Source organism: Arvicanthis niloticus, unplaced genomic scaffold, assembly GCF_011762505.2.
Source record: "Arvicanthis niloticus isolate mArvNil1 unplaced genomic scaffold, mArvNil1.pat.X pat_scaffold_67_arrow_ctg1, whole genome shotgun sequence".
Lineage (NCBI taxonomy): Eukaryota > Metazoa > Chordata > Mammalia > Rodentia > Muridae > Arvicanthis > Arvicanthis niloticus.
Window position 1 is genome coordinate 213,792 of NW_023046292.1, and position 71,915 is coordinate 285,706.

At 46.2% G+C, this 71,915-nt stretch overlaps 1 protein-coding gene and 1 pseudogene across 1 annotated transcript; both read right to left on the minus strand.

The window, feature by feature from the left end:
- Positions 1-1,316: 1,316 nt before the first annotated feature.
- On the minus strand, positions 1,317-29,462 carry LOC117702306 (glucokinase regulatory protein-like; annotated as a pseudogene).
- Positions 29,463-30,176: 714 nt separating this feature from the next.
- On the minus strand, positions 30,177-39,002 carry LOC117702307 (dynein axonemal assembly factor 8-like). The gene is made up of 6 exons (XM_076706423.1): positions 38,981-39,002; positions 36,568-36,699; positions 34,564-34,705; positions 32,064-32,210; positions 31,740-31,823; positions 30,177-30,815 (listed from the first exon to the last, which is right to left on the minus strand). Exons 1-6 carry the CDS (start codon positions 39,000-39,002, stop codon positions 30,584-30,586), a joined length of 759 nt encoding a protein of 252 aa, XP_076562538.1. The 3' UTR covers positions 30,177-30,583.
- Between the last annotated feature and the right edge of the window lie 32,913 nt (positions 39,003-71,915).

The following is a 71,915-nucleotide window of genomic DNA, read 5'->3' on the forward strand; positions in this document are numbered from 1 at the left end:
CCACGAGGGGAGTGTTTTATAATAGATTCTATATGCAAAGTTTGTTCCTGAAACACTAAGATTTAATCCACGTGTACAAAACCTGCCTTGAGTTTAGATGGTACACTGGGCATTTTGCTGTCTGTGTTGGTTGAGTCCATGTATGAAGCCAGGTTGGTACTTTCTTCGTCTACCTGGTTTAAACTGCCTTCTTTGGCCTTACAGACTCTTTAACATATATATTCAAGACCCATGCTAGCTGACCTAAGCTGTGAAAAAGAGCCACTGGCTGACCTGACAGCATGGTCGTGATTTCGAATGGGCTCGTGACCAACTGTCTACTACCCTAAGTCCTCTCGGTTTTGATCCTGCTACTGGGTATCCCAGAGATCATTTCCTTTTACCTTCTTTGGTCGTAGAGTCTCTGGGTCAGGCGCGCCCCCCCCCACTCCCATTTCAGCACCACCATGGAGTATTCTTTAGTAGTTTTCCTCCCCTCAGATGTTTGCTTTCTCCAAATAGTGCTGGCTATTCAGAGGCAAGCTGTAGCCCATTTGTCTCTGAATAGTTCTTTGAGAGGGAGAGCAATCTTGCTATGTAGCCTCCGATACACATCCTGCCCCACAGCGTGCCTGCTGTGCCCTCCCACGTGAAGGGAGTGCAGACTTGAAATTCTAACGCATTTCTGAACTTTCATAGCTCTTTCTAGAGCCCAGAGTCCCAGGACGAAGCCCTAAGTCTCGGATACTCACTCTGCATAACCACTGTAACCCTGAAGACATTCTCGGATTTTATCTGTCGTACTTTAACCTCCTTTGTTCCACAACTCTCCTTGATTCTCGACCTCCCCGTCGTATTTCAAAATAACTCTAGCCACTAAAAGTTTCCATAACTCTCTGCATGGGGGAGTTTCTGGAGGCATCTATTAATTGGCTATTTCTCTGCCACAAGGGGGAGCCAGATCTCAACAGTGAGAGCCTTGGCTGCAGGCACCTGAAGACTGGACCTGGGATGAATCCAGGTCCCTTTATCAAAACAGCTTCAGTCTAAAGCAGTGCCGACAACTTTCTAGTGTTTGTTGGGTTCTACCACCAAAGGGTGCCTGGCACCCCCAGAGTAGGATTCCTTATATTCTTTCTTGTAAACACAGGGAGAAGATGTAGCCAACGTCCCTGCTCACTGGTCTCTGAGTGGATGTGGCACTCATCCTAGTCCCCAAGGACCTTGTCTAATTGGCATTGTCTTTCTCTCTCTAATGACATCTGGAACACAACTTCTCTCTAGCCAAGAATACCTGAAGCCCCTGCTTCCCTTGTTTGTGTGTAGTGAGTCTGATTACTGATTTTTTGCAAGGTTAGGTTCCACAACAAGACAGTTTTATTTCTGAGATCAGAAGATGCCAGTAAAAATGGAAATGATTCAGCTGAAAACAGGACTCTTTCCCAATTCTGGGTTGTTAGTGAGTGCAGCACTCACCCAAAACGGAGATTGTCCCCACAACGTGTATTGCTGGCACAAGTCCCCTGGGAACTGGAGGGGGACTCTGACCCTCCATGGTCTCAGAAACATCAATTCAGGGCACCACAGGCAGTAGGGTCTCCAAGTGTTTCCTGCTACACTTCTGACCAGGCCCAGAGGGGACTCTTCTAAAAACCTCACAGACTGAAGGAGCTGCAGCCAGATGTGCCTCAGCCTCAGTGATGGAGCACTGGAGTGGGGGCTCAGCAAGGCTGTGGGGATCACCTGAGGGAAAGAGCAGGGATAATTGAAGAAAAGGTATGGCCATTTGAGGAAGAACCCTGGGGGAGCTAAAGAATTGGGTACAAGGGTTAGGTTGGAAGCAAGTATAGGAGGTCGTTAATCGGACTAGAAAGAGATGGGGTCAAGAGTAGTGAAAAACCACCTCCGAAAATGGAAAACTCCTGTGCAAAGAGCCCTTCTCTTGCTCTTTCTTGACACCACTCCAAGGCCAAACAGAAGACCCCTTGGTATCGTTTTTGCCTCTGTAGCTTCTGTCACAGTCGTACCTCTTCACCCCGTTCCTACCCCATCCATCCACCCCTCCAAATGGGAGCTCCATGTGGCAGGGTATCTCGAAGCTTTGTAAACACAGTGTCACACAAGGTTCCAAAGATGCTTAAGATCCTCACAAAGTGTTTGTTGAACAGCCAGCTGGGGAAAGGTACCTTTTCCTTCTCGTGGGCAACCTGGACATGGCAGGAGATGGGAGCAGCACGGACATCATCCAACAGCGGTTGAGGAAAATGGATCACTTGAAGAAGGCTCTCGATATAGCGAGCCTTGGATTATCCAGAGAACCTCTGTGAACAAAGCAATGAGGTCAGCATCAGGGTAGATGCCTAGGAGAACTGAGACTAGTGCCCTGGGAGAAGGGAAAGACATGAGAAAGTGGGAGCTGTAATCCTGAAGACTGGCTAAAGACACTATGGAAAATTTGTCCCATAATCACGAGGTGTATAGAAAAACTGAGTTAAAGGAGTTGGTGGTAACCCATCAGCTGCCCATAAGGAATGGAAAACTGGTGAGATTTACAACTGGGTCCCAACAACCCCATATGTCAATGATCGAGGATAGCAACCAAACTTCAAAGCCATGCACCATGCTCTCTGGTCAGTAGACATCCTCACCCCTCTTTGGCATTAGCCCCTTTCTTTTCCCTTGTATAATTGTTAGTCTCCGTTCTGGTGGCCGTAAGATAAAATCAAGCCATCTCCCATCCCACCCCAAAGTCAGCTTGACACAAAGCAGGTAGGCAGAACATCCTTTCCCCTGGAGGACAGTGATTGGTTCAAGGTTGTGCACATAACCCAAGACAAGCCAATAGGAGCCCTCTGCCAGGCTCTGCCCAAGTCACCAGGGACAGAGAGACTCCTTCCCACTGGGGTTGCTAATTGCCAGAATGTTAGACGAACACTTTAGCTTAGAGAAATACAAGTTGGGTTTCTTTTTTACTTTATTTGTTTGTGGTTTTTTTTTTTTGTGTGTGTGTGTTGTTTTGAGACAGGTCTTTTCTGTGTAGTCCTGGCTGTCCTGGAACTCAGAGATCAGCCTGCCTCTGTCTCTGCCTCTGGAGATTATAGGCATGCACCACCACTGCCCGGCCAAGAGTTGGGTTTCTGTTGCATCCTTGACACTTAAAGAATATCACCTGGAGGTTATAGTTTCACACTCATGTACTAGTCAGGGACACAGAGGTCCTTGTACTCACCCAGTGAACCTAGGGAACCAGGAATGTCAATCATGTGCTTTTATCTCCTCGATGAAGAAGATAAAGATCAAGTACCTGCATTCCATCCAGAAAGCTGAGAGTGGATTTTGTGATCAACCTGGTGACCTTTTGCTCCTCTGTGGAGGCAGACTTCCCTCACCTTTTGCTATAGAGACAGACCTCACTCAAATTCCCCAGAATGTATATCACAGACTCTTCCCTCCCTAGACCATTACCATCTATAGGGGGGATGTCACCTGTACTTTATGGCCTGCTGACCTCTATGCTCAGTCAGAGACCACACTAGATTCTAAGCCTTCTAGCTATAGAACCCACCCTCATGGTCATGTGTACTTTGTAAAGGAGTTTCTATGTAGTCACACCTTAAGCTTTATTGTGCACCTAGAATTGGGCTGACTGTTGCCTGGAAACCTTTTCTGGAAATGTAAGGTGTTTTAAATATGCACACAATGAACCACTTACATTAGACTCCCTGAAGTCTGATCCAGGTGGACAATGCCAGTCTACACTGGTTTTCATTCTTATCTATTCCCGTGGTTTGTGTCCCTATATGACACCTGCAAGGATTCCCTCAATGTACCTGTGTGTAAAAACGCATGCAAATCAGAGACTATGCGCAAGAAAGATATGTCTGTGAAAGAAATAAACCTTGGCCCTACACCCCTTCCCAACTTTGCAAAAGTACTTTCTGTAGCCATCTAGGTTTGGTTGCCTCCCATCATGCTCTGACCTGCAACATGGCCAGTGCCCTCCAGAAGAGTTTGGAGTTGGTGATGTGGAGGTCCAGCATGTGGTTCTGTAGGATCTTTCCCAGCAGCACATGGGCCCCAGTACTCACTGTATTCAACACCCACTTGGTGCTTAACTCACCACCTCAGGCAGGAAGTTCTAAAATGCAAACACTCGGGAACACTGGAAGTTAGAGGCTGAGAAAGAAACAGGGTGAGAGCCGCCTGTGGTAGGAAATCAGACACCAAAAGGCAGATCATTTGTTTGATGACACAAATGAGCTTTAACAATCTTTTTAACTTTTTATTCTATTCTTGTGAGGGCTAAACTTACCCATAAGCCCTAGTTGCCCAGGACAGATAATTTCCTGAAATGCTGGGGCTGTTTTGTAAGATAACAAGCTACCTATTTTCACTTCAGTAAACAAGGGTGCTTGCCCCAACTGAGTAGGATGTGCTTGATCACACATAGGTGGCAGGTATGTAGTCAGAAAGTGCATCAGAATGTGTGCTTGCTTGCCCCTGATTGGATGAAGGCAGGATGTACACAGCCCTGTGGGTTTTGCCTTTATAAGCACCTGAGTAGCAAAATTCAACACCATCTCTGGGATTCCTGGGTATGGATGGAGCTAGTGTCCATCTTCCTGGCCAGTATTTAATAAAGCTTGCTTTAATTAGGCAATCGAGGGCTTGGTCTTTCTTTTAGACATTTTCATGTTTATCTCATTTATTTTTAAAAACAAGTTATTGTGTTTTTAATGTGTATGTGTGTATGTGTCTGTGTACCAAATGCATGTTGTGAACTTGGAGGACAGAAGAGGGTATCAGATTATTTGGAATTGAGGTTACTGAGAGTTGTTATCTACCTGGTGTATGCTACCAGTTGAACCTGGGTCTTCTGGAAGAGCAAGAAGTGCTCATAACTGCTAGGGCATCTCTCCAGCCCCCACATTTTCATTTGACCCTTGGAGGGTCCATAGATCCCATGATGTGGGAGGAGGCATTTATCTACTAGTCTCCCTGAAGGCAGAGTTGGTACCTAACTCTACTCCAGAGTCTCAGTCCTTCTGATGATACAAAATTGTCATAGAAACCCTTGCATGAGTGTATGCTAGAAACTTTTTTGTTCATTTTTAAAACATTTTCTTTTTATTGTGTTTATCTGTGTGCATGACTATGTGACACAGAGTGCACATGGAAGTCAGAAGACAACCAATGGAAGTTCAGTCTCTCCTTCTATTACTTAGGAACTAAGGATTGAACTCAGATCATCAGATTTGGTGGTAAGCACCTTTACTCACTGAGCCATTTTACCTCCCGGCCCCTTTCTTGTTTTTTTGAGACAGAGTCTCCTGTATGGCCCAATCTGGTCTCAGCCTCCCAAGTGCTGGAATTATAAGTATGCAGCAACATACCTAGATATACTAAGTTTATCATCATCACCATCACCACCACCACCACCACCACCATCATCATCATCATCATCACATGGATGGCAGGGATTGAACTCGGATTTCCAGGCTTATGCAGCAAGTGTTTTTACCCACTGAGCCATCTCATTGGCCATTTACTGAAACATTTAACAAGTACATGACATAGTCACTGAGTAAGAGAACAATTAGATTGGTTGGTTCTCTGTCAACTGCACATAGTGTCATCTAGGAAAAGGGAGTGCCAGTTGAGGGACTGTTTTCATCAGATGGAACTGTAGGCATGTCTGTGGGGCCTGCTCTTGATTAATGATTGACATGAAAGGTCCCTCCTGTGTCAAGTGCCATCCCTGGGCAGGTTGTCCTGGGGCATAGAAGAAAGCAAACTTTGCAGACCATGGAGAGCAAGCCAGTGACCTGCACTCTCTATGACTTCTGCTTTAGTTTCTGCTCTGGTGTCCCTCACTGATGGAGTTTGACCTGTGAGTTGTGAGACTCGATAAACGCTTCTCTCTGATGCTGCTATGGTTATGGTGTTTTTATTACAGCAACAGAAACCCTAATTGAGACAGATGCTATATGCCATTTATCACACTGCCTGTGGGAAAGAAGCCAATTAAATCTGAGGTATATTATTAGCCATTTATCCCATAAGTATTACTGACAAAGTTAAAGTTTACATTTTTGACATTAAAGTTCAAATAGAAAAATAAATCTGCAATTGTAGCTAGGAAAGTCCTTAATATTTAATGGAGGACTGGACCTTCTAAATATTAAACATGCCATAAGCTCTCTATAATTAAGCTCATGGCATTAGCACATCAAAGGACAGACCAGTGAAACCAAATAGAAAATCCAGAATGTGCTGGGTTACAGTGGCACACACCTTTAATCCCAGCATCTGGGAGGCAGAGGTAGGCAGATTTCTTCTGAGTTCAAGGCAAGCCTGGTCTACAGAGCAAATTCCAAGACAGCCAAAGCTACAAATTTGTGTTGAAAAAAAAGAAAGAAAGGAAAAAAGGAAGGAGGGAAGGAACAAAGAAAGGAAGGGAGGGAGGGAGGGAGGGAGGGAGGGAAGAAAGAAGGAAGGAAGGAAGGAAGGAAGGAAGGAAGGAAGGAAGAAAAGAAAGCAAGCCAGAATGCTTCTCACGTTACAAAAATACATGCAAATTCACTGTATTGTTATATGGCACATGTAACATTCTAAATCACTCAAGCTAGACTTAAAAATGAGACTGAGACAACTGTTGTGGTTGTTTGGAGAGAATAACCCCCATAGGCTCATATATCTGAATATGGAACTGTTTGGGATGGATTAGGAGGTGTGGCTTTGTTGGAAGAGATGTGTCACTGGGAGTGGTGTAGACTTTGCGGTTTCAAAAACCCACACCATTCCCAATTAACTCTCTGTGTTTTATAGTTGTTTCAACATGTAATCTCTCAGCTACTGGTCCAACACCATGCCAGCCTGCCTGTTGACTCGGTCCGTACTATGATGGTCATGAACTCACCCTCTGAAACTGTAAACAGGCCTCCCATTGAATGCTGTCTTTTATAAGTTGCCTTAGTCGTAGCAATAGAAAATTAAATAAGCCGGGCAGTGGTGGCGCATGCCTTTAATCCCAGCATTTGGGAGGCAGAGGCAGGCAGATTTCTGAGTTCGAGGCCAGCCTGGTCTACAGAGTGAGTTCCAGGACAGCCAGAGATACACAGAGAAACTCTGTCTTGAAAAAAAAAAAAGAAAATTAAATATGTAAATTAGATAGTTGCTTGGGAAAATATAAATGGATTCATGCCTTACTGCATACACAAGAGTAAACAAACTTCCTAAGAATTGCCGAAAGAAACACAGACGTGCCACACCAGCATGGGTGTGGGGAGCTTTCTGTGCTTCAAGACCCAAATGGTAACAGAATCTAGCAGATTCATCCTCAGACAAATTAAACCAGACTCTTTTTTTGCAAATTAAAGCCAAAGGAATATATTTACAATATATGTGAGAAATAGAACACTAACAGCTTTATAAAGATCTCAAGGTCAAGGGTCAGAAAAGATTTAAAAGTCTGTTAGAAAAAGGAGCAAAAGCTGGGCATGGTGGCTGATATCTGTAATCCCAGCACTCTGGAGGCAGAAAGGATCATTATGGATTTGACACTCGTGGATTTACAAAGGGGATTCCAGGACAACTGAAAGAAAAGGTAAAGCAGGAGGGGAAGCAGAAGAGAGCAGAGAAAGAGGTGGGGGAGAGCAGAGGGAGCAGAGAGGAACACAAGGGCTCTGCTTCTCACATAATAGAGATACAGGCTGGGATGTGGCTCAGTGGCAGAGCATTTGCCTAGTGTGTGTGAAGGCCTGGGTGCTATTCCACTGCTTCAAAATGTCAATAAATACTGTAACACATGTGAAAATCACACAGGAATTGACTTTCTCGCTGATCAAAGTGACAAAATTCAGAAGTTAGACAAAAGTCTCTGGGAGATCACCTGATCAGGGGAGAAGAGGAAGAGAAAGGATTGTAGGAGGGGGTGAGTAGGAGGAGGGCAGTGAGGGGATAGAAAGTGGTGCATAAGTAAAAAAAAATTAAACTCATAAAAAAATGGAAAAAAATTTACTTTTCTGACATAGTAACAGAGACACACATAGAGAAAAATCAATAGATGCAGTCTCACATCACTATCAACATATCATTAATTTATACCTCTGGCATATGTTTAATATAGTTAAACATTTTAGCACTTTAGAGTTATTGTAAAAATGTGAGAATTATCCATTTTCAGCCAGTCTTAATGGCTTTAATAGATATCTTTGTCAGCTAGTGACGTATTTGTCATTAGGCCCTTAATGATTATGAAATGCTTGATCTAAGTAAGTTTTGTTTGAATTGGACTGCATATGTACACTGTTGCAATTTTTCTACCCTTTAAAGTGAATTAGCTCCTAAAAAAACTGAAAAATAAAGAATTGCTTTGAATTTATCATGAAAAAAAAAAGTCTCTGGGAGGCTGCATGGAGCCAGCATTCTCTAAACAGCCACTATGGAAAAGGAAAAACGGCACAGAGCCTAGGAAAGAAAAATATACAGCATGTAACAAAGTGACATTGGCATTTCCCTTTGACAACAATCTAACATTTCTCGGTATTTATCTCAAAGAAACACTTGGACACATGCATACACTGAAGACCCTCACTCAGGGGAGACCCTCACTCAAGTCTCAGGATGTCATGACCACCCAAAAACTCACAAGTCACCAAAACTGGATGCAAGCAGCATGAGGCAGCATAGTCTTTAATCAGTCGACTGCTGGTCAATCCATAACCCATGCAGGGGCAGAGGAATTGACAAGACCACCTGGTCAGGGGCGGTCTTATATAGGAGCTCACAAACTGGGGAGGGGGTGAAGGGGTAACCAAAGAAACATAACATAAAAACAGTGGAAAGTCTCAGAGAGACCCAACCCATATTAGTCAGGGTCATGTGGAAAACACCTTGTACACCCAATTCTTTTAAGAACGTGGCCTTGCCCTACCATTCACTTTATGGTTAACTATTTCCCGGAACCACCCAGATGATTTATATCCTTTCTTTGTGGTCAGCCGGTTCTAGAACCGTCCGATCTACATTCTTGGCTTGTTTCAGAGAGAAAATTTTCATGTCCTTTAAAGAAAAGCCTGTATATATTTTATAAAATGATCTTTTATAGTTTTTCATTCTTCAACACATTGCATCATTATTGGCAATAGCAAAACGTTGAAAATAAGCAAATGCCCCAATTAAGAGATTGGCCAGGTAAACTATCACACAGGTACATTCACAGCGAAGAAGAGACCTGGGCACTGCAGTGGAGTAATATTCAGAAGATGGTATGCAAACACACGAGATGTAAAATGTCTGCCACCCTTTGCCCAGAAGTAAGGAGTGGTTTTTCTTTCTTTGTTTTGTTTTTACAAAAAGAAACACTGGAAGTATGTTTAAGTATGGCTATGACCAGGTTAGAGGAAGCCAAGTTGAACAAGCTCTGGTTCTGAGGCTTCAATGAAAAATAAGTATTAAGAGAATATATTCAACTCCATCCAGTGGGGGCGGGGCTGTCTCTGGCTCTTGCCTGCTCTAGGGCTTTTCCTCCTACTGAGCTGCCTTGTCCATTTTTAATAGGAGCAGATGGGTCTAGTCTTACTGTAACTTGATGTGCTGTGTTTGGTTCATATCCCTGGGACACCTGCCTTTTTCTTAAGGGAAAGAGAAGAGGAATGGATCTGGGGGAAGGGAGAGGGACTGAGCAGAAAAGAGGGAGGGAAAACTGAGGTGGAAATGTAATATATAAGAGAATTTAAAAATGTGAGTTAGAGAAAGAGAGAGAGAGAGAGAGAGAGAGAGAGAGAGAGAGAGAGAGAGAGAGAGAGAGAAACATATTAGGGGAAGCTGGGCATGTTGGAACATGCCTTTGTTCCAGCCTTCGGGTGGGCAGATCTCTGTGAGTTTGAGGCCAGCCTGGTCTACAAAGTGAATTTAAGGGCAGCCAGGGTGACTCAGAGAAACCCTGTCTCAAAAAAAATAGTTGGTAGCAGGGAATAAAGGGTGGGTATTGAGGGGCTGGAGAGATGGCTGGTTGTGAAGAGCTCTTGCCACTCTGGCTCTGGATCTGAGCTAGATTCCCAGCACCTACACTGGGAGGTTCACAATCACCTGTAACATCAGTTCCAGGAGATCCAATGCCCTCCTCTGGTCCACAGCACTGCACACACATGGTGTGTATTCACAGTGGGTAAGCAGACACACACATGCATACATATAAAAAGTAAAATAAAATGAAATAAAAATTAAAAATATATTAAAATACATCTAAGCCATACACGGTGGTGGATGTCTGTAATCCCAGTAATCTGGAGGCTGAGGTAGGAGGGTTATGAGTTCAAGGCCAGTCTGTGCTTTATAATAGTTCTAGTCCAGCTTTGGCTACACAGAATCTCTGCCTCAAAAAATAAAAAAATTTAAATATTTAACGACAACAAAAAATTCATGTGTCCATAATGACATTAAACAAATACCATTAGGGTGGGGAGTTAATCAGAAGCTCCTTAGAAAAGAATGCCCGTTAATGAATGTGTAAGGGGAAGAGAGCTAGAAATAGAAAAATCATCGGTTGAGAGTCTCCTTAGGAAAAACTGAGTCAAGTAGAAAACAGCAGCACATGCGGAAACTGTGGGTAAGGATGGCTGGGTGACAGGACACAGAGAGACGGCAGACAACACCATTGCTAAATGCCACCATGGCCTCACGAAGGATGAGACACACATGCCAGGTGACTCCTGGTGTGACATGCTAGTCTTCTCCAAAAGGAAAACACCTGAACATGAGGGAAAGACAACACAGCACCTTCATACATTCTGGAAATGGGAGATACATTCCAGAAAAAGATTTGCCTAGACTTCTAAAAACCTCAGTGTCACGAGAGACAAGGAAAAAAGAAAAAGACTGAAGACTGGAAGACAGGAGAGACCTAGTGACTACAGTCTGTAGGTTATCTTTGATTGGGATCTAGATCTGGAAAATAAAAACAGCTTCCCCAAGGATAACTCAGGAAATCTGAAGTTAGGAAATGGTATCAGATTAACTGTCATCCCAGAGTGGATAATTGTATTATACTTATAGAGGCAAATGTCCTCGCCCTTGAGGGACATATTCTTAAGTAATTGGTGTGAAGTTTTGGTTTTGGGTTTTTTGTTTCTTTTTAGGGGACAGGGTCTCCTGTAATCCAGAGTAACCTTAAACTCTTTATGTATCTAGAGATGGCCTTGAACTCTGCCAGATTCTGCTTTTGCCCCCAGATGCTGAGATTACAGGATGTGCCTCTCTGCCTGGCATAGTGTAAAGTATAAGACAGCCTCACTAATCTGTCACGTGCTCTAGGGAAAAGAAGGGAATAAAGGAAATGTGACAGAGAAGGGCCGGTGAATAGGGCACAATGTTTCACGTGAAGGGTGAAGACCATTACGGTATCAAAATTATTTCTACAATGAAAGCAACAAGTCTGAGCTGGGTGTTGTAAACTCAACCCAAGCTAGAGTCCCGTGGGAAGAGGAAACCTTAAGTGAGGAATGGCCTCGATCACACTGGCCGGTGGGCAGGTCAGAAGGACATTTTCCTGGTTGATGATTGATGTGTGGGGCATAGCCCACTCTGGGTAGTACCAACCCTTATCAAGTGATTGTGGGTTGTACAAGAAAGCAAGCTGAGGGCTGGTGAGATCGTTCAGTCGATAGAGGTACTAACAACTTAAAGTCAATCCCTTGGGTCCACAAGGAGAAAGAGAGTTGACTCCTTCAAAGACTCCTTCAAAGACACACACACACACACACACACACACACACACACAGAGAGAGAGAGAGAGAGAGAGAGAGAGAGAGAGAGAGAGAGAGAGAGAGAATATGAATGTATTAGAAACTGTAAAAAGAAGGGAAATTGAGCAAGCCATGGAGAATAAGCCAGGAAGCAGCTTTCCTCCATGGTCCCTGCCTTTGCACCTGCTTCCTGCTTGAGCTCCTGCCCTGACTCTCTGAAATGATGGATTGTAAAGTGTCAGATGGAATAAACTTTCCTTTCCAAGTTGGTTATGGTCAGGGTTTTATCACAGCAGCAGAAGACAAAATAGGACCAAGTCCAATGGAAATCTCAGTGACCACTGCTGCTTCACCAGGTTCCAGCAGGTGGATGTCACAGATCTCCGTTCTCCAGCAGCCTTTGACTTTTGTTTTTGATGATTCTCGCTATGCATTATGGGAGTTTCCTTATGCCTTTTTTCTTTGGGAGATTTTGTATGGGCTTTGGTAAAGGATATGAATGTATACAATAGCAGTCTTGCTAAACGAAGTAAATCTTTGGAAACAAATCTCCGCCACCCACATGTGGACCCACATAGCATGGTAACTCTGCCTACTCCTGCACAAGAACCCCCTTTGTGTCCCTGTTTGCACCAAGAATAGAGAAGCTGCAGAGTCCTTAACTGAAAGCTGGTGCCAGAAACTCTTACATACACCTGGTCCTAAGGATGAAAGCGTACGATGGAGAGAAGCAGTGGGCCTAGGTCTACAGGATGAGTGGCAAGACCTGATACGCCCCACAAGAAGCAGATTCTGCTAAAGTTAGACTGGCTTGATCCTTGTCTGACATATACAGGAGCATACATTGAAGGAATTAGGATGGTACGGCACAATGGAGACAGAGGAAGATGTCAGGACATTCCCTTTGGGGATCTTAGGAGGAGAACGGGCCCACATTGTAAGACCAAGGCACACAGGAACACAATTAGGAAATGGCTCAATGCTTGTGCTTCCTGGTACAAACACTGCATCATGCCCCTGGAGGAATGAAAATTGGTCTCATGGGTTTGTTTCACAAGACTAGATGTGGTACCTCAGACCACAAAGGCTGAGACCTTGCAGAAGGAGGTACGAAGGGCATGTGGCAGGGTTGCTGAACCTTAAAGAACCATTAAAGTTAATGACCTCATTCATTCTGGATGTTAAAAAAGTAGGGCTAAAATAGGTTAAAAACAATCTGTGAAAAGTTCATATATTTCTTGTTATCATTAAGCCTGCTTTCAAGATCGCTAATGGCTGAGCTATTATGCAATCATAGACTCAAAAAGGTGTGTCCTGTTGTTCAATAACCACCAGCTACCCTGATTCGCACCAGGTAATGTCAGTCTCTTTCCCTCACCAACTCCACACCTCTTCTTTGGGACCTGAATCCTGCTGGAGCCAGACTTCAGCAGAAACCTTCTTTCAGACAATCACATGTGGACAGATGAAACCAGCATCAAGTAAAAGATTAAAAGAAATCAAGGGGGGAAAAACCTAATAGATTGGGATACAGACAAAAATCTAAATAAAATGTCACTACATTAAAAGCAGAAATAAGGGGCAGGGAGATGGCAAAAATGAACACACATGCTTTAGGAGATTGCTGTGAGAACTGAGATAAATGATATGTAATATTCACCAGGGTATAAAGCACTGTATTTGTATTAGGGACCATGATTGTGCTAGCTTGGAGAAGAATATAATATGGAGAGCCAAGACAATGTAAAGTTAATCAGAGAAGATTTCTCCAAAAACAGGTGATGTCGGAGGAAACCGTGAATGTGGGAAGCAGGCTAAGAAGTAGAGACAGAACACTAAACACTATTAGAAAGAAAGACAAAGGAGAGTGGAGCTGCCACTGTGGAGAGACATTTCTGTAAGAGCTCCAGGTTCTGTGAGGCAGTGTGGTGGCTCCCTGTCTGATTAAGTCTAGAAGCTTCAGAAGGAAGCAGTTTGAATAATGATGAAAGACCACACCTCCCCGGGACCTGTTCTGGGCCCTGCTTCTGCCCTGTGGAGGGCAGGCAGGTCCTGTGTGAGAACAGTAAAGTACAGAGATAAAAATTTGTTTTCTTTCTTGGGCCACCCAAGCTGGACTGACACCTAGATTTCCTGGTGAGCACTCCATGCCAAACTGCAAAGTGCATACAAACTGCTCAGTATTTCTATGATTCTTCTCAGTGCATCTCCCAGATTATAATTTCACTATTGAGGGAGGACTCCATCGGGGTAATATCTGGGTTATGTTCAGCATACTGTACTACACAAAAGAAACTGCCTTAAAGGCTTTTGGGTGGTGATAATGACTTCAATGTCAACAATGAACCTGTCCCAAAAAACACTGAGTGTGTAACCGTTGGTGGCCTGTCTTGCCCTTTCTGTATATTCCTAGAAAGAATCGAACCCTGTTGCCTTGGCAACTCTCTTTAGAGACCTGATAAATGGAGTATTTACCCAGCTTGGGGAGAGGGGAAGCCTAAAAAAATATTCAGGCCTCCTCCATCCCTATGGCTTTGGAGGCTTTGGACTCCTCTCCTTCTTAGGAAACATTGCCTTCTCATCCCCACCTACCTGAACGTAGCTCCCTTCATAATCAAAGAAAAGAAATGGCCATGTGATGCTGATGAGCGAGAGAAAGTTTCTTTAGAGGGGCCTGAGGAGAAAGATGAACAGAGCAGTTTGTGCCAGAAGGCCTGGCTGGCTGCACTACGCCTAGGTCTTCTCCCCAGTGCCAGACACTCACTGGCAAGGACTGCCCCACAGTGCTGTGCACCAGGGCCTGGATGTTCCGGCTCTTCTCCCTCACCCTTTTGGCCAGGGCCTGTACTTCTGTGAGGTTATCTGGATGGGATAGGAGACATTGGAGTTAAAAGGCTGGGCTATGAAATGGTTCTTCCTGCCACTCCAGGGTCCTGACAGGACACTCATTTGGTCCCTCAGTGCTGGACAGTCTTATGTCAACTTGACACAAGCCAGAATCATTTGGCAAAAGGGAACTTCTAGTGAGAAAATGCCCCCACTAGACCAGCTGTAGGCAAGCCTGTGGTGCATTTTCTTGATTGATTGATGGGCCCAGTTCACAGTGGGAGGTGCCACCCCTGGGCTGGTGGTCCTGAGTGCCATAAGAAAGCAGACTGGCAAGCCATGGGGAATAGCAGTTAAGTTGCACTTGCCCATGGCTTCTGCTTCGGTTCCTGCCCTAACTTCCCTCCGTGTTAGACTTATACACTCTAAGATGAAATAAACCCTTCCTTCCCCAAGTTACTTTTGGTCATGGTGCCTTATTGTGACAATAGGATACCCTAAGACACCCTCCCTCTGACAAGGCACCCCAAGACTCAGAAAAATGGCAGCTCTTCTAAACCACCCCACCATTTCCATCCTCCTGCTCACCATCCAGGGTAAAAATGAAGACCACGGTGTCAATTTCCTTGAGGGATGGCAGGATGGAAGTCAGGAAGTCATCCTGGGAGAAGGTGAACTGGGGTCCCTGGGACAGAAAAAGATAAGGGAGTTCCTTCCATCAGGACACTCAAGAGTAGAGACTTGAAGACTGAAGGGGACCTTAGGGGACATCTAATACAGCCCTTTTGGTTTCAGTTGAAAAGAGTCAGGATTCAAAATGGTAGCATTTTGCCAAAGGTGATGTAGCAGGTGAGTGGACTACAGCCAGGCAAACCCAGAGCCTTCCACACTCCACTGCTTCAGATCTCCTTGTCCTCTGACCAGTCCCTTCCTGGGACTGAGGATCCTCTCATGGTCCCCCACCTCCAGGCCCCACTCCCCTACTGCCCTCTGCACACTCGTGAATTTTACAACTTCCCATGTCCTATCCTCTTCCAACCTGGTTGGTGAGCTCATCCTTCTGGTTAAACATGTCACTGTGATCACAGATAAGAAAGCCACGGATATCTTGGAAATCTGGGAAATTTAAGTTCAGAGAGAAAGGAATGGTGGACTTTAGAAAAAGGAAGGCTTTAGACTTCAAGGGCTGTGATGATGTCAGAACATGGGATATGGGGTGAGTGATAATCTATGAGAGAGACTATTATAAGCACTGGAATGGGAACCGAGAGATCAAGGACCCACATGGAACTTGATGCTTCAAAGGAAAGAAATGCTCGATGGAAGCACCTACTTATGTGGGAAAGATAGACACTGGGGAACTCAGGGGTCTGCAGGAAAATGTTTTAATAGTGAACCAATTGTCTGGGGTACTTGGAATCAGGAGCACATCAGGACTCAGGACTCGCCAGCACCAAACGTGTGGATGCACCCTACTCTGGCGATGATACCGAGGGTCTGCCAAGTGCACACGGCCTTTCTTCTCCAGGCTGAGAATGAGCCAGAAGCCAGGCCATGATCACCATGAGAAGAGGTGGCAGAGGAACACAGGAGTAAACAATCAAGACCTTCCAACATGTGGCCCATCTCAGTCCTGCCATGTGAACACACCTCTCGATGTCCCCTACATACACACAGCCACATACCTGATAGCAACCTGTTTTGTCAGGGTGGCAATTTTGGAGCTTTGACCTTAGGTCACCTGATGAACCCGCTCAAATGACCTCAGGATTTCCAAAAGGCATCTAGAAGAAAATTCATTAGCTCCCAGAGAGGGCCTGGTGCTTACCCCAAAAGACCTAGGTACTCCTACCCTAGGGCACAATTGGAATTTGTCCCTATTTTTAAAATAGTCACAATGCCTATTAAAAAAATTTTTTTTTTTACTAGTCTCTCCTAGAGAGAAATGGGGGAAGAAAGAGGGAGAAAGATACCCTGACTGCCTTTCATAAGAGCAGAAAGGGTTCTATGTTAAAAAGGCTTCAGTGGGAAAAACAAAAGGCAAAAAGAGGGTGGGTCTGAGCATCCTGGAAGTTAGGCTGGAACCCCCAGTCAGGGGAGGAAGTCACAGCAGGGTGAGTTCTAGCCTGCATGACCTGGGCCATCCTCAAGTCAAAGGACTCTTGAAAGCTTGCCTCTGGAATCTGAGCCTGCCATCTCCTCCTACATGTTACCTCTGCTTGGATCTGATCCTCCACTTGTCTGTTTCCTCCTTACCTTTGAGAGGACACAACACCCTGGTCCACGGTCATATGGGCCGCTAGTAGCAGGGTTTCCAGCAGAATCTTGGTGGTGCTTCCACCTTCCATTCGGGATGAGCTGCTGAGCCCCTCAGGCCAAGGAAGCAGGACACTAGAAGGAATTGGTATAAAGAGAAAAACCCAGGACTCTACCAGTTCACCAGTTCATGACCCCCTGAGCATGGAGTGGTATTGGTGATCCTTTGGTGTGCAATGTGATTGGTGATTCCTAGGCATGGGTGTATTTGGTGGGCCCCACTAGATGTTCACTGTGGTTAATGATCCCTGAACACATCTTTTACTGGTGGCCTTGACTATGTTGCTAGAGTGTGCTTAACTGAAAGGAGAAGAGAAAGAAAGGGCCACCCCTGGCCACCTCCATGGTGCATTCAAGACTCTCTAGGAGGAAGCCAGTGACTAGGTCTCTTCTCAGTTGGGTCAAGGGTTTTCAGAGAATCCTCTTCTTTCTGAGAACCTTCTCCGCCATGTTTTATGGTAGTTTATTATGCTTTATACAGACACGTGAAGCAGACACGAAATGGTACAGATTTATAGCACAGCAGGTCAAACAAAGATTGCAGCAAAGAGAATAGCATGACCAGTGATTAAGAACAGAAGACTGAGGCCTGGAGAGATGGCTCAGTGGTTAGCAGTGCTTTACTCTCTGGCAGAGGATCTGCACCCACATCAGGAAGCTCACAACTGCCTGACTTAGCTCCAGGGGAACTGACGCCCTCCTTCTGGCCTCTATGGACACGTGAACTCACATGCACACATACACACACTCACCTAAAAATAATTTTTAAATTAACCTTTAAAGAAATAAACAGACAAACAAACAAACAAACAAACCTGAAAGCCAACCAATAGAGTGAGGAGGAAGGAGACAGAAAACAAAAACAAGCTATATATATACTACAGAGTTTCCCTTCTTTTCTCACATGAAGATCAAGAGGAAGGTGTCAGATACGTCACTGACAATGGTAGGCAGGAGGCAAAAGTTTTGGGTAGGGAAGAAGTAGGGATAGATGGTTCTAGTGAGATGTGTGCAGAGGACCCAGAGGAGAATAAAGAACAGGAATTCCGAGGCTAAGAAGGTCTGTAGTGGTGTGGAGAGGATATCAAAAGGCACAGGAGTGAGCCTCTATCACTGTTCTTAAAACCCTACTCAGTGTTTGAATCTGTAAAAGAGACTGACCTAGCCGTGGTTAGTCAAGGCTGTCCATGCATAGATGGCCAAAGAGCTCCTCTAAACAAGACAGTTCCAGATCACACAAGTGCTTCCTAGTTGCTGATGTGAGAAACAGGGTTGAAATAAAGATTAAAGAAAAGCATCCCAAGGTGAGAAAGTAAAAGAGAAAACAGGACTTCACTGAAAATGCCTTGGAGATTTAAGCAAGATAAGCAGAGGCTTGAGATCAAAGGTTCCCAGGATGTGACAAGCAGTTCCCATATGCTTCCAGAGTTGTGTAGAGAAAGGAGTCTGGCCCTACCCCATGGCAGGATTGAGGACGAAAGCTTCCTGTTTCTCCTGCATCTTCTGCATCTGCTTTGCCACTTGCCAGAATGTTGATCTCCAGTCTTCAATGGGGTCATTTCTGAGGTCTAGACAAAGACAGAGTAAAAGGATTATCTGTCAGAATGTGAAGAAAAGGCCTCAGCTAGTAGTTAGGATCAGTGAGAGAGTAGGGTTAGAGGTCAACTACATCCCAGAAAAATATGCTTTGGAGCATATGGGGTGGTGTGTCCCCAAACTCCAAGCATGGGGTTAATAATACCTTCAGAAGAGAAAGCCCACATCTAAGCCAACATCCGAGCTCAATGTTCTAGCTGGAAGCCAAACATCAAAACTATTCTAGCACTGCATGCCTTTGATCCCAGCACTTGGGAGGCAGAGGCAGGGAGATCTCTGAGTTTGAAACCAACCTGGTCTACAGAGTGAGTTCCAGGACAGCCAGGCCTACACAGAAAAACCCTGTCTCAAAAAAATGAAGCAAAACCCTACCATCTTATAGTCCATCTTAGAGTCTTTTAAAACCCGCTTCTCATTCTTGGAAATACACCTGAAACTCTCCCCAAAGAATGGCTCCTTACTACCTGAGGGAAGCATGTTGGTACCTAATGAGGTATTAGCTTTATACTATTACCTGCAGTGTCAGTTGGTGAATAATCTACAATAAATTCATCATATAAAGCAATGCGTTAATGAGACAAGAGAGCCAGTACAAGCTTACACACATAGCTACAAATTGTGGAATCTCAAAAACTGAGGATCTTCTGATGTAGGTGAGTTTGTGAATTGCTCAGTGTGGCAGGACTTCAAAGACTGAGCTAGCCACTCACACATCATCCCCAACTGTCCTTATCATCCCACCTCTGACAGGACTGCATCCCTTTTGAACTGTTTATTTCATTTTTTATTTTATTTGCATGTGTGTGTGCATTGTGTGTATGTGTATATATATATATGCAGCTCCACATGCACTTGTGTGTGGAAGTCAGAAGCCAACCCCAGTTATATTCTCCAGTTGCTCTCCACCTTAGTTTTTGAGACAAAGCCACTCCCTAAACCTAGACTGACTGGGCAGCAAGCCCAGGAATCCTGCCTCTGCTTCCCCAGCTCAGAGACTACAGGCACATGCCAACCCCTTCTTGAATAGTTTTTATAGAATATTTTATAGAAATAGTTTTATATAAATCCAGAGGCAGATAACTTTTACCTATTTCATACCTATTATGTAAAGCGCCTCCTGTGGCTATTGTCATGCTAATTGCTAACACTTCCTAGAGACCTGAGAAGGAGTGAAAACATTGTGCAGTAAAACTCAGGATTCCCAGACTTGATTTCACTGAACATCAAAACCTCTGGAGAGTTCTATTTGCAGCAACCATCCACTTCTGGATACACACACACACACACACACACACACACACACACACACACACTGAGGTTCAGCCTCTGAAGGTAGGCGTCAGAACCCCAAACTGCATTTTTATAAAGCTTCCAAGACAGTTTTGAAGATGACCAAGACAGGGAGCCACCACTTTAAGGAACAACTGGAAGATCTCAACGCCCACATTGTTTGAAATTCTCCATTTCACTTAGTCACTGGGCCTTAAATGAGCACTGGCGGCTGCAGATATATTTTGGGTGAAGAAGAGGCCTTCATGAGAAGGAAGAGGGTTAAGAGCATCGCAGATTCACTTACACTTTAGTGTGAGTTACACTACAAGCCTGGAATCGGGACTTGGAAGAGTATCTCCAAAAGATCCAGGTTCCTTCGCTGCAGTCCCCCATGGACAGGGTGCCATCAGGTGATCCCACCCAATGGCTTATTTAGCAGAGTTCCTCAAACCTGGCTGTGCATCACAATCACCAGGGACACTTTAACAAAATAGACATCTCATGGCCTTACCCCAAATCAAACTACACCTGCACACTACTGGTCAGCTAAGTGGAGCGTTAAGATCAGACCAAGTGGCCATCTGGTTAGGGAATAAGAAGGGGGTTTGAGGTATGGTGATTCATACCTAGAATCTCAGCAGAGGCAGAAACAGGAAGGTTACAAGTTCAAGGCCAGCCTGGTCTACAGAGTGAGTTCCAGGACAGCCAGGGTTACACAAAAAAAAAAAAAAAAAAAAAAAAACAAACAAACAAAAAAAACCCTGTCTCAAAAAAAAAAAATTGGGAGGAGCCAGGTGGTGGTGGTGGTGCATACCTTTAACCCCAGCACTCAGGAGGTAGAGGAAGGTGGATCTCTTGGGTTTTCTGAGTTCTAGGCCAACCTGGTCTACAAAGGGAGTTCCAGGATGGCCAGGGATACACAGAAACCCTGTTCTCAAAAAACAAAAAACAACAACAAAAAAATGGGGATATAGATAGTAATGTCTGTTATTGTGGTTGCAGTTTTACAGATTTATTCTTATATCAATATTGAACATTGTGTGCATATAAAGCAAATGCAACTACTATATGTCAATTTCACCTTAATAATAGGAGTTGACAGACCTCGAGGTGAAACCCAGCATTCCAAAAGATAAGAACCATCTCTATTTAATAAAGACTTCACATCACAATAGGCCACTAAGAGACAAATCTCATGGAATCCCTCTTAGAAAAGTCTTGGAGAGAAATTCTTTACTATCAACAGAAGACTTAGAAATCTCCATCTTCTGTTTCATGAATAAGCGTGAGCATGGGGAATGTCCATAGTTCACAGGATCAGCAAGATTAGCACGGCAGATTAAGTCAAGATGGTTAAGAGTCTCACCTAGGCTACTACCTTTAGTTAGTTTCTTTGTTTGTTTAAAGATTTATTAATTTAATGTACATGAGTACATTGTCACTGTCTTCAGACATACCAGAAGAGAGAATCAGATCTCATTACAGATGGTTGTGAGCCACCATGTGGTTGCTGGGAATTGAACTCAGGACCTCTGGAAGAGCAATCAGTGCTCTTAACCACTGAGCCATCCCTCCAGCCCGGATTAAGAATTTTTAAGATCGCCGGGCAGTGGTGGCACACGCCTTTAATCCCAGCACTTGGGAGGCAGAAGCAGGCAAATTTCTGAGTTCGAGGCCAGCCTGGTCTACAGAGTGAGTTCCAGGACAGCCAGAGCTATACAGAGAAACCCTGTCTCGAAAAAAAAAAAAAAGAAAAAAGAATTTTTAAGATCCTCTAGCCCAGTGGTTCTAAACTTGTGTGTCCTAAGACGACTGGAAAACACCAATATTTACATTAGTGTTCATAACAGTAGCAAAGTTAGTCATGCAGAAGCAAAGAAAATAATCTTATGGTTGGGGGTCACCACAACATGAGGATCTGTATTACAGGGTCACAGCATTGGGAAGGTTGAGAACCACTGCTTCATAGCCCATTCTTCTAAGTACAAATATGTAGATTTCATTTTTTAAAGCAGCCTTTTGGTTTGTCTAAGCATCCTTTGTAGTCTTTTCCTATTCGACTTATCTTTAAAGAGTAATATATTCCATACTTTCCCTCTCTTCTCAGGTCTCACTTCAAACCATCAGCTCTCAAACTTTGCAATCTCCTAAGAAGATAATTAAGAATGAGTGAGTATTCCTGGTGCTGAAGGCAAGGCTCAGTGCTTAAGAGCACTTGTTTCTGCAGAGGACCTAGACTTGATTCCCAGCACCCACATGGAGCTTCGCAATCACCTGTAACTCCAGGTCCAGGACATCCAATGGCCTCTTCTGACCTCCGTGTGGGGAAGGAAGAGGGAAGTGGAGGGGTCGGGAGGTACCAGAGATTCACCCAAACTCAGAGGAAGTCCAGTGTATAAAACTGAAGAGAGGTAACTAGCCACATGGCAGACATAGAATAGTATAAATGCATTAATATAAGAACTAGTTGGGGGCAAGCGTAGCTCAAGGCCAGAAGCAGCCATAGAAATAAATCAGCCTCCGTGTCATTACTGAAGAGCTGGGGTGGACGTAGAAAGGCCCAACAGTTACAAAACCCTTTTCTCCCCAAGTTGCTTCTGATCACAGTGTTTAATCACAACAACAAAACCCTAACTGGGGCACCCTCCTTAACTTCAAAAGAAAAAAGTTGAGACCGAGTCTCATGTAGTCTAGGTTGACCTCAAACTTGCTATGTGGCCCAAAATGACCTTGAACCTGTGATCTTTCTGAGTCCATTCCCACAGGCTGGAATCACAGACATGTGCCAGTTTATGTAGTGCAAGGCTTTGTGCATTTCCAGGGTCCCTCCTTAATGTCCTCCTTGTGTGTCCTGTGGTTTGTTTTCTCCTCAGTCTCCTGCACTGGGAGCTGTGGGAAGACAGAGTTTTCTCAGCTTCCTCCCTGTGTCTAGCACACGGCTGGCGCTCAGCAAGCAATGGCCCCTATATTGCTCTTTATCTAGCTGTTTGCTCAGTGAATTCACAAACCTGCCTCTCTACCCCTGCCCTTGGCCAACTCTAGGTTTAGAGAACTCCTGTCCCCAGAGCTCAAGTGGACACACCCCACCCATAATCACCATCTCGAAGGCGGAATATTGCTACACAGCGGTTGAGATATTGACTCGGGGAAACAATAGGTTCTGAAGGTGCCTATGAGCTTCAGGTAACTTGGCAAAGCCCACTGCGTTTCAAAAGCACACGCCCTTTGGCTTGGCGACTGCATTTCTAGGAATGGGTATTACACAAAACACTGCTGGCCACAGTGTCAGCCCTGCTCCATCAGTCTTGGTAGTGGGACGGAGCAGGCTGGGGCTCCTCCTGGATATCAGTACTAACTTCCCTGTTTTGACAACTGAAAATTAACCAGGACATTGCCACATGTACCCTAGAGCAATACACATGTGTAAAGACTATCCTCCAAGATTATCCAGTGTAATAACTGGTGGGGAACAGCCCTTCTGTCCAAGGACAGGCTATGCCATGTGGATGGGTAACCCTTGGGTTCTCTGACCAATTAGAACAAACTGGAGGTTTGTCAGCAAAAATAACACAATAGTCACTGGGCCATAACAAAGGTTTCAGCTGGATATATAAGAGGGGGCATTCAGCCTGCAGCTTTTATTTGTGCTGGTTTTGGGTTTTGAGACACAGCCTCACAATGTAACTCAGGGTAGTTTTGAAATTGCAGAAAAGCTCCCAACATGAGTGGCATGAGGCAACTCAGCTCAGCCAGTATGCAGCTTTTCTTTTTTTTTTTAAGTTTTTCGAGACAGGGTCACTCTGTATAGCCCTGGCTATCCTGTCCTGGAACTCTCTCTGTAGATCAGGCTGCCCTTGAACTCAAGAGATCTGCCTACAGGCCTCTGCCACCACCACTTTGCCAAAGTACAGTTCTTATTTTATTTATTTATTGGTCTTTCAAGACAGGGTATCTCCATCTAGCCCTGGGTATCCTGGAACTTTCTCTGTAGACTAGGCTGGACTCGAACTCTCTATGATCAGCCTGCCTCACCTCTCAAGTACTAGGAGGCCTGAGCCACCACCGCTGGTGTGTGCAATTTAACATACAGGTCAATAGATGACTGGGAGTGAACGTTCCCATTCATCAATTTGGATACTGAGGCTCAGAAATCACAGAAGGCACATAGGGACACAGCAGCCAGAGAATGATTCTCTTTCTCAGAAAAGGTTCAAAGAAGCGCAAACAGGCAGCAGCGCGCGCGCGGTAGTCTGGGAAATGTAGTCCGGTCGCTGGGCTGGAAGTGTGATCCGCTTAGGGAGCCCAAAGCTGGACACAAGACTCTGACAGCTAGGGAGGATCTCAGCTAAAAACTACTGGGAACAGAAGCAGAGGGGCAGAGCCTGGGGAGATGTTCTGTTCCCTAAGGGCAAGTCCCTAGAACCCTGTCTATTGTGGGCAACTTGCTGGTGACCTTCAAAGGGAGGGTGAAGGAGATAGGACCAGGCTTTAGGATGCCTGGGTTAGTTCTGGAACTAAACTAACCCAGGGCCAAAGTGTCAGAGTAAACGTTTAGGTTCTCAGTCCGTCGCTGGATTTCTTGCGTGTCCTCCCTACTTCAGTGCCTAAAACTCGGAGTGTAGCTCTTCTTCACCTGTACAGAAAACCACAGTTTTACTAAATTAGGTGAATGGGTTTTCTTTCGAAACAGGTCTCGTGTATTCCAGATTGGTCCCAAACTCAACCTTGAAGTTGGTGGGTGTGAATACTTGTACATGTGTGTGAGGGTGTATGTGAATGGGTAGCCTTTGTTTCCTGTAGGTGATGTTCCTCAGGAGCCATCTACCTTGTTTTTGTGCTTTGTCCTGGAACTTGTCCAGTAAGCTAGGAATGTCGGACATAGAACACCAGGCATCCACCTATGTCTCTGCCACACTAGTCTTGGGATTGCAAGTATAGGCCACCACACCTGGCTTTTTCTTTTTTAACCTGGATCTGGGAATCAAACTCAAGTTTTCATGATTTTATTATGTGGTGGTTTGAATATGCTTGACCTGTGGGAAGAGACCCTGGTTGCCTTTGGACCAAGCTCCTTCAGCACCAGGTCTGCCTGGATGCTCCCACCCTTCCCACCATGATGATAATGGACTGAACCTCTGAACCCGTAAGCCAGCCCCAATGAAATGTTTGCCTTTATAAGAATTGCCTTGTTCATGGTGTCTCTTCGGAGCAATGAAACCCTAAGACACTTGGTGATCACTTTAGCAAATAAATCATTATGAAATAAAGGTAGAGATTGGTAAGAGTTGGCTTTATAGCCAGGCACAGTAGTGAAAGATTTTAATACAACACTCAGGAAGCAGGGACAGGTGGATCTTTGAGTTCAGGGACAGCCTGCTTTACACACAGAGTTCCAGGCAGGCCAAAATTACATGGTGGGACCCTGTCTCAAAAAGTTTCTTAAACAGATTTAAGTCCAGGGGTTAATAGAAAGGCACTCAGGGAGACCACACACCCAAGCCGAGTATCATATTTGAGTGTCTTAGCAGAAACCATATACACTTTTAGTAGCTTTTGAAATTATGCTGTCCAAAATTATTCTAAAGAACTTTTCTTCATAAATGAAATCATAGAGTGGCTCCTGAGGTGCAAAGACCTCGTTTAGGATTACAGTCTAATAAGGAAAAACCGCGGTCACAAAGTGGCACACGGAAAATAAGACATGGTTTTATTGTAAATAGAGTGGTCTTATAAGTTGCATGCTTCTGGCTGTTACATATTCTTAGGCCTCCAGCGTGGTTCACTGCTCTTTTAGTGTGTTTATTGGAATTAACTATATGGAAGGAATAGTCGTGTGGGTGAGCATCACAGCATTTTTTTTTAAGTGAGCTGGGTCCTTGCCTCTGTCTCTGGGCTTCCATCCCCAGCTCAGGAAGAGGAAGCTGAAATAGGCGGAACAAGACCTGTGAAGGGACTGTCAGGGACTGCTCACTGAGGACTCATGGGAACTGACCTGAGAGACCACTGTTCCTGGACAGATGGTGGTTAACTGGCATATATCTCCCACTTTTAAAATTTTATTTTAATTTTTTATTTACTTTTATTTATATGAGTACACTGTGGCTGTTTTCAGACACAGTAGAAGAGGGCATCGGATCCCATTACAGATGGTTGTGAGCCACCATGTGGTTGCTGGGAATTGAACTCAGGACCTCTGGAAGAGCAGTCAGTGCTCTTAACAGCTGAGCCATCTCTCCAGCCCCATATCTCCCACTTTTGCTTTGCTGCTGACAAGTTCTTTGTTACCCAGGCTGATCAGTCATCCTCCTGCCTCATCCCCAGGAACAGCTGGAACCAAAGGTGTGGGCAATTGCCCCAGCTTATTTTGAAGTTTTACTTTGAAAAATTCTCTTTGGAAATAAGGCCCTCAAGGAGGCATTTTCTACGTCTTGAGAACAATCTACATACTTGCTGGGAACAGGAAAACCCCACTTGCCCTATGTATACTGTCCTCAGAGATACATAGCCTCCTCAATAGCCTCCCACCTACACACAATGGCCCCTAGCAAGACTCCCCTGGGAGCCAAACACTTGTTTCTTTTCATAGTTCTGATCCAACCATTCTACGGAAGCCATGAAAGAATTAAAGTTTCCCTTCTGAAAGTAGAGTTAAAATTATTTAGGAGTCCTTTTCTTTAATGTTTTCTCTCTTCCTGACAGTGCCTTTTCCTTTTCCCGCTTTGCTGTGCATTTATTCCCAGTGCCATCCTCGACAGAATCATTTTATATGTTCATGTGCACACGCTCCTTTGTATATGTAGATACAAGTTATAAGTGTACCGATGTGTACGTCTCACAAGACTTAGTAATGGATTCTAAAATAATAGGGACTCACTAAAGAAATGGGGCTGGAGAGGTAACTCAGGTGGTAGAATACTTGCCTGGCAGACACAAAGCTCTGGGTTCAATACCCGGCACCCTACAGACAGGGTATGATAGTATTTGTTAGCACTTGTGAGGCTGAGGGTAAAGGATCAGAAGTTCAAGGCTATCCTTGACAACATAGCAAGTTTGAGGCCTGTGTGAGCTCCATAGACCGTCTTTTGGACTAAGGGGTCGACAGGTATGCTGTTAATCTCAGTGCTTAGGAGGCAGAGGCAGGAAGAGCTTTGTGAGTTCTAGACCAGCCTGTTCTACATACTGAGTTCCAAAACAGCCAGGGTTACACAGAAGGACCCTGCCTCAAAACAAATAATAGCAAACTTTCAAGGTTTCTTCCATCACAAGTGTTCTACCCAATTCAAGAATGGATGAAATGGAGATTGGGTGACTTAGCAACTGAACTAGGTTACTACCCACAAGGCATGCTGTGGACCATCCTATAAAGCAAACACAGGTCGTGGTACCGCCCACTAGCCTCATACAGTGGTGTGTTATAGAGAATGTGGTTCTTCTCATGGGCTGAGCTGACTGACAGGCTTAGGACTGAGGTCCCTGGACAGGCATTTGGGACAAGGTAGTAAGTTCTCTTGCTGTTGGCTGCTGAAGGTGGTACCATGACGTCTTTCCCACATCTGGTAGGCTGCACAAGGAAGACTGGACCCATGCCAGCCACTGTGCTTTACCCATTTTGCAGCACAGCCCTAGTGTACAGAGCAGGGTGCACTGAGGCCAGAGCCTGACCACAATGCATGATGCTCTCCACAGCCCAAACTTCTCCAGAAGCCACCAGGCCCAACACTTCTGATGCTGCTAGTCGGTGCAACAACCCTGACCTGAATATCTTTGGACCACCTCTTTGTGTCCTGTGGACACCATGAGGACATTGCAAAAGGACCTTCATTGTACACAGGGCACACAGCAGAAAAGAGGGAAGACATGTCTCCTGCATTATAGATGTCATAACCTGGTGGCTTCTCTAACGGAAGCCTCTAACAGTTCAGTAAGATGTTGGTAAGAGATGGCTGCCTCCACAGGACCTGGTGAGGAATCAATCCCCATTTCCAGCTGAAGGTGGCTGCTAATGTCCCTTGAACTGAGTCCCATGACACCTTCCTCTTATAACTCCCCCCTCCCAAGACAGGGTTTCCCTGTGTGGCCCTGGCTGTCCTGGAACTCACTTTGATGACCAGACTGGTCTTCAACCCGAGAGATTTGCCTGTCTCTGCCTCCCAAGTGCTGGGATTAAAGTTGTGCAGCACCACACCCAGCTTTAAAGCTGTGCTCTGAGTTCGAGGGGCGTGGATTTGAGGGGTCCTGCGCAGTGCTTTCTGACGGGTGTTTATACTATGGGGCTTGTATAGCTGTCCCATGACTACTGTACAGTGATCACTCTCCAGCAGGCACCCCCTCCTTCCAGCCATTATAAAAGGAAAATGTGGGGCTTGTTCAGGAGTCAGTGGAGGATTGGGTGAGCTTGAAGTCCCCTTTGCAGATTCAGAGCAGCTCAGTAGGTCTCATGTTCCTGAAGAAGCTGGGGGTTGAGCACCTATTCCTGAGGTGGGGAACTGAGGCCCTGTCCTGTTCTCCAAGCCTCACTGGCCTGTAAAGTGAGCTACTGTGGTCAGTCCACACTAGTGCTTGGGGGAGTGGCTGAGCGCTGACGTAGTAGTAGTAGCCCTGACACCTTGTTAGTAGTTACTGAAATCGTGAGTCAGCCTTTGAAGCTGTGGAGTTCTGGGATGTTCCATCCAGGTAGTATGTCTGTTACTCATGACTGAATACATGTTTTTTAAAAATCTGTCATGTGTGTGTGTGTGCAGGATGTGTGTACCACCATGTATATGTGGAGGCCAGAGGATGGCTTGTTGGTTATCTCCATGCACATGCTGATCTCAGGCAGCAGACACAGGTTCCCAGAGTTAGCAGCCAATGCCTTCCCTGCTGAGCCCTGTCCCGGCCCCAGGGTGTCGTTCTGATGTCTGCATTCTGTTGCCCACTCTGCTTGGTCACTATCACACATGACCCAGGCTTGTTTGGTGTTTCTTCACTCTCATAATAAATGCCAGTCCTTGTCATGACCCCATGTGTGGTGTGGTTTTTACCTCCTGGACAGGCCTCAAGAGCTCTTGGAGAAACAGCAGAGACACCCAGACCCACTCTGCCCATGAGCTGACAGAGCCATGCAACCAACTCTAGGTTCATCTCCCTGCTGGTGCCATGGGGAGTAGACTCATGGGCATTTGCCATTTCTTGGGTTCTCATGAGGAGCCTGTCCTCCCTCCTCACTGGGGCCCTTCCTTCTTCCTTCTTCCTTCTTCCTTCTTCCTTCTTCCTTCTTCCTTCTTCCTTCTTCCTGTTTGGAATTCTGTCTCTACCTCATGGCCTTGTCATCATTAATGAGGAAACTTGAGTTTGGGGTGCTAGGTATGCACCATGGTGGCACTGCACCTGGTCCTATGAGGCGACCCTCAGTTTTATAACCCTCAAGACTCCACCTTTAGTCTTTTGTCCTTGTTTTCTCAGCCCCTTTGATCCCCTGTATGATCTTCTGAGGCATGATGGATACTGCCCAGGTGGCAGATCTGGCTTTGCCCATTACCAGCCTGCAGCTTCCTGAAAGCCAGTGATTCTCGGGCGCAGCTGAAACCACAGCAGAGTTTATTTTCTGTCACTGTGAGTCTCAACCAGCTGTCTAACGTTAAGTGGGGTGGGGCTGGGAGAATGTGGGTTTGGGAACAGTGGGCACTTCTGCTATTGGCAGTTACCTGGTTGAAGTGAAGGCTGCTGAGCAGAGGGTGGAGTCATGCTGCCCTGGAATTCAAGCAAGGGACCTCGGTACCTGGCCACGGCAACCTGGCTCCCACTTATAAGGCCTGTGGCCTTGGTGGAGGCCTGACTTGCAAGTGGCTTCTAAAAGATATATCTTGGGATTGGGAATGATATGTTTTGATATGGCTCCCCTGAGGCCATATCAAACAGGGTTTGTGGATCAGGATTATGTGGGCTTGATGCTAGCCACCAGTGATGGTTGTGATCCTGCCAAGGACCTGACCTTTGTGTGGCTCAAAGCTTGGCAGTGAGATCCTTGCCTATCTTCAGCAGCTGGCTGGGCAGCTGGCAGTAGCACCACCCCTCCACCTGAATGCTAAAACATCTGTTAGATGCCAAGCATCCTGCCAAGCCACTTGAACCCTGCCATGTCACCCAAGTCCTGCCTCAGTTGTGGTTTCTCCGATCTTTCATGGAGCAGTCAGGGGCAGACTCTTGAGAGATGAGGTGGCCAGAGATCCAAGGAGCTGAGAAAGCATGCACAAAAATGTCCTACAGATGGAATCTGCAGGGTGTTGGTGGGGGACAAGGCTTGCAAAGTAACCAGGTGGGGAAAGCTCGGGTGTCCTGTGAGGACCAGGTCTTGATTAGTCACACAGCTGTTATTGGGTACCCAGGAAGGGAGACTGGGAACCATTGCATTTCACACAGTGTTAGAACTCCCAGGAAGTATGCTATTCCACTCAGACTAGCAAAAATCGGTGCCACCTTTAATTTGGAGTGACTTGAAACCTATGTGTGCTTTTGTATCTTGGTTAAAGAAAGAAAGCAAATTTTAGTTTCTGCTCCCTTTTCCATCAGATCTGTATGGGTGGGTACATGAAATGCCAAGGGATCCAGGAACTTGGGGGAAATTTTCTATAGGAGACTATAAATATGTTTAAATATGGGAATGAGAGAGGCCCTGGATTCAGTTCCCAACATCACAACAACAACTAAAGTTTAACTATGCTTAAACTAGCTGCATGGTATCTAGACTGAGAGATAGCCCCTGAGGCCCATGCTGTTAGAAACAGGCAGACTGTAGAGACCACCAGGGCTGTGTAGGTAGAAAGTCTGCCACCCAACCTACTTCTCAGGTCTTTTACCTGAGTTGCCTATAGCTGGCCCATACCAGGGAGCAGCTGTGTCCCAAGAGCGTCCCCTAGATCTAGGGCATTCTGCTTCTCAGCCCAGAGTTTTATTTGCTTCTTTCTCTGAGTTTGTAATCCAGCTGTATCTTCTGAGGCCTGAGCCTTCTGGCCTCCAGGACTGTCACTGGCAGACGGAACAGCCGGCTTCCGAAATGCCCTCAGCTGCTGAAGAAGCTGACTCTTCCCGGTACAGTACCTGGGACACAGAATAAGCAACCTAAGCCCTGTCATCTGATGGCCAGAACTCCCAACACTGAAACAGGAATGTCTTTCGTCTTTCAGTGCCCATTCAAACTGACCGTGCTGCAGTTTGGTTGGGAAACATGTGGGATGACACTCCTTATGGCCTTTTCTCTTTCTAACAGGCACTGGCCTGGTCAGCTTTATGTCAACTTGCCACAAGCTAGAGTCATCTGAAAGGAGGGGAACCTTGACTAAGAAAAAGTCGCCATAAAAGCCAACTGTGAGGCATTTTTCTTAGTTACCGACGGGGAGGGCCCAGCCCACTGCAGATGGGCTACTGTCCCTGGGCTGGTGTCCTGGGGCTGTAAGAAAGCAGGCTGTGCAAGCCATGGGAAGCGTGAGTCAGCCGCGCCTCTGTAGCCTCTGCAGCAGCTCCTGCCTGAGCTCCTCCCTCACTGCCTTTTGTTTTTGTTTTTTAAGACAAGATTCTCTCTGTAGACCAGGCTGGCCCTGTTTTCCTAGGATGTCCACATTCTACATCTAAGCTCTGTGCCTCATCTGCGGCCTGGGCTCTAACATTCCCAGTGCTGTGGGCAGCGGGGACCCATATTTCTCATTCACCATGGTCTGGGCCCCCAGGCATGTCCCTGATTGGATGCTGCTCTTTAACCAGAACTTTTCACATTCGGCTAACCTCTGGCCCTACACTTTCTCTTCTTCTGGGACTAGCAGCAGGGCAATCAAACTGGGGAGCTGTTTTCAGAGGCTGGAGTAAGCTGCCATGGGTGGGGAGCCTGACCACAAAGGCTTCCTCTATGACACATTATAAAACACAATGATACCCACTCCCGCTACACCAGGTGCTGGCTTACATGTGTAGGGGGTCGGGGTACAGCGAGGGAGCATCCCTAGGCAGAGGAGGAGACTGTAAAGTTACCTTTGTTCCCAAGAGGATGCCACCTGTACTGAGCCTGCTGACTCCACTTCTTCCTCCTCACTGTCAGAGGAGCTATGTTCAGAGCTGGGAATTTAAAAAAATGGATTCTTAGGATGTTCTCCAGTTTCCTTGCCAGGCCTGCCTCTCACATTCTCACCCAGGACCATCCTGGGAGTTCAAGATGGTGGTAGTCAGTCAAAGCCAAGGAGCCACTGGGCTTCCTGTCATGTGCTGATGGGAAGGTACAGTGTGCTCAAGCCAGATTAGCTTTGGCTTCTGTCCCTCCTTCCCACCCAAGGCACAGTTCCTAGCACTGCTTTGTACCTCTCCTGGGACTGGTGATCTTGTGGTTCTGACTGTTCTGTCTGCCGAAGGTCTATGAAGATGGTGGGAGGCTCTGTCTTCAGCCTCCTACTCTCTGTTAGCTTCTGAATTTGCTCAGGTTGAAAGCCAGGCTCTGCTGAAGCACTTCTGCAATGGAAGGGTGGGGGTGGCCATCCTATGTGATTCCCTGCCACCTGATGGGCTGTAGGAATCACAGTGGTCATAGCAGCTACTGACAGTGTCCCTGTTGTGTGCTGGTGGGCACTTGGAACCTATGAGTTCTCACAGCCACCATCAGGACAGGCCAATACTACCCTATAGAACTGGAAGTGCTACCCTATAGAACTGGAGGTGCTGCCCTATAGAAATGGAAGTACTGCCCTATAGAACTGAAAGTGCTACCCTATAGAACTGGAAGTGCTACCCTATAGAACTGGAAGTGCTACCCTATAGAACGGGAGGTGCTGCCCTATAGAAATGGAAGTACTACCCTATAGAACTGGAAGTGCTGCCCTATAGAAATGAAAGTGCTACCCTATAGAAATGGAAGTGCTACCTTATAGAACTGGAAGTGCTACCCTATAGAAATGGAAGTACCACCCTATAGAACTGGAAGTGCTACCCTATAGAACTGGAAGTGCTACCCTATAGAACTGGAGGTGCTGCCCTATAGAAATGGAAGTGCTATCCTATAGAAGTGGAAGTGCTACCCTATAGAACTGGAAGTGCTACCCTATAGAAATGGAGGTGCTGCCCTATAGGAATGGAAGTGCTACCCTATAGAAATGGAAGTGCTACCCTATAGAAATGGAAGTGCTACCCTATAGAAATGGAAGTGCTACCCTATAGAAATGGAAGTGCTACCCTATAGGAATGGAAGTGCTACCCTATAGAAACGGACAAGGCTAACGTGCTGCACATCAGCTAGGCGGGCAGGCAGGCCTGTCATCCCAAGTGCCTGGGAAACTGAGGCAGGAGGATGGAAAGTTTAAGGCCTGGGCAACTTAGCAAGACTTTATACATCTATTTTTGTTTGTTTGTTTTTCAAGACATAGTTTCTCTGTGTAGCCTTGGCTACTCTGGAACTTGTTGTGTAGACCAGGCTGGCCTCTAACTCATAGGGATCCACCTGTGTCTGCCTCCCAAGTGCTGGGATTAAAGGTGTGCACCACTGCTGCCCAGTTTATACATGTATTTTAAAGGTGTGTGTATTTGCTTGCGTATATGTCTATACACTATTTATATGCCTGGTACTCATGGAGGCCAGAGAGACACCAGATTCATGGAACTGCAGCTGCAGACAGTTGTAAGTCACTATGTGGGAGCTGGGAATCAAACCTGTATCCTTCAGAAGAACATTCAGTGCCTCTACTGGGCCATCTCTCTGGCCTCCTAGAAAGATTATAAAAAGTAAAAAGAGGCTAGACAAATAGCTCAGCAGTTAAGAGCACCGACTGCTCTTCCAGAGGTCCTGAGTTCAATTCCCAGCAACCATGTGGTGGCTCACAACCATCTGTAATGGGAACCAATACCCTCTTCTGGTGTGTATGAAGACAATCTACAGTGTATTCATATACTTAAAATAAATAAATAAATCTAAACAAAAACAAAGTAAAAAGAAGGCTGGGGTTTCTGGTTTGTCCCAGCAATTAGGAGGCAGAGGCACGGGGATCTTTGTTAGTTCAAGGCTAGCCTGGTCTGCAGAGCAAGTTCTAGGACAGTCAGAATTGAAAAACAAAAACAAACAAACAAACCCAACAATAACAAAAGAGTTGAAAGAAGATTTGTGATGCGGCACAGTGGTAGAGCCGAGCACGGGGGAGGCCCAGGCTCACTCCTCGTAGCATAAATAAACCTCCATCTCTTCTGTGCAGTCGGAGGCCACTGAGCACAGGCGGCTGTACAGATATGTAAGCTGATCATTTCCAGTTGACCCATAAAATTAAATAGTCCTCATCCCATTAGTGGCATTTCCGGTGCTTAGTAGTCATCTGGAGCTGGTGGACTTCATACTGGAAAGCACAGACCTAGCCATGTCTGCTCCTTCTGCTAGCCAGGCAGACCCTACAACTACTTCAGGGAAAAGGCATCCAGACTCCTGGCAGCAGAGGGAGCAGTAGCACGGGAAGGGCAGGCCTCAGGGGACCCTTCTCCACCTCTGTCACCCCGGCTTCACTCTGTCCCTCCATGTCTAGGACAGGTGGCTGCCCACAGCCCTTTCATCCTCCATGTCATCCTGTTCCCACTGGTCATGTGGCTAGAGAAGACAGTATCTTTAGCATTAGGGAACAAGACACAGCTCTGCCATTGATGGATTGGGACAGACATGGCAATCAGGACCTCAGTTTTCCCATGAAGAAAAACAGAAAATGGAGCATCTGCCTAATTAGGTTCTTTAGTCAAAAAAAGTCCATGCCCAGTGCCACCAAAAGGCCCAATGAGCACTGCCCAGAGGCTGGTTGGTTCTAAGGAAACAGCTGTGGCTGCTCTGAAGTCTCACCTGATTCCAGCTACCTGCTCTTCTGTGTCTTGGAGCTTGTCAGCAGATGCCTTCCAGATAGGGTTGCGGACTCTGGACTGAGTGGCACACAGGTGAGCCAGCTGATCCAGGAGTATGTCCTGGGAGGGTCCAGTGCTGTGCCCTGGAGATTTCCAGGAGAAAGACTGCTAAGCTCAAGTCTGCCTACCCCTCAGAGGCTGAGCTTCAGGCTCCAATGTGTCCCACCCCAGCTCATCCTGAGGCTTCCAGCTCTACTTGGCAAAGTCATGTCTTCAATAGGGGCTGCTCCATTTGAGTCTTGTGACATAGGGTCAGAGGTGATCATAGTGAACAGATGCTTGCAGTTTTCAAAATGTACAGTCAAACAGGCTTATCAATTATAATCAATTATAGGCCAATTGTGTGTGTGTGTGTGTGTGTGTGTCCACTTAGGAATGAACCTAGGGCCTGTGCATGTTACCAAGCACTCTGTCCCTGGTCTATATCCCCAGCCTCTTATACATCTTTCTTACTTTTTTTTTGAAACAGGGTTTCTATGTGAAGCCTTGGCTGTCCTGGAACTCAGATCTATAGCCCAGGCTGCTCTTGAGCTCACAGAGTTAAGCCTGGCTCTGTGCACCACCTGAGTGCACCACGACTACCCTGCTCATACGACATCTTTCTGTGAATACAATTTGTTACTGAGCTGAGGACACTCTGTGACGAGCTTGATTTAGCTAGAGCCCTTTGAATATGGGCTATTTTCAAGTTTTCAGAGGTTTAAAGTACGTAGCCATGAGCACTCTTGGGTACGTGTTTACAAGAGATTTTCTAAATGGCTGGTGGAAGTGGCACTTGGGAGGTAGAAGCAAGAAGATCAGGAGTTCAAAGCCAGTTTCAGGTATAGAATAAATTTGAATCAGCCTGGGCTACATGTCTCAACAAAATAAAACTAAACAAAAAGGAACAGCTTGATCAAAGAGCCATGTACATTTAAAAAGACTGGTTCCTACCATGGCATCCTCCACAGAGGGTGTTCTTGCAGAGGACTGTTTTGCCACACCCTGAAGCTCTGCTGCCACACCACTTGCTGCCACATACTCATTAGTGGCAGACCTCTGAAGTCTGCAACAGGAGGATTGTGAAGAGCTCCAGGACAGCCTGGGCTACACGGTGAGATCCTGTCTCAAAAACAAAAGGTGGTGTGTATACCTTTCATATACTCAGAAGGCAGAGGCAGGCAGATCTGAGTTCAGTGCATCAAGTTCCAGGTCTGCCTGGGCTAAACAGTGAAACCTTGTCTCAAACATAAAACAGAGCTAAGGCTGAAGAGATAGCTCAGCGCTAAGAGCACTCGCTGTTCTCGCTGAGAACCCGGAGTCAGTGCTAAGCATTCACAAGGTAGCTCATGACTGTGTGGAACTCCAGTTCCAGAATATCAACTGTCCTCTTCTGGTGCGCGCACAGACTTACATCTATATGGTTCATATACATATATGCATACAAGAAAAATTATAATAAACTTTAAAAAAATGTCTTGTTTCAAACAGCCCAGAGGCTGTAGGTCTAGTGAGTCTCTGGTCTTTTGACCTTGCTCCTCAGCTCGGATGCACTTCCACCTGCTGTTGGGGGCCTGTATGGGTGGGGGGACATGAGATGCTTCTGCCTTTTCCAGAGCTGCACACAGCGAGGCCACGAGGACAAAGAGTATGACATCCTCTGCCTTCATTTTCTAATAGTGAGGGGTACAGGAGTGCGAACACTGCCTGGAGGGGACAAAGGGGAAGGAAGGAAGCTGGAGGAAGAAAAAGGGTGAGCCACAGGCAGGTCAGTTTTGAAGGCCTGAACATGCCTGGCAGATCAGGCAGCCACATGTATGATGAATGAATGAAGTCTTTGTAAAGCCCGTTGAAATGTGTGCTGAGAGCAGTAAGGGCCAGACAGACCCTGCCCATCCCATATCCCTGCCACTGAGGCTTGGAAGGAGGTGGGGACTAGCTTGGGCTTCAGGGTTGAGAGTCAGACCTTGGTCTTGGCAGCGGTCAGCTAACCAAAAAGCACTTCTGGATGCACTGTCGCCCTGGCTGTCTTGTCGCCCTGGTAGACTCTGAAGGATAGAATCCAAGTCCCAGCCTTCAAGTTTCTGAAATGATAACACTGATTACAGGGCTGCAGGAAGTCCTGCAGGAGCCCCTGCTTTCACAGCAGCTACAGCCAATGGAGGGTATCATGACCATCCATTGTAGTGAAGGGAGCAAACAGGAAAAAGTTTAGCTTAGGAAACACCCCCATTGTAATAATGCACTTGCCAGTGTAGTTCCTTCACCTGCATGTACTATGCAGACAAACCCCTTTTCAAACACTGTACCTGGCAACCTAAGTCCTTTGAAACCCCTGACCTGCATCAAGCTACAGGAATTCCCTTCTCTCTGGATTATGGTGTAAATCTTTCCCCTCAACTCCCTAACAATCAAATTTAGAATCAAATTCTATTCAAGCATGTTCCCAGTGTATTTAGGTATGAAGAAGAGAAGGGACTATCTTGCCTGAACTGAGTTTGAGTGTAAAGGCAGTAAGGAAAAGACTATGTCTCTAATGATCTTTCAAGGAGGACCTCCTATTTACTGTAATCTTGTGCTTGTGCATAACTAGGCATTCAGGTGATTAAAATCTGATGCACTGTGAGAAAGGAGCATGTGCAGTAGGAAAAAAACAATCAAAATAGAGAACCATACAGTTTACACCCTTAGTAGCCAGGCCCCCTTCCTTTAGACCACATCAAATGAAGCCCTGTCGAACTTGACAGTGTATAGCTTTTTATCTGTTGTTATCAGGCTCCAATAAAGTTATCCTGCTTCAAAAGATAACTTTGCACATCTGTGTGAGCCTTTTTTTCAGTTCCTTGGATAAGGGGCCAACAACCTGGAAGCACCCAGCCCAGACTCCATCCACCATAACCATAGTGTGGTGTTTGGAGTTTGGGTTTGTCTAGCAAATGAATGTCCTGTCTGTTGTGACTGATTACACACTGAGCCAATCCTTTAATGTGAGACCTACATTTCTTGACACCTCCCTATTTAAGCAGCTTCTATAGGGGTTGGGTGTCAATGCTTTGGGGCACAAAGATGGCTAACCTGGAGGAGGCCCCATTTATTTTTTCAGACATGATCTCATTATAGCCCAGGCTGATTTTGAACTATGTAGCCAAGGATGACCTTTAATGTCTGATCCTCCAACCTTTGTCTCCAAGCTCTGGGATTATAGGTGTACACCCATTCTGTGCACACAAGGTAAGCACTGTCCCATTGAGGCACATCCTAGCCTTTTCCACCATGTAAGTTTGGTTTTTTGAGACAGGGTTTCTCTGTGTAGCCTTGGCTGTCCTGGAACTCACTCTGTAGACCAGGCTGGCCTTGAACTCAGAGATCCACCTGCCTCTGCCTCCCTACATCCAAATCACCATGTAATTTGTAAGCTGTCTAGGTTCATAGCAATTTAAGATGTTTGAAAAGTTCAGCAACTTTAAGAAGCTGGTGGCTCAAGCAGGTGCTTAAACTGGAGAGCCTGTACCAGACAGCTGTGCAGGCATTGGTATGATGGAGGGTGGAGGCAGGGGACCCACGATGAAAGCTTACATGTGACCTTTCAAACTCCTTCAGCCCTATAGGTGAGGAAGAATTAAAGTCGTGAGGGTGAACAGAAGAAAATTGTCAGCTTATGTAAACAGCAATGAAGAAGTCATGCATGTCTGCATGCTGGCACTTTGTACAATGTGAAAGTGACGCAGGGGTGAGGTGCATGGTTTCCCATGCCACACTGGACCATCTTCCAATATGTCTACCTGCATAGTGCACCAGGGTACTCTTCTGTTTGAAAACTGGTCTAGTATGAGGGGTTTCTTTCCTGTCCAGTGGGCAGGGTTACCTCAAAATTCGCACCTGTGCTCGCCACAGGCTGCCCACCACTATAATGGGAAACAGCTACACCATGGAGGGACACAGAGCCACTGCTGTGGTTTATGAATCTGCTTTCCCAGTGGTCCTCACACCCCTCAGAGGAGTGCCTCTCCCACTCCCAGCCCATCCCCCTGCCAGTGCACGCTAATGTACTCAGTGTGACTGGACAGCTGTTCCTGGCATGTGATGTCTGCCCGCTGAGGACCTCCCTTTTGCAGCACTGCTTGTCAGCATGACTGACAGTCAGCATTCATACCTGGGTCATCTCTATGTTCTCTAAAGAAGGCTATTGCTATTGTTACTAATTCTCCCTGAGGTAAGCTCCATGCCAGTCTATCACACACTGTCACAGGAGCAGCAGGTGGACTTGGGATCTGGACCTTAGGTCCTAAGGGGCTACCTCCAGCCTCAACAATGTGGCAAGAATGTGCCCTTGCAGTGAGGATTGACTTGAGGGCAGGCTGGGCCGTGGGGACACCTACCTTGAGTGAGAGAACTGGTCATCCTTCCCGAGACTGCTCTGAGGTTGCTTCTGGTCCTAACTCTGCAGCCTGGCCTTGGTCACCACGGGCTGGGCTCTGAGCAGCCTGGGTCACTTTCTGAAGGATATCTCTCTCTATCATCTTCCTCCTCTCCCTGCGGAGGGTTCTGCACTCTGCAGAGTTTCTAAAATCAGTATCTGAGGGCTCTGTCTTCAGCTCTCCTTCCAAAGGAAAGGTGGCTTCTTCCTGGGAACACCATGGAGGACTCTGGGATCCTCTGGGGTTAGACAGGCTTCTGAGGCTGCCTTCCAGCCAAGTGGGTGCATCCTCAGCATCCACAAGGACTGGGCTGCTCCTGACACAGCTCTGGCAAGCCCAGCCAGGGTCTCTTCATTCCTGATGGGCCAAGTCCTTTGATCTTACAATTCGTTCACTTCTGGGTTCTATGGCTAATCTCCCAGGAACCAGAAGTGGCTAGAGAAAAGAAGCATCCTCTATGAACACCTGCAGACATACTTTAGGGAGAGAAAGTACATGCATGATCAAGTGGAGGTCAGAGGGTAACTCTGAGAGTCGGTTCTCTCCTTCTTCTCTGTGGGTCCCAGGGGTGGAGCTCAGGCTGTCAGGCAATGCAGCAAGTGCCTTTTCCCACCAAGCCATCCCATGGGCTCCATTTTGACCTTTTTTTTCTTTTTTTCAAGACAGAGTCTTACTATATAGCTCTAGATGTTCTGGAACTAGCTCTGTAGACCAGGCTAGCCTTAAACTCATAGAGATCTGCCTGCCTGTCTCCTGAGTGTCTCCCTTTAATTCTTCTGAGTTCAACAGTCTGTCAAGGCATATAGTCATTGCCACTATTTCCTAAACGGTTCCACTCCCCATCACCTCTCTCTCCCAGAGGAGGTGGTAATCCTTACAAAAAAGAAGAAAACATCTCATGAAAATCGTGTAACTGGGTGGTGGCACATGCCTTAAATCCCAGCACTTGGGAGGCAGAGGCAGGCAGATCACAGAGTTCAAGGCCAGCCTGGTCTATAGAACCAATAGAACAGCTAGGACTGAGAACCCGTCTCTAAAAACCAAACCAAACAAACCAAAAAAGTGACCTAAAGTGACCAGATTCTCCTGCGGAGGGCAAGGGGTGTTGTTTACACTTGGTCCTCTGAGGGCTGGCCTTCAGGGAATGTATGTGGTGAGATGGGTCAGGTGATCCTCTTCAGCCCTGCAGATCCAGTTTGCTTCAAAGATACTGAGATTAACTGAGCGGAGGGAGGTTACCCAGAGCTGAGTGGCTCCTGGAGCCCAGCCTGGCCTCTAAAATGGGTTTTGGCTTCTACAGTGGGAAGTATGTTTAACCACAGGAACTTCAAGACGTGTTAAGAAGTCTGACAGGCTGGGGTTGCCAAGGATACAAGCCTCAGGTGGGATCTACTATGGTAGCAATTCATTCTCATCATCAAGCCACTGATGCCTTGAATCTATCTATCTACCATCTATCTACCATCTATCTATCTATCATCTATCTATCTATCTATCTATCTATCATCTATCTATCATCTATTGATCTATCAATCATCAATCATCTATCATCTATCTATCAGTCTATCTATCAATCATCTATCTATCTATCAATAATCTATCTATCTATCAATCATCTATCTATCATCTATTTATCATCTATCTATCAATCATCTATCTATCTATCATCTATCTATCGATCGATCGATCGATCAATCGATCGGCTTTTCTGAAACAGGGTTTCTCTGTTTCAGCTAGCCCTAGCTGTCCTGGAACTCACTTTGTAGACCAGGCTGGCCTTAAACTCAGATATATGTCTGCCTTTGCCTCCTGAGTGCTGCGATTAAAACATGTAGCAACACCTCCCAGAATTAATCATAATTATACATACATACATACATACATACATACATACATACATACATACATGTGTGTGTTTATGTATACTATGTGTGTGCTGGAGCCTACAGAGGCCAAAAGATGGGGATCTGATGGGTTAGACTTGGAGTTGAAGGTGGTTGTGAGCTACCATGTAGGTCTGGAAACCAAACCTGGGTCTTCTGCAAGCTGTCTTAATTATTGAGTCATCCTCTCCAGCCCCTGCCTTGAACGTTTGATGTTCCTGCCTCAGTTTCCAAGTAGCTCAGGTCACATGCCTGTACCACCAGCTCTGGATGATTGCTTGAATCTACATAGAGGTCTTGGTCTTCCCCAGGGATGTGAGACAGAGAGATGATTATAGCTATGGTATTGATAGTTTCTGCAATTAGGAGGCGGGGCTTGTGCTTACTTACACACATGTACGTATGTACAGAAAACATACGCATACTTGCAGACACCGTGGGTACCAGCAGACATACCACATGCAGACCCAGGCTATGTACACAGAAACTGAGATGGCTCTGCCAGCCCCCTCCAGGTCCTCCATTCTAGGAGGGCTGTGGCTGAGGTGGTCACAGGGAACTCCTTCACATGCCCTCACCACCGCTCTGTTGCAGGTGCCCTGGCGAGTTCTGGTCTCGCCCTCCTCCTGTCTCTCACTGCCCACTGCTCGGGTCCTCAGACTAAGAGCTTGCCCAAGGGAGGACTAAACGCTAATGAAGCCAATGGTCAGGTGAGCAAAACCCAAACTGGGCAAATGGTTTTCTGAGACTTGGCATGGAGAGGAGGAGTGGTCCTGAGTCCTCTGTTGGTGGTCCCAGGGGAGGGACTATGTCCAGGGTCCACACATAAGGCTCAGACAGGACCACTGTTTGCCATCACTGACCTAGAGGGCCTAGTCTGACTTCAGTGCTGCTCACCGGCCTGCTTCCAGGGTCCAGTGTCAATTGTATGGTGGCAAGCCCCTGGCCATGTCAATAGTGTGGGCATGATCACAAGAAGCTCAGCCATCAGGGACTTACGACCTCAGCTGGTATCCCCCAGGTTTCCCCCGTGGAGCTCTTGGCCATCACTCCTCACTGCTTGTACCAGGGCCAGGGCCTTCAATGCCATCCCTATTCCCTAAATCATTTTCTTCTGTCCAGGGTTCTCCGGCCTGAGCTTGACTTACCCCCATTTCTTGGGAATCATGTTCGTCCATGGGCCAGTTGGCAAATGCAGTGATTGGTCAGGCAACACAAGGGTCCCAAGTGGGTCTAGCCAAGTCTGGGTTGGTATCAGAGACACTCCCCAACAAGTAGGTGGATGCTATATAACACCCCAAGAAAAGTCCAGAGGATGACCTCAGCTATGGTCACCCAGCATGTGACCCTATACCCTTCAGCAGCCATCAGGACTGGTCTAAGCCTGAGTCCCAGAGTGATGGCAGGACCCATGTCAAAGCCCCATCCAGCTGAGAACCTGGCCCTAACAAAGTCCTCTATGATCGATGGTGGAAGGAGGGAAGGAAGGAAAGGAGAAAGGGAGGACAGAGAGAGTGAGGGAGGAAGGAGGGGGAAAAGGAAAGGAAATTTTATCTGTTAACAGGTACTCCCTGCCTCTTACTCCCCAATGGTAAAGACAGTTGAGTAATCTTAGTCCCCCTTGCAGTAGCCAAAGCCTCCTTTGTCTTTCTTCATGGGTCTTTCCCCTTAGACCCACATGGTCTCCTCCTTCTGCACAGGGACAACATCTCCCTCCTGCAAAACTTCTGGTGCTTGCCAGCCAGCCAGCTGCCCCGGGAACAGCTCTCCAGTTTAATCAGAACCTTGGCTTCACAGAGGGTCACACTCAAAGCCTGGCAGGTAAGTGTGTCAAGGGCCAAAAAGAGCACAGGTGGTGTAGGCTAACAACCAGGATATGGAGACACATAGGTGGAGGGCCAGCTTTGTAAGGGCTTGGGGATTGGCACACAGCTTCCCTGAAGCAGAGGGTTATCTCCAGGTCATCCTGCCAACCTCAAAACCACCTAGCATGTGACTCTTTGGTGGCTCCACTGTCACAAGTAGTCTGTCACTTCTGAGGGGACTCTTCTTCTGAGAGATGATCGATGTGAGGAGCACCCACATTGGGTGGTTCCAACTTATTCCAGTGAGTCTGTCTACAGGGTGCTTCGGCCTCAACTTGAAATGATCCAGGTTTTGTCTGCTGCCTCAGGCCCTGCCCTGGGATCACCTAGGATGTGATCCCTCCTTGGGGTTGTTCAACCCCAGGACTCATGAGGGAGGGTCTTTCAGCCCATTGGCCTCTCTCCCACCTGGGACTGCAGGATCCTGGACCAAGGCAGGCTGAGCTCACTTGGCCCTCCATCATCTTGGACCAACCATCATCTGCCGAACATAACAGAAGGAAAAAGCTGGACCGTGTGGCCTGAACCTTTAACCTCAGTCATTAGGGACTGAGCAGGGGACTGTCTCAACTATGAAGAAAGATCTTTAAAAAAAAAAAATAACAGCCTTGAACAAGTGTACACCTAACCTCAAATCGACCAGATACACACTGTGCAAACAGATAGACTGCAAGGAGAAACGGGTAAATTCATTGTAATAGCCAGCCCTGTCCACTGCCTGGCAGGACAGATCGGGTATCAGAGGAATCAAGAATACAGAGGAGCTTGTTCAGAAGTTTAATTGCCAGAGCTGGTATGTGTGGACAACTTTACCACACAACAAAAAGAACACATACTTCTTATCAAGACAAACACATCACTGGCTCTCAGATCCACCTTCCCAATCCTTACAAAGAGCAGCCAGTATTAGTAACTGCTGAACCATGTCTCCTGCCCATGAACAAAACTCTCAGGATTTTATTTCTGAGGGTGAGGTCTCATATATCCCAGTATGGTCTTGAATTCATCATAAAGCCAAGGATGGCCTTAACTCTTTTTATTTTTTATAAATAATATGTGTGAGTGTTTTTCTGCATATATATCTGTGTGCCATGTATGTATGCAGCACTGGAGAGGGCCAGAAGAGGCTGTTGGGTCCCCTGGAATTGGAGTTACAGACAGTTGTCAGCCCTCATATGAGGGCCATGAACCAAACTCAGGTTCTCTGCAGGAGTGGTTAAAGAATACTTTAACTGCTTACCCATCTCTCCAGCCCTTGGCCCTGAACTTAAACTCGTGAAGTAAAAAACCTTCCAAGTGCTGGGATTTCAGGTGTGCCCTACCACATCTGGCATCAGGACAGTTGTAAAAAGGATTTGAACTAAATGAAAATAAAAATACAGCCTGCCATGCTGGTCTATGCTGGAATCCCCACAGCCTAGAGGCTGACACAAGAGGATTGTGAGTTTGAACCTGAGCTACAGAGTGGGCCCTTCTCTAGAAGAAAGAAAAGTTATCAATGGGGTTCAGCAGGACTGATGGGGGACTACAGCTTCCAATGCGTGTGTTGGAAAAGAGAAGGAAGCAGGTCCAGGAAGATGGCTCGGCTGGTAAAGTGTTCTGCCACTAGCTTGACACGCTGATTTTGATCTCAGAATCCAGATGATGAAAAGAGAATCATCTACCACAAGTTGTCCTCTGGTCTCCACATGCATGCCACAGCGTGAATGCAACACTGCCACCACCACCACCCACCACCACCAGGGGAAAAATCCTTAAAAGAAAAATATCTGGACAGTGAAGTTTTCTGTTAGGAACCAGGGGGAAATGAGAAAGAGAAACCTAAAAGAAGAAATTGGAGGCAAAAATGAATGAAGCTGGAAGGAAATCAACACCAGAAGCTGCTCCCATGAACAGTGAAGCGCCCCTGGCCTGGCTACTGTCGAGGGCAAAGACACAAAGTACTGAGAGTGGGAACAAGCAAGCCTCTGCTGCTCACCCCTTGACAAAGGGATGGTAAAGAAATGTCTATCCATGCACAGGTGTAACAGCTTAGAGGGAATGAACCTGTCCCCTGAAAGGCAGAATCTGCCATTACCCGCTCAGGGAACGTGGTGACAGGTCGCCACAATAGGCATGATGCATTCCTGTCTTCTCAGGACTCAGGAGAACCTTGAGTTCAAGGTCAGACAGGCTACATAGTGAAACCCCTATAAAGGAAAGAAAAGAACAAAGGAAGGGAGGGAGGGAGTGAGCGACAGGCAGATGGGAGATGAGCACTTTCTAGGTAAAGCTAACCCACTTTAACCATCTGTGAGGCCGCTCACCTCAGGTGAGTGTTAGAACGTATACACAGTTGAACAAGTGCAGCTCCAATTTGAACATCTCTGGAAAAAAAATTTTTTTGAGACAACGTCTCTATATAATCCTGGTTACTCTTAACTCACTTTGTAGACCAGGCTGACTTCCAACTCACAGAGATCCCCCTGCCTCTGCATCTAGAGTGCTGAGATTAAAGGTGTGCACCACCACACCCAGTTCCTCTCTGGCTCTTTACTGATTTGCTTCTCTCAGGACTCTGTCTCCGGCCTCGTTTATCCACCTGCCTCCTCAACTCTGTGTTACTACAAGTTTTCTCTCACACACATCTTCAGTTCCTTCCTAACCCCTTTCTTCCGAGGGGCTGAGCAGTGTCCCTTCAGGGCTTGTCCACACCAGACAGACAGTAACCTGCTGCCTGACCTCTACCCCTGCTCAGCTCAGCTGCTTGGCCAACCTCGCTGCACGGCTGGGTCTCCAGGATGACTTCGAGTTCCCACCCAACCTTCTCCTTTTCTACAAGTGAGTGTCCCTGCCATCAGTAGGGAGGTTTGAACCCATGACCGCAGTGATGGTCTCCTCATCATGTGTACATGCACGGGGACCTGAATTCAGATCTCCAACATCCAATAAAAGCTGGAATAATCACCACACCTGTAATGTCAGCACTAGGGGAAAGGGGCAGGAGGATCCCCAGGGCTTGCTGGCCAGCCAGTCTAGCTGAAAAAATGAACACCAGGCCAGTGTCCCAATTTATAATTGCTACCAAGGTAAATTATAATTGCTACCTGAAGTAAATTCTGGGCTGCATACATATGTGCATGCACAAGCATGTGCATGTATGTGTACACACACACATACACACACACACACACACACAGCATAAAGGTGCTTGCCACCAAGTCTCACAGCCTGAGTTCGATCCCTGGGTCCAACACTGTGAAGGCAAGTACTGACCTCACACATGTATTATGGTACACACAAACACAAATCATATTTTTAAAAATTTAAAAAGCGTAAAATGAAGAAGGGAAACATCACACACTGTTTGAGTGACTTACAATGGGAAATATATTCTCTAGGACTTCTAGAAGCCAGAAATGCAAAGGCAGAATGTCCGCAGGGCCAGGCCCCTCTGAACCTCACAGAAAGTCTGCCTTGCTCTTTCCTGTGTGTCTGTGTCTAAACCCCCACCTGTCATATGGACACCAGGAAGTGGATTTAGGGTTAACCTAGGAACTACATCTTCTACTCTGATTTCATCTGTGAAGAAATGTATTATTTTCAAATAAAGCCACTTTCTGAGGTACCAGGTGGATTTAAATTTGGGGGGTTATACAGAGGGCAAGAAGAAGTCAGCACTTAAAAAGGATGGAGGATACACTCAGTGGTCCCATTAAGGGCTTTCAAGCCTACTCATCTGCCTCATCCCACTCCCAGGCTGGCCGGAGCCCCAGACATCTTTCCCTGCCCTCAGAGTCGGAAGGAGGTGCTCTTCGCCAAGGCTCATGAGGTCTTTAGGAACACCAGTAATGTGGGAGAATATTACTACTTAATATGCCCTTACCTTGGTGAGCCCTGCACTGTGCCTCCTCTCCCCCTCTGCCTCTCCTTAATATACCCCTCCCTACCTTTGTCCTGTGTGTTCCCAAACAAGTCCTCTGCCTCCTTGGCTTTCACCACTGCTCCCTCTAGGTGATGCCCCCTTGGAGGAACTTCAGTACCTGGCTGGGGCCAGTATTTCCATGGACATTGATACGTTCACCAACCTCAACCCCCTGACGCTGAAGGTGGGCCCAGGGGCTACCTCTGTTTTGTTTTTGTTTTTGTTTTGTTTTGTTTTGTTTTGTTTTGTTGAGATGTGGTCTTACTCTGTAACCCAGGCTGCTCTGGACCTCACAATCCTCCTGTCTCTTTGTCTTGAGTGCATTGTGGTGTATATCAGTAATCCAGCACTCAAGACAAAGAGGCAGGGGGACTGTGAGGTTGGCAGTCAGAGTGGGGTTGGCCAAGCTGGGAACCCCAGGACTTAGATGCATATGTTCCAAAGCCAGAGGAGTGGCATTTGACCTCTGCCCCACAGTGCCCATCCTGATCGTTCCTGGGAGCAGCACTGACTGTGCCAGGTCCTTTACAAGGGAAGGCAGACCCACGGATCCTCGAACTTCCTCCCCAAACCTCTGGCTTTGTTTGCAGAGCATGGGTGTGGCCAGTGTGAGAAATCTGCTGGGCCAGAACCTGGGAGATCTGCAGAAGGCCTGCAACCACCCAAACATCATCCTGTGGATTCACAGCCACAATATGTCAGACCCGTCTGAGCTGGGCCTGGACGGCAGTCCCACACTGGCCTATGTGACCAACAGGCCCCCCAACACTGCCTACCCGCCATCCAATTTGATCCACTCCCTGGATCTGCCAGGGAATGATGATGTCTCCCACAGCTCAGGTATGGTCCACACTCCTTGTTCCCATCCTTTGCACACCCCTGGCTGTCCCTACCTTTCATTTGCCAATGATCCATCTACACACAATTGCCTCATCCAAAACCTATCGAACCAAGACCAAGTCTGGTGGCCTAAAGTTATAATCCAAGCTATTCGGGAGGATGAGGCAGGAGGACTGTAAGTAGTTCAAGACCTGCCTGAACAGCAGAGCAAGTTTAAGGCTAACCTGGGAAATTTGGAGATAGCCTGCCTCAAAATTTTATGTATAGGAGCTGGAGATATGGCTCAGTGGTTAAGAGCACTGACTGTTCTTCCAGAGGTCATGAGTTTAATTCCCAGCACCCACATGGTGACTCACAACCATCTGTAATGGGTCTGATGCTCTCTTCTGGTATGCAGGCATACAGGCAAATAGAGCACTCATATACATAAATAAACAAAAGTTTAAAAAAATTACATACATATATATGTATAAATATATATGTGTGCATATATACATATATATGTATAAATATATGTTTTATATATATGTGTGTGTGTGGTGTGTATACATACATACACACACACACACACACACACACACACACACACACACACACACACATCAGTGAATGTAACTCAGTGGAAAGAAGTTCCCTAACCAAGTGCAAGGGCCCAGGTTCAATCCTCAGACTGAACAAAAACAAAACAACCCCCCCCCCAACCCAAACCCCAAAAGAGACCAGGCTGAGACCAGAAGAGCAGTCATGGATGGGCCCCTCCACTGACCCTCCTAGCTGTCACCACCACAAAGGGGAGGATGCACAGAAGGGACTCTGAGGGCATCTTCCAATTGGAACTGATGGGTCCCTTTCTTCTTCCACCTGCAGGAAGTCCTCCAGTTCATCTGGAGTACTTGTCACTTGCTGTGGTTCTGCCTTCCAGCCTTCTGTGGCTGCTACTGTGTCAGTTACCTTTGGGACAAATGGACACTACTCACAGGACACTAGGACCCTGGCCATTGCCAATGGCACTGACCCGGGGCAGTCAGACCCCTGAATATCAGATTCAGGAGAAACGGAGCTGCTAGTTAGAATAGGACACCTGCCTAGGCTGAAATACATGTCCCTGGCCCCAGGGGACCTGCTGCTATGTCCTCCATCCTAGCAGGCTGGCTCTGGTACATACCTCAGCTCCCAGGATCTGAGCCCATAAAGCAATAAGACCTACCCAACCTAAAGGAAAAGTTGGTAGGAGGAGACAGAGTCCAGATCTTCTGGCCTATTCCAAGACAAGTGGGACTCGATGTTACTTGAATGTCACTTCCCCTTGCTGGTGGATCTAAATAAAAGCACATGGCTATTGTGCAGTGTGTCTCTGCTAGAGCCTTGTTGGGAACAGAATCCTCTTGGCAAGGCCTAGACTGTGGTGGTCTCTCACACCCCTCAGCTGAAGTCGCAGGATTTCCACTACTCTTGGAGATATCAGCTACCACACCAGGAAGTCCTCCAATAGCTACCGCCTGCCTGGGGGGCCATATTTCATTCCTCTTTAGAGGGAGGGATGAACAGGAGGAGCTAGCTGTATTTGTGTGATCACAAGAAACTCCAAAGTCATTCTCTTGACTTGTCTTAGGAACACTACAGGACATCTCAAGGGGGCACATGCCACTGTTTATTGAATTCAAGAATCCTCAAACTTTGGCAGTGACCCCTGGTAGTCCTTCCTGGTCAAGATGGCCCCTATAGAGCTGGGGCCAGGAGCTTGAGGGGTGGTGGTCTCAGCTCATTCTTAAAGCTGGGAGCAGAACTGGAATCCATGCAAATACAAATCCTGGCCCAAGGAGTGGGGCTCCACTGAAGAAGGCCTCTACAAAGAGAGGAGGCAACTCAGACTCCCAACTCCAGCCCCCAGCTCTGCCCATGGGCAGCCCAGCTCACCTCAGACATTGATGTCCAGGACCAGGTAGCCATTGGGGATGCCACCCTGAAGTCCCAAACCCAGCCTGTCCAGGTCTTTCTGCTGCTGCTGGAAAAGCCAGTCCCGGATGGGGCTTTTACCCTCCTCCGTCTTCAGGTCCACAATGTGTGGCCCCGGAAGTTTCTGTACCTCAGCCACACTCAGCCCCTGCCAGAGCACAGGGTAGTCATCAGGGTCTCTAGGCCCTCAGAACATTGGAGGAGTAAACTACAGCCCTCAATACCTCGACCCCTATGTAGAAGGGGCCCTTCAGGAGGCCATACGTCTTCCAGCAGAGCCTGTCCAAACTCCTCCTCACAAAGTCCAACCTCTCCTCCTGAAGTCCTGTCTTTAGTCCCTTCTATACCTCTGCTTCACATGGCCCTCATGAGGCTCTACCTGACAAAAGGCCTTGTCCCGTGTAAGGACCCCCACCAACTCCCAAGCCCTTCTCCTCAGGAAGCCAAGCCTGGCAACTCTGTAGTGCCTGTCTTGAACTCTATCAACCCCCTTTCCCACAACCCCCCCACCCCCCACAATGAGTTCCCACCTCCACTTACCACCAGGGTATCCACCTGCAGCTTTTTTAAAAAATTTTTATTGGATATTTTATTTACATTTCAGATGCCATCCCCTTTCCCCATTTCTCCCCCCTAGAAAGCCCCTATCCCATGCCCCCTTTTCCTTTTTGTTTTTATACATTTTTAAAAAATGTTAATTAAAGGCTTTATAAGTTTGGTAGTGCTCAATCAGAAGTGTAACCCAATACCCAACCAGATATATAAACTATCTTTGACTGGTGGAGACACGTGAACATCTGCCTCCATCTCACCCCCCCTTTCTCTCTCTTTCTCTCATCACCTAGCTTCTCCTTACTCCTCCTCCTCCTCTCCTTACTCCTTCTTTTCCTCTCCTTACTCCTCCCACCTTAGCTCCTCCTACATATCACCCTTCCTGTTAAAATAAACCTTTTCTCTCAAAATACAATTAGAGCATAATTATGCCAATTTGTACCAGTGAGGTACAAGATAGTTCTAATACCCAGTCCATCCTTTTGTTGACTAACCAGAACCTCTGTCATCTCTTCTAACTAAAACAGTTCTGAACCTGGCTTTTTTCTTGGCTTTAGAATGAATGTCAGCTGAAAATCATCCTCTCAAATCCTTTCTCTCAAAGTAAATAGCCAGGATTGGCTATGAGACTGTAAGTTTTCAACCCCGTTAGAAATCCAGAATGACTGAGTTAACTAAAATTATGGGAAGCACAAAGCATAGCTTCTAAAACTTAGCCAATTTATAGAGACCGCTGAACACCTGGACACTCCCTATACTACAAAACATTGGAGCATCTGATCTTTAGCCTTCTGGCCCAGGATCATCTGACAGACCCTAGTGCTGCAGAATTATTAAGGGCTGATTACTCTGTCTAGGCAGATACAATCAGTCGACTATTCTGCAAGTGTGTCCTTTTCTGGACAGTAATTTGTCTGTAGATGGAAAGAGGCAATTCTTGCCTAGTGGCTGTCTCACCACAACTGGAGTAACTCCGAAGATGCTCCATTTCTTCTTAGAATCCAAGACAAGAAGCTGTCAGGAGCAGACAGGTCTCTAATCAAAATGAACATTAATACAGAAATGTTTATAATGTCAATTCTGCGGACTTCTGACGTTTTGAAAACCAACTATCCATGTAAGGCAATCTGGACTGTTGTCTGTTAACTCCACTCAGCTATTTCTAAATAAAATATAGAAAACACCCTAACAATAAACTCCAAGCCATGAATTTGCTATAGACCCTTAACTCACAGGCTAACCATCTCAAATCAGTTGAAAAAGTTAAAGAAGGACTGGGTCTAGGTCTTGCATTCCTAAATGTGTTATACAGGCACAATGCCTATGAGAGTATCAATATTCATCTCACTTTTATATCAATAAGCAGCATCAGAGGCTTATCAATTTACTCTTCCCCCACCCCTCTCAACGCTCGTAATCAGCTTGAAGAAGTTAATGAAGAGTCACTGCCCCTATTCCCTGGGCTTGGGGACTAAGGTGGTTAATATTGGGCTGTCTTTCTAGGGAAAAGTAGTGGTTTTGTGGGAATAGGGAGGATTAGCTAGGATTTATTGCATAGCCATAACCTATTAGTAGAAATCTATATAATTATTATCAAGATGAAGTTATAATTTCTTAAATGGTACAAAATTTACGTTGATTTCAAATTTAAGGTTTTCATTGGTACGAGCTTCTTATTGACACCTGCAGCTTCTTGAAAGTGCCTATGTCCATGCTCACATTGTGCTGGCCGAGGGCCCCTCCAGGGACACCATGGCTTCTTTGACTGGGGCTAGCCTGCCCTTCTTTTTCTACATCTCCTTGCAGAGACAGAATGGTCCCAGGCAGCATGTTATCAGGAAGGTGAACACCAGGGCCTGTCCTCTTTGGGGCCTGGCTGAAGACAGTGATTTCACAGTACATGTCAGGAGCATCGGCCTCCAGGGAGAGAGCCCCCGAGGGCGCCGTGTGCACTTCCACACTCCGAAGGGTTCTGACAGGCTGCCCTCCAACAGCCCCAGCCCAGGTAAGAGCTTGTGCTAGTGGCTTTTAACCTCTCGTTTACTTGCTTAAGGCGAACAACTGTCTAGCTCAGATCAATAGGATGATTTAATTCCTTCTACTGCCAGGGAAGGAGAGAAACACAGGTGGGCAGGGGACCAGCTATAGAGACGCTGGCCGGGCAGGACCATAAGAAAATGTAAAGATTTGGTGATGTAGAATCCTGAGAGGGAGGCGACTTGTGGGCGGAGCTTTGTATTAGGTTTGCATGCAGATAAGAGATTGATCCCGCCCTAGGACTCACTGTGCTTCCCTTGCGCGTGTCCTGTCTGCACCATCGCGAACCCACTACGTGACCTTATGAGGCATGTAGCACTCACGCCTGTCGCCTGTACGTCAACCGTCAACGGCTAGCGCTGCTGATGCTTGGCGGTTTGTCCAGGTAACCGAGGGAGTTGTCTCGGTCAGCAAGCATCCGAGACCCGCACCTGAGGACCCTGCTGAGCCCTCAGGTGAGGAATCCCATGCCTCTCCCATTCCCCGACCACCAGGCATTTCCAAAGAGGGGGGGGGGGAGAAGTTCATACTTTTGAGCTTCTACTTTGTGCCGAAGATTGTGAAAGATCTTTCCGCAGTCGGTATGCATCGCTAACGACTATAAACTTCAGTGCATCACATACATCAGTCGAGTGTCAGGCCCCAAACTTAGGCTCTAGGGGATCAAATCTCCCCGCAGTACGTCAAGGCTCTTTCTGGAGGGAAAGGCGCATATATAGATCAGGATCACAACTCTACACAGGATGAAATAAACGCTTTAGATATAAGCCCTAAAAAAGGTAGAGCAGAAGCGGAACTCTCTTTTGGATTGTGAAAGTGTGTCTCAGATGCAGAAGAGGCTGGCACTGGGGGAGGAGCCCAGAAACATAAACGATTGGGTTTGGGAGTGAAGTGGACAGAATTCGTGTCTTGGCTTAGCTCCAACACTGACTTGACCAAATGGTATCTCTGGCTTTAACCCTCACCATACACAGCCTTTCTGTCACTAGCTTCTTCATCTGGTAAAGAAAAGCCACAGTGAGAGCAACTGTAAGCGACTTAGGAGAATGTAAAGTTCTACACAGAACAGAGCCTTATTATAAGCTTTAGTGGCACAGGATCGTAACCTCAGCACTTGTGGAGATAGGCGGGTCAGGAGTGCAAGGCCAGCCTGGGTGACATAAAACTCAGAGAGGGGGAGGGGGAGGGAGGGGGAGGGGGGAGAGGGGCAGGAGGAGGGGGGAGAGGGAGGGGGCGAGGGAGGGGGAGGGGGAGGGGGAGGGAGAGGGAGAGGAGGGAGGAAGCGGCCCAGGAGTTGGCTCAGTGGCTAAGGTACTTGCCACTTGAGTTTGAGCCCTGTGACCCCACAGTAGAAGGAAAGAACTGGCTCATGCAAGTTGTCCTCTGACTGCCACACATGTCCCACCCTACCATAAATGTAAGGAAAAGGATTTAAAGAGCATTATAAACTGAAAAGCCATGAGAAGGATGATTGACAAGAGACATTCCCAATTGAAAGGACAGGCTAACACTGCACAGATAAAGAAGGTTGGCTATGGGGGAAGTGACTCAGCAGCAGCATGAGAAACTGAGTTCAGATCTCCAGCATCCTCCTCAAAGCCAGGCACACCTGTAATCTCAGGGCTGCGAAGGCAGACAGGTGGGTCCCTAGAGTCTAGTCCTAGACCTCCAGCCTAGCCGAGTTCATGAGCTTTCAGTTCAATGAGAGACTCTGTCTTAAAAAAAAAAATAACTAAGGTGGAGAATGATTGTGAAAACACTTGATTGGACCTCTGACCTCTATATGCACACACAGACAGGCACATATAACCCCCACCCCGGACACACAAGCAGACAGACAGACAGACAGACAGACAGACAGACCTACATACAAAACAAGTATGCGGTTTGTAGGAGATGTTGCTAGTGGAGAGCACACACTCAACATACACCAACCCTTGCATTCTTCTCTAACACTAAAAAAACAAGTCCTTACCTGATTGTGCTGTTACATGCCTGTGATCTTAGAACTTGGGAGACTGAGGCATGAGGATTACTGTGAGCTCAAAGCCAGTCGGAATACATAGCAAGACCTTCTTTTAAAAAATAAGAATAGCCAGGCATGGTGGCTCATGCCTTTAGTCTGAACACTCGGAAGCAGGGGCAGGCAGGTTTCTGTAAGTTCGATGCCAGTCTGGCTTACAAAGAGAGTTCTAGGGCTACATAGAGAGACTGTGTCTCAAAAAATAATTCTAAATTATATATGGCAGAATTAAGTCATTAATACATATGCCACAACAGCAGAATTTTTTTTTCCAGAGCTGAGGACCAAACCCAGGGCCTTGCACTTGCTAGGCAAATGCTCTACCACTGAGCTAAATCTCCAACCCCTACAGCAGAATTAAAGACATTAGAATTTTAGCTTATGGAGTTAAACATACATGGATTCAAATATCAAATATTTTGGATCTGCCATCTAAAAACTGTATATATAAACCCGAGCAAGTTTCTTAATTTTCAATGCCTTAATTTCTCCATATGTAAAATGGGAATAATAATAGCTTCTACTTTGGGGTTTTGAGATGTGGTACTTAATGGATGTCAAGCATTTATGAAAATGCCTGCCTGGCTCAGTTTCACTCAAGACAGTCCAGTCAGAGTACTTACTGTAGAGAGAGGAGAATTCACTGATTGAGGAACTCAGGAATGTTTGTAGGGTGTGCATACAGTAGCAGATGGAGTCCTAGCTCAGGGGTAGACAGTACAAAGTTGTGCTCCTTGCAGGGTAAACTGGTACTGTAACCTGTGATTTCAAAAATACCCTAATGGAAAAATTGGCAATAGAACCCTTTGGTCTCTTAAAAAAAAAAAGGGATGCTGTCATGGTTCAGCTGGGCCAGATGCCCAGGATGGACTCAGTCCAGGAAGGAGGGTGATGAGCCAAATCTGATGAAGCACCTGCACCCCTTCTACCCCACTGTGGTGAATGGTGGGTCATGGCTATGGTGATGGAGTGGCTGTTGTCTGGCTCTGGTCTGGGGATTTGGGTGCGATGATCCTTTTCCCTTCGGGCTTTGGAGATATTTGGGTTAGGTTTGGTAAGTAGAAGTGTGTGAAGCCCAAGTGGCTAATCAGACATTTGGAATAGGAGCCAAGTTTTCTTACAAGAACAGAAACCTTTAGTGGCAGAGCCTGAGGGGACCAAAGCTGGTCCACTGATGGACAAATAGGAAGAAATAGGAAGAATGGCGTCACTAGGTGGTAGTCACTTATTTTCTTCTTCTTCTTCTTCTTCTTCTTCTTCTTCTTCTTCTTCTTCTTCTTCTTCTTCTTCTTCTTCTTCTTCTTCTTCTTCTTCTTCTTCCTCCTCCTCCTCCTCTTCCTCCTCCTCCTCCTCCTCCTCCTCCTCCTCCTCCTCCTCCTCCTCCTCCTCCTCCTCCTCCTCCTCCTCCTTCTCCTTCTTTTTTTTAGATAGGGTCTCATATAGCCCAGGCTGGATCAAGCTTTCTGTGTGTGTAACTGAGGATGACCTTATCCATGAGATCCTCCTGCCTCCGGCTCCCAGGTGCTGGGATTTCAGGTGTGTGCCACCAAACCCGTCACTCCCATATTTTTTTCACCCCTTTACTTACTTAGCTTTTTGAGGTGCGAGGGATCAAACTTGGAGACTCATGAATGCAAAACAAACACTCCTCCAACTGGGCTATCCGGCAGCCTTTGCGGTGGCCACTTTTTTTTTGTTTTGTTTTGTTTTGTTTGTTTTTCGAGACAGGGTTTCTCTGTGTAGTCCTGGCTGTCCTGGAACTCACTTTGTAGACCAGAAATCCACCTGCCTCTGCCTCCCAAGTGCTGGGATTAAAGGCGTGCGCCACCACCGCCCAGCACGGGGGGCCACTTTTAACTCCATACTTTCAAAACGCGGGCATTTAAGCAGGGAAAGAGGCCTTGTTTCCATTCTCAGTTGAACAAGTCTCATTTAGTTATGCTACTTCTTCTTTAAAGGCTCTCCCTGGGGTGGCCTCCCTATGCTTCCTGCCCTTCCTCTGCACTTGTGTACAAAACTCTCGGCTCCCTTAAACTGCAGGTCCTTGACTTCCTTGTGCTATCTGTTACATCTCAAGTAATTCATCATTCAACAGTATCCATCCTTCAGAGTTTAATTTTGATCACTTAAGCATAAAATTGTCTTGGGCTTCTGTAAATCATTACTGCATTCAGTACATTTTCTTCTTCTGGGGCCTTTACAATTTTATAGCATCTTATTAGGTCCCAGGGTAGGATCTATGATTTGATCTTTGTCTCTCTGTCAGCTCCTGGCCAAGGGCCTTTCTTGATGAAATGCTTGAAAACATTAATTGAATGAGTGGCTATAAAGACAAACATTTATCAGACAAATTGATTTTTTTTTTCAGTAGCAGACTTGAGAGATGAGGGACCAAGGAGGCCATTGCTTTTGGAGCAGCTGATGACTTACATTTGTGTCATGAGTCTCAGAAAATGCATCAAGGGCTTGGGAGATGGGTTAGTAGGTGCAGTGTTTGGTTAGCTTGAGTGAAGCCCTGGGTTCCTTCCCCAGCATGGCATAAACTAGACGTGATGGTGCATGCCTTGAATCCTAGCACTCAGGAGAGGAAGTCCTCTAGGGGGTCAGAGAAGTTCATGTCACCCTTGGTTATAGAGTCAGCCTGAGGCTAGTCTGGGTTACACAAAGCCCCAGAGAACATCACAAACCGTTTCTTTTATTTTGTTTCATTTTGAGGGAAACATTGTGACAAGAAGGATGTAAAGCAAAGCCTCAGTAGTGGCTGATGAGACTGGAAATGCTTTGTACATTGTAGTCCAGCACTGTGCTTACATTAACTCTTCACCTCCCCAGGATGGCTCTGCGAAGGTGACCTGCATGGCCTGGTCCCAGAACAATGCTAAATTTGCTGTCTGCACAGTGGATGGAGTGGTGCTGCTGTATGATGAGCATGGGGAGCGGAGAGACAAGTTCTCCACTAAGCCAGCCGACATGAAGGTGGGAAGGACCCCCACGTGCCCTGTGTCCTGTGGCCCAACCTATTACCTGTGGGAAGTGGAGCACCCCTTTTCTCATTATGAGAGGATAATCGCAGTCTCTTTAAGGGGAGAGGCCACAGTTCCTCAAGGAGGCACCCTCTAAGTTTCTCAAGGAGGAATCTTTGCAGTCCCTCAAGGAGAAGTCCTAGCAGTCCCTCAAAAAGAAGAATTCACAATTTCTCGAGGAGAAGTCCTCTCCGTGCCTCAGGGAGGGGTCCTCACAGGCACTCATGAAGAAGCACTTGCAGTGCCTCAGGAAGGAACCTTCGAAGTCTCTCAGGGAGGAGCCCTCACAGGCACTCAGGGAAAAGCCCTTGTAGACCTCTGGAGAGAAGAGGACATAGTCCTTCTGTGATGAAGAGTCTAAAACAGTTGTTCTGGGTGGAGCCAACTAAGTCCCTCTTCTCTGAGATGCCTCAGTCCCTCAAAAAGGAGCCATCTCAGTCTCATGCAGAGGTCACTGGGCAGTCACTCAGAAAGGAGCCAATTATCTGAAAGATACATTTCCTTTCCCTCTGGCTGGAAAAGACATGGTTCTGGAATAAGCCAATACACTCTTCCTAATCCCAGGCTACACAGGCATTCTTCCAGCCTCATAGAGTCATTCTGAGAGAGTTCACTATACTCCCTCTGAAGGCAGACACAGTCTTTCTGAGAGGATGTGCCCCAAATCAGTCACTCTGAGAGGAACCAGCACTGTCACTGTGACAGACCCTATCACAGTTTCAAGGAGAGGCTCAAGCATCGTTCCCCTAAGGAGAGATCCAGAAGTAGCTTGGCTAAAGAGTTAAAGCTTTCAGGGACCACACCAAAAAGTCCAAAAGCTGGACACACTGTTCTTGTGGCCTGAGGTTAAAATCCATAGTGGTTCCCAGGACTAACATATTGTTAAGTCAAATACCCCAGCAGTAACATATCAGAGAGATATATATTTCCTAGGTATTCGCTGCCTACAGACATGACTTTCCCAGCATTCTGTTGTATGCCCAGGAAAGAACAAAGAGAACTTCTTCGAGCCCCTAATCCTGCCTGAAACCCTTCTGCTAGTAATCTGAGTATGAAGAGGCAGGTTGCCAAGAGAAGCAAGGCTCCAATGGCTAGTATGGGGCCAAGGAAGGAGAGAATCCAAGCCACTAGGGGGTTTGAATACCAAGGGGTAGGGGTGTTGGGAGTATAGCGAGCCCGGAGGTTTCCCCGGAGCTCTTTGAGCATCTGTACATCTTGTTCTACCAGCCCAGATTCATTGACATAGAAGCAACATTCCTCCCCCAACAAAACACAAGTCCCCCCCTGTTCAGCAGTCAACAAGTCCAGGGCCCTCCGGTTCTGGAGAGCAACTCCTGCTAAAGAGGTTATCTGGCGTTGAAGAGATTCAAGGCTGTCTGTCGTAGAGGCCATTGCCTGGTCAAGCTTGTCCTGGAAGTCGCCGGCCAGATGCTGTGTTTGGACAAGAGCTGCTCCAGCAGTTCCAGTAGCTCCAAGTGAGACAGCAAGGCCTAGTCCAATGGGCAGAGGGATGAAGATCTCTCTCTTCTTTCAGTTTTCTCTCATCTGCAAGGCGAGCTCTTCAGGTTCATAGAGATAAACCTGAGGAACAACAATCACGGGAGCGCAGGAGCCTTGAAAATGAGGGTTAATACAGGCACCTGTAGTGCCCTTGCACCAGAGCAGGGCAGGAGGGTTGACACATACTGATTTGGTAATGGTGATGTCATGAGCACATGTGAGATGGGGTTTCGAGGAGGGTCCTATAAGGCAAAGAGGCGGGGGTAGGTCAAAGAGAGGACTGTCCTGTGTTTTCCTCGTGGGCAGGGGTCCATGGAGGTCGTGAAGTGAAAAGTTAATGGGAACGGCTGTTAATAATGGTCGGGAGAGGGAGGCACAGAAAAAGCATTGGGATGAATTGGGATGGGTCGTCAGGGGAAGGAGGTCTGCTGCATATTGGATGTATTGTAGCCAGGAGAGGGTAGCTTGTAGTTCCTCCTGAGACTGGTTTTCCTGTGCTCCACGTTGGTTGCGCCAGCTGTGGGGAAGAAATCTCGCGGGCGGGGGTGGCAGAGTCTCAGGGCGGTCCGGCATTAGGGCTTCCCGCGCCGCCAGCGGAGGATCCCACATTCTGAGACATATGTCCTTCCAGCTCTCCTCTGACTAAAGGAGAGAGGTGGAGGGGAGCCCAAACAAAGGGTCCTAGGCTCTCATTTAAAACAGAAGTAGCTGGCACTACTTCAGATTTTGTAAGTTTTCTGTCATTTTGTGACTTTGTCTTGGGCTCACCTCTGAACACTCTAAGTCTTGGTGTGACTTTTTTTTTTGTGACTTTGTCTTGGGCTCACCTCTGAACACTCTAAGTCTTGGTGCCGTGGGGTGAACTCCAAAGGGTTCATGACCTGATGAGGCAGTTTTGGAGTCAATGACACATACTCTGTGCCTTGACATGGTGTCATCCCGATGGAGTCTCTGACTTGAACCTTGGGCACAGAAGGCAACTCTAGAGATTCTTTGGTTTGAGCCACTGTCTGTTCAGTCAACCCAGGTAGTAGTGGTGTGATCACACTCATGGGTGACTCCTGTACCACTGAGTTTATCTTTAGAGCACTCATGGATTTCTTCGAATATTCTGGAATCATCCTTGATGAATCCAGGACTTTAGGTGGTGGCCATTGACGTTGAAGTGGCCTAGGAGTAAACCTGACCTGTTTTGTGGCTTGATTCTGTGACCCTGAGTCCATGACTTTATGCTGAGGCTGCGGAATCCTTTCCCTAGCTTTGGACACTGTATGATGTGGCTCTGAACTCATCTTTGCTGGTTCTACAGCTTCATCCTTATGCAATGTATCTACCTGCTCTGATTCTATGACTTGGTATTGTGGCTTTGGGGCTAGTCCTGCTGATTGTATGACACGTTCATTAATCAGCCCCCTAGAATCTATCTTGTGAAACAATGCCACAGGACTTACTTTTGAGATACCTGGGATTGGATTTGGTCTTGATTCCCTCATTTGATGCTCAGGACTTGCTGCTTTTAGTGATGCAATTACTGGATTTGATGACTTGGGAGGTATACTCACTGTTTCAGCTTGGTAGGGTGGCTGTGATAAGTTAGTCTTATCTTTTATTTTCCATATAGAGTCTCCTACCTCTGTGAATCTGGGATCATGCCCATTGCATCCATAACTTGACGCAATGCCATCGGAGTGACCTTTATGCTGTCTGTGGCTGAACATGGTACCTTAGGTGTCAGCTCCACATTAGTTCCTTGTGCCTTATGTGACTGCATCCTTTCTTCTGGAAGACCTATGACCTTCTGTTCTATATTCAGCTCTAACATGGGCTTTGGATCTTTTTTCCTTAAAGTGGTTTCTTCCCGGATTGCATTGACATCTACCTTTCTGGAAGGTGGCGTGTCCACTGATATAACTAAAGGATTGTATGTTATGATTTGGTTCAGATTCTGACTGCTTGTTGGAGGTAAGTGGCTGTGACATTCCTACTTCTGTCCTGTTTATTTCCGAATTCACTCCAATGTTCACATGGAGATGAATTGGCTGTGACATTCCTGCTTCTGTCCTGTTTATTTCCGAATGTTCACATGGAGGTGAATCAATGGAACATCTGAAGATCTGTTGCAGAAGCTCTGATAAAGTAAATCAGACGGATCCAGAATCTACATGTTTAATCAGAGCCCAGGAGACTCTGAAGGGGTGGATCACAACCAAAACTTTGAAAGTCATTGGTCAGAGCATCTATCAGCCCCCTTTAGAGCCCAGTATCCTTAAATATTGTTAGTTTGGATCTTTTCCAGCTACCAGTGGTGTGAGGTGGCATGGCTTCTCCCTGTATTGTATGCTTCAAGTTTCCAAGCCTGCCTTCAGGTTCTTCCTTGGTGTTCTGCTCATGCCTGTTGAGACCCTGTCCTCCTAGTGTCTGGGGTCTTTCTTATCCATGCAATGGTAGTGAAAGGTCATCCATGTCCCCAGCCCATGGTGTTCTCAGAGCTTTCTTCTCCTTTCCTACCAATGGAAACTATGATAATCTACACCACAATCACCTGGGAGCCCTCCAATATGTTGTCCCTGAACAAGCCCAGTGAGCATTCTTCTTCCATGGAAGCCAACAGATGAGGTGATCCATGTAGGTGAGCTGTGGGTTTTCAACAACTGCAGAAAGATAGTCAAGAACTCAGTCAGAAGGTACACAATTGATGCTTGCTTTCTTAATGGTTTAAGAACACCAGGGCAAGATGAAGCTGTGATTCTTCCAGGTAGCCATATCTGGTGAGAAGTAGTATGTTAGGCAATAGGAGCTTTTTTTTCCCCCTTTGGCATCTGAAGATGATTTCAAATTCTAAATTTTCCATCAAGGACTTCTTACTCAGAGAAGGCAGAAGCAGATGTGCAGAAGGTTACGCTTGACAAGCAGGCAAGTGTAGGTAGGAGTATCTTCCAATCCAGCTAGATTCTCAGGTGCCTGGGTGCCATGAGATTTCCATAGCTGTCTTTGTTTTCTCCATAGGAGAGAAGGGTTGGGATTCCTTCTAGAAGGAGGGAAAATAGACATGGCCCTACAGGACTCTGCTGTGCAGCCCCATTTGTTTTTCTTCCTCCCTTATTTTTATTTTTGGAAGCAGGGTTGGGCCATCTGCAGTGAGGGCTCCTGTGGAGCAGGAGCCCTCCCCACCTGTACTACCCCACTCATCTCTCTCCACCCTTCCCCTGTGGCCTCAGACTAAGTAGCACCAGGGACCAGTGCTCACTTATTCAGGATCAGAGATGCATGGTCATCAAACAAGAACCTCTTTCTTTGGCCCCTGGAAACGAGCCTGGGAGCGACAGAGAATCTGGACTAGAATATAGAAGGATTTCTATCTCATGGACCATGTATGATATCCAAGGTAATCTCCATCTGCCTGGTATGACAATGAAGACCAGTTCCCAGCAGAGGAAAAACAGCCTTGTCAAGGTCTGATGAAGTGGTAGGACTCTTGAGGGAGTGTACATTTCAGTACGGGATGTGAGGAGGGGCGGTAGGAAATGCCAGGCAGCCAACAAGCAGCTGAGACTAGAGAGCTGTTTAGAAAACACTGGAAACTTGCCTTGCTCCAAATCTTTCTTCCACCTTTTAAAATGCTGAAAGGCACTAGGAAGCCATTATTGAACTAACTACTCTCCCCTCTAAATAAATGAAGGTCAGTTTCAAAGAAACAGTTGTGCTCCATATAGCACTGAACCGAATAGCAACTGATTGGGGCTCTCTTCTCATTCAAATGGGGGCTGAGGAATTTCTACCCATTATGAGTGCAAGTGAGTATGAGGGTCTCAGACCTAGAACAGAGTCACCCCCACAAATGTATGTGGATCCTCCAACTCAGCCTTTGAGAGTCCTTCAAGGAAAACAATTGCTTTGAGACCTTGGTGAGGAGGGGGAAAATTAAAAGCAGAATCTTTCCCAAAAGAAGAGAATATTACTAAGGTAACATACTTTTAGCCATGTATTAAATATTTAACCAAAAACTTCTTAAAGTGCCTACTATGTCCTTGGTTCTGTACCAGAAGCTGGATTGCTGAACTAAAACTAAACGTGGTCTCTATGTGCCTACTCAGCATTGGTTATTGAGTACATACTTTGTATAGATATTCTATTGGGTTTCCCATAACATTTCCCCCCCAACCAATAATTCTGGCAGAGATGCTGTGTGTGGTAACTGCTACCTCTTCCTAGATGAATATACCAAAGCTCAATACAGTTAGAGTCTTACCCAAGGTCACACAACATGTCAGTGATAGGGCCAAGGACTGAGTCGATCTCTGTTAGAAAACACCATATACTGCACCTGGCCCTTTCTGCTCACCGGTGGCAACTGGCAATCATTGTAAATGTTCTCCAGGAAACTGTAAACCACCCTGTCACCACCCTGTCAGAAGATAGGAAGGACAAAGTCATTGTAAAATCCTGCCCATCCCCGATATGAGGGAAAGAAAAATTCCAGCTGATGGAAGTGTCAGAGCAGACCATCCATGTTCAAATTTAAAGCTAGGTTTTCTCCAAGCCTACTGCATTGTGGGTGCTGATCATCCCTAAGAACAAGGCTCTTGCCCATCAGTCAGCTAAACTGAAGGAAAAGGTGGAAGGAAACCTGCCTTCCTCCTAGGGCTGTGGGTCTCATCTTTAACCGAGCATGAGCGTGCATTCAGTAAATCAATATGAATTTACCACATGGATACTGTGGCCAGGAATTTTCCGAGAGAAACTATGGTGGGGGAAATTAATTAAGCATGGAACTTACTTCTATTGAGGTAAACGGGTATTTGAAAAAACACAAAAAGAAATACAAACACATCAGTGATGAGAGACAACTATCTAATAGGGATCCGTATATCATGAGGTTCCAGGGCAATAATATGCAGGCAGGAGGCTGAACAGTACAGTTTAGAGTAGTTACTTTGGTAATCTTGGTAAGAGAGAGATCCATGCAGCAGGAAGGTCTCCTGTAGTAGGGAATGATGCTGAACTCCCAGAGTTTAGGATGAGAACAGGCATGGGTAAGACAGACTGTAGACATGGACAGAAGCCTGGCCATGATGGGACTTTGAGGCCATACTTTAGAATTTAATTTGGGGATTTTGTATTTGGGGTTGAATTTCTGTTTAGGTGGTGGTTGTTGCTGTTTTGGTTTATTCTTTGACACATGGTCTCAGGTTTCTGGCCAAAACCTGGCTATGTAGCTAAGGATGACCTTGAACTCCTGATCCTCCCACCCTCACTTCCCAAATGCTGATGCTATAGACATGTGCCACCATGTCTGATTTATGCTTGAGATAGAACCTGGGGCTTTGTGAACACCAGACAGGCACCAATGGTGCTACATCTTCTGCCCAAGATGTTGTCTTAACTGTTCTGGCCACTATGGAAGGAGTTGGAGCACACCGAGACTCTCTGAATACTACAATGCTGTAGGGCTAAAGAGATGTTCAGCAGTTGCTGCTCATACAGAAGACTACAGTTTGATTCCCAGCACCGACTCACATGGAGCAGCTCAGAACCACCTAATAACTCCAGCAGGGGATCTGATGAGCTCACTCTCTTCTGGCCTCAAGAGCATCTACACACACACCCATTCACACATACACACAAAGACATACAGGCATACACACACACACACACACACACACACACACACACATCATATGTATGCAAGGATTTTGGAAGAGGTCACTCTGGCTAATATATAAAGCAAACTGGATATGGGAGCAGTAGGAGGTCTCCAAAGGGCTGCAAACGGAAACAGTGATTTAGACCATGGTCAATCATGCTGATGGCGATGGAAGTAGCAAGAAGGGGACAGATTTGAGGGCTAGGTATGGGATGGCATAGGAAGGCTGATGAGAAAAGTATGTCCAGTATTACCTGGATGTTGGCAGAGAACCAACCACCTGGGTATCACTTGTTGAGCTGGGGAATGTGGAGAGCAGGGAGGACTGAGTAGAAGCAACAGGATTCCTTCTAGGGTCTTTCTTAGACATCCTCCAGGTCTCATAAAACATCACAGTGAGCAGGATCTACTGGATATTATTATGATTTTGGCAAAGAACATCTGACCTAAGGTCAGGAGTTCCTGTAAACAGCCCCGGATACCCATGAGAGGCATCAGACAGAACAGTTTTGATAGCCCAAGACTTGGGCGCCAGCACAAACTTATCATACCAGAATCTCCTGTGAGGCCAAGAATCTTCAGCCCTTAACAAGTTTTCCTGGGTGACCCAGCACAACGTAGTCCTTATACCCAGGCAGCCCTGGATTAGAAACCTTATGGAAATCCAAGAACATGGTTAAGCTTCCATTGTACAACCAGAAGTATCCTCAGTCCTACCCAGGCTTTTGGTCCAATCCATGGGGAGGAGAGGAGGCAGGATGGATGATGGTGTCTTTGAACTAGAGCCCCTTGACTGTAGAACCAGGATGAGCACTATGGAAGCATCCTTAGCACACAGGGCATATTGTGTAGAGCTGCAACCCTGCAGGCAAGTCATGTCAGCCTTGTCTCCACAGATTGAAACACCAAGTTCAGAGAGGCTCAATAACTTGCCCAAGGTCACATACCTAGTAAATGGTAGAACCCATCAGACTCTGCACTGGCACTCAGTAAACATTCATTGTGCTCTCCCTATTGTTAGTATACTCCTTCCCCAAAATTCGTCAGAGATCTGATGCCCAAAGTTTCCACTGGCTCATGACAAAATGAGAAAAACATTGTGTTCTTTCAAAACTGAAATGTATTCAATCTAAATGACTGTCCTTTCAATCTGAAGACTATATCCTTTCTATTTTAAGACACGAAAATAGCATTTTTAGATGGAACGATGACAATGAAGGGTAATACTTGTGTGTAGGGTATGTGTGTGTGTGTGTTTGTTGTAATGTCCTATTTGATAACATTTTCAAAAAAATTGAAACCTCTGTCAGTTGCCTCTAAATATATCTAAAATTTGAGTTCCCAAAGAGTTTAGAATCATAGACAACACAAAAAGACTAATGGGGAAAAAAGGAAGGAAAGAAGGGAGAAAGAAAGAGGGCTGGAGAATCAAGCCAACCTCAGCCTTTCGAGGAAACCAAGTGGGCTGGGACAGAGGAGCCAGGAGACAGTGATAGGCTATGCAGAAGAATGTGCCAGGTACACAGAAAAGGAGACAGTGGTGGAGGTGGCCAAGACTGCTGGGTCACAGAAAGCCACATAAGTACCAGAGGGTCACCAAGGGTTCCATGAAGGCTTTCCGTGAGTATGTGTGAAGCTGTAAAAATCATGGATGGCTGCCAGCCTCCATCTGGAAATTGCTTTCTCTCATATCTGCAGGCTTTGTCTTCAACCATTGCACACCATGACCACCTCTGATGATACACTAATTAATGACTTCTATACATTAGACCTTGCCACTTGGTGCTGGGGGTGAGAGCTACCCCACAGGCTCTGCCCTGTCTCCACTCCATGGGCTTGTGAGGTAGCTCATGAAATTATCCCTGTTGCACAATTAAGGATGCGAGCTCAGGGGAGATGGGGGAGCTTTGCTTCAGATGAGTGGCTGATCATGAATTCCAATCCAAGTCATCAGATGGGCTTCTCATTAAAGAAATGTTGGATGGAAGTATATTAAAAAAAAAAAAACCACGAGAAATCTCTATTCTTAGGAGACAAGGAAGGGCAGATGGCCACTGGTCACAACCTCACAAAGATATAAAGATCATAAAAATAATTGGGTCGTTTTCTGGCAAGATGAACTGAAACCTCTCTTTTACTGTTGACACTTTTGGAAGACTTTTCAACTTCATGCTTTTTGTTGCTAATGACAAGAATATTTGATCAGATTTCTAGCAAATTTTAGGACAGGTATATTTAGAAAACGTTTCCCCAGTGTTGTTTCTGGCGTCTTTACCTTTGAGACTGGATTCACAGCCTCCATCTATCTTCAAATGATGTCTGCACCACAGGACATTTCTCCATCACGGGTCATCCTATGCCCTTCCCTTGATGTCACAGGCCAGGCAAGCTGGCATTGTGGACAGGAGTATTTCTAGACACTGTGTTCCACAGTGACTGGTTAGTGATGACCTAGCTATGCAGAAGGAAAGGTTATGAAGTACGTACCCAGAGTGAAGAGAATCGCGACAGAACAGAATGTAGCCTAACTCCAGAGTCCAGTGGCCCTTGTACCCCACCGCAAAAGGAAAGGCAAAGCAGGGAAAGGGACCACTCAGCAAAACAGCACCAGGGAAATCGGGGTTCCTGCTGATCTCATTTAACAGGTCTCACTTTGGAAGACTATGTAATGCTCTTGGGGCCCCCAGGCTTCTTCCTAGTTTGTAGAAAATCCATCTCTTCAGAATTAACCTGAACGCAAGTGGTTTTGCGGGTTTCATCCTTCCCTTGGCCAGGTTGGCAATCAAATAAAACCCCTCCTCAAAGCAGACATATAGGTAGGAAGGCAAAGCTCACCAATTATTCCGAAATGCAGTTATTATGTTGAAAAGCAAATTGATTGTAGAGTGGGAAAGGCGCTCCTTAGCATATTAAATAAACAAGGTCTGGCAGCCAGTCAAATAAGCAAGGACTGTAATTTTGAAGTGGTGACAAGTGGAAACATTTCATGAGCTCTGCAGCAAATAGAACAGGATAGTGTAGACCTGACTTCTATTGCAGACAACCCCTGAAGAGTTGTCTGTGGCCCCTGGCCTACATTCCTGACCAACAAAGGCAAACTTGCAGCCAAAGGGGCTTAGTTTCTTTTGTTGAAATATTTTTCTTCCCATCCAAATTTACAGACTCCTCAAATCCTAGGTTAAGGAGCTCTCTTTGGGGTGTCACAAGAATGGACTTCTGGGTATGATGGCTTACATATACATGTCCCTATCATATTAACTATATATATGAAAACATATGTATATCACCTTAAGACCACAGACAATTTAGGCTATATCATTGCACTTTCTGTTTTGTATGACAACGTTTAGCAATTGGTTTGATAAGCTACATTTTTTCTCTGTCATACATTACATCCTGACCATTTTCCCCTCCCTCCACTCCTCTCAGTCCCCCCATCCATTTCTCTTCAGAAAACAGGAGGACCCCCAGGGATATCAACCAAACCAAGGCATAATAAGATGCAGTAACAAACTGTATATCAAGGCTGGACCAGGCAACCCAAGAGGAGGAAAAGGGTTCCAAGCTCAGGCAACAGAGTCAGAGACAACCCCTACTCCCACTGTTAGGAATCCCACAAGAACACCAAGCTACCCAACCATAACATAGAGAGGACCTAGGTCAAACTCACACAGACTCTGTGATTGTTGATTCTGTGAGTCCAGTTTAGTCGATTCTGTGGGCTGTGTCTTTATGATATTCTTGACCCCTCTGGCTCCTATAATCCTTCCTCCCCCTCTTCCTCAAGATTCCTAATCTCTGGTTAATGTTTGGCTGTGGGTCTCTGCAGCTCTTTCTATCAGTTGCTGAATGACAATGCTGAATGTCCTCTCTGATGACAGTTATGCTAGGCTCTGGTCTATGTGTATAGCAGGATATAATTAGAAATCATTTCATTGGCTTTTCTTAATTTTGATTAAGTTGGAAGAGAGAGAAAAATGAAAAAAAAAAAAAGGCAGCTTCTTCCAGTGCCAGAGTTTACATAAATCCAGTACACTCTCCCCTCAGCAGTAAAGCCACTGGTAAATTTACTACTGGTATTTAGCCTTTGATATGTTCAGTTTTATTAAGCAATCAACTTAAAGCACGGGAAAATATAATGTGATGTTATAAACAAAGTTGGTTAAATATTGGTCTATTCATCGATCATGACATAGGCATGATATCTGCACAAAAAAAAGGGCAAGTCTTAGATTAACATGCCACCTCACTTTTATTTTTATTACACTTAATTTATTTCATGTGGTAAGGTGTGCGTGTGCTAAGGAGCAGAGGTTAGAGGACAGCCACAGAACTCAGTTATTTCTACTCAGGTGGCAGAGATGGAATTCAAGTAATCAGGCCTTGCAGAAGGCACTTTACTCACTGAGCCATCCTGCCAACCAATCATCCCACTTTCCAAAGCAATGAACTGGTCTGCAGAGATGGCTCAGTGGGTAAAGTGCTTGCAGAAGAAGTGTGAGGATATGGGTTTGGAATCCTAGAACCCAGGTAAAGCCATGCTCAGTACTTCCTGCCTATCATTCAATGCAGAGGCACAAGAATCATAGAGCAACTAGCCTGGTATACACAGTACTTAGCACGTGCTCGCTTCGGCAGCACATATACACAGTACTTAGCAAGAGACCCTGTTTCAAACAAGGTGTGGAGGGAAACACACACACGAACATGCATATGTGCATACTTGAAAAACAAAACTTAAAACTTTACCTTACTCACTTCTAGGAGCCACTTTAGAGAATGGGAGTAGATTATTGACTTTCTATATTCTATATGAGTTCACATACTGCAAAAAGGAAACACTCCATTTGTAATTAAAGACATCAGATTAAGAACATTAACAGAATGGAAATCAAGTTGTAATAGAGTTATTGTTTGGACTTCCACGCTGTTTAATGAGTTTAGAAACAAAACCATCAAAAGAAAATGTTTCTATCTACACTTGGCCATTTCTTTAATCATGTGCACGTGTGTTCATATTTCACCTAGTTTGAGACTGGGTCAATCTTGTTTATGGTTGTGTACTCAGGCTAGCTAGCCCTCCAGTTTCTGAGGATTTCCTCTCTCTATCTCCTATCTTGTCATAGGATCACTGCGATAATAGCTCATAGCTGCCTCAGTCACCTTAATATGGATACTGAGGATTTGAACTCGGATCCTTGGACAGCCAACATTAGCTGATGATTTTTACTGTAATTCTGCGCATATCCTGCTCACTGCCGCTCAGCCCTTGGATCTCTTACAAACTCTCCTGGTTCTTTCTGATGCTGCTACGGCCTGTCCACTCTTCCATTCTAAAAACATGCCAGATTGTTTTTTTTTCCCTCTTGTGTTCTTTCCAAAATAAGAATTCTTCTTACTATTCTCCACAGCAAGAAGCCATTCATTCATACATAATATCATAAATGAAAAAGACAAGAAAAGTAGACTTTCTTATAAAACGGCTCAGCCTTTGGTCATTAATAAACAATGGGAATTTATTGCTCATGGTTTTAGGGGCCGGGAGAGTCCAAGGTCAAGATTATTGTAGATTCACTCCAGCCCTCACAGATAGCATCTTCCATGAGGAAAAGCACCAGTGAACTCCCCCAAGCCTCTTCCATGAGGACACTAATCCCAGCCATAAAGGCTCTATTCCTATGACCTCTTCCCAACTGCCCCCCTCCCAGAGTTACTGACAGGAATGTTTAACATGCAAATACGAAGATAGCAGAACTCAGGTGTCCAGACTACAGTACCATATTTTTCTATGGACTTTCCAGGATTGTGTGTGTGTGTGTGTGTGTGTGTGTGTGTGTGTGTGCGCGCGCGCTTATATGTGTTTGTGTGTGTGTGCTTATGTGTGTTTGTGTGTGTCTATGTGTCTGTATCTGTGTGTGTCTGCGTGTGTCAGCATGTATGTAACACACATTGCATCACCCCAGGCTTTTTTCAACACTCATCAAACACAGACTTCTTGCTATACCAATAAATCCTCCATCTTCTCAATTTCCTTTTGTTGTTGTTGTTGTTGTTTTTCTAATTTATTCAGTGTGCCAGTGAGTTCTATAACAAAAGATACCATAATGTGCCTAGCCGACCTCATTATGTAAGCAGACAATGTAAATAAATAGGCAGTGCACACACAAGGCTACTTGCTCACAGGGTGCAAGTGTACAGTAAGAGTATGTCCCTCACATCTCTGTCCCTGAGCATCCCTTTCTGCCTTGAAGACAACTACTGTCACCAGTTTCTGGTATATCTTTTCAGAATTAATCTATGTATATGCATAAAGTGTATTCATATGTTCCTTTCCATGGAGAGAGCACTCTAAAAACACTAGATCACTCTTGCTTTCTTCATTGTACAGTGTGTGAAGCGGACCTTTTCACTCCAGTATAAACTGAACAGTCTTGTTCACAGATGCATACTATCCTCTTTTCTCCAACTAGATCCCTGTGGAAAGGCATTGTCTTAGGGTTTTACTGCTGTAAACAGATACCATGCCCAAGGCAACTCTCATAAGGACAACGTTTAATTGGGGCTGGCTTACAGATTCAGAGGTTCAGTCTATTGTCATCAAGGCAGGAACATGACAGCATCCAGGCAGGCGTGATGCAGAAAGAGCAGAGAGTTCTACATCTTCATCTGAAGGCTGCTAGCAGAATCCTGGCTTTCCAGTATCTAGAAAGAGGGTCTTAAAGCTCATGCCCACAGTGACACACTCCCTCCAACAAGGCTGCACCTACTCCAACAAGGCCACACTTCCTAATGGTGCCATTCCCTGGGCCAAGCATACATAAACCATCACAGGCATTTAGGTGCCTATACAGTTTTTGTTTTTACAAAATCATATTCCTACTTCCACACATACTTCACCATCTTCTACCTTGCTAAGGGTATAATATAATAATATAAAATGTTTGAATTGGAAATGGAAATATTCAGAGAAGGAGGCAGAGGTGAGACAGGATCTCATGGAGTCCAGGCTGACCTTGAACTTGATATGAAGCTGAACTTTTCATCCTCCTGCCTTTACCTCCTGAGCGCTGAGGTTACAGATGTGTGTCGCCAGACAGTTTTATGCAGTGCTGGAGATAGAGTGTGGGGCTTGTACATGAAAGGCAAGCCCTCTACCAACGTAGCCATCCCAAGCCCCAAGAAGCTGCTTTTTAACTGAGAGCTCCTTGCTGCTCAGGGGTCCAGAAATGTTCAGGTGTCAAAGTAACAAGTCAGCATCCTCACTGAGGCTCCCAGACAGCTTGAGTGACTCAGATCCTTCCAGCTAAGTCAAGACAGCTTCCCAGAGTTCAAGCAGGACTTCGCGCCGCCCTCTTGGAATGCAGCAGCCGATCTGCCAGGGAAGCAGAAGCCTGGAATGTGTGCATTTCACCCAAAAGCTGGGAGTAAAAAGCAGCCATCTAGGGTGACTCAATCTTTCACTTGGCACCCAAGTCCATCATGGTCCACACCAGTGGTCCCACAGGCTCCAGGAGTGGCGTCCCAATTTAAAAACATGAAGAAATTAAAAAAAAAAAAAAAAAAAAAAAAAAAAGAAATTCTGATCCTGGGTTGGTGCTCTGCCTGAGTTGTCAGAGTGTTTGCCTAGTATACACAAAGCCCTGAGTTCCATCCCCAGGATCAAATGGCC

Excerpts from the sequence above, each read along its gene's own strand:
- LOC117702307 (XM_076706423.1), bottom strand. The coding sequence starts at position 39,002 with ATGACCAGTTCTCTCACTCAAG. Across the intron at positions 36,700-38,980 it reads GACCAGTTCTCTCACTCAAG|TGTTATCATTTCAGAAACTT; the intron begins GTAGGTGTCCCC and ends CCCTGTAATCAG. Across the intron at positions 31,824-32,063 it reads GATCACCAGTCCCAGGAGAG|CTCTGAACATAGCTCCTCTG; the intron begins GTACAAAGCAGT and ends TTAAATTCCCAG.